General features: G+C 34.4%; 5 protein-coding genes across 8 annotated transcripts in view; 1 reads left to right on the forward strand and 4 right to left on the reverse strand.

Annotated features, from left to right (window-relative positions):
• The first annotated feature begins 7,926 nt into the window (after positions 1-7,926).
• Positions 7,927-16,437, forward strand: LOC123532901 (sorbitol dehydrogenase-like). The gene is made up of 9 exons (XM_053517285.1): positions 7,927-8,311; positions 10,329-10,362; positions 11,208-11,372; positions 12,406-12,571; positions 13,235-13,353; positions 13,732-13,797; positions 14,462-14,637; positions 15,072-15,196; positions 16,074-16,437. The coding sequence occupies exons 1-9, from the start codon at positions 8,264-8,266 to the stop codon at positions 16,228-16,230; spliced, it is 1,056 nt and encodes a 351-aa protein (XP_053373260.1). The 5' UTR covers positions 7,927-8,263; the 3' UTR covers positions 16,231-16,437.
• Positions 16,438-18,772: 2,335 nt separating this feature from the next.
• On the reverse strand, positions 18,773-22,770 carry LOC128546886 (BTB/POZ domain-containing protein 6-like). 2 transcript variants are annotated; one of them, XM_053518287.1, is made up of 2 exons: positions 22,489-22,770; positions 18,773-21,948 (listed from the first exon to the last, which is right to left on the reverse strand). In XM_053518287.1, exon 2 carries the CDS (start codon positions 21,920-21,922, stop codon positions 20,909-20,911), a length of 1,014 nt encoding a protein of 337 aa, XP_053374262.1. In that variant the 5' UTR covers positions 21,923-21,948; positions 22,489-22,770; the 3' UTR covers positions 18,773-20,908. The 2 variants fall into 2 exon arrangements, with proteins under 2 accessions (XP_053374262.1, XP_053374261.1); XM_053518286.1 differs by having other exon boundaries at positions 18,773-21,965; positions 22,489-22,769.
• A 14,999-nt stretch (positions 22,771-37,769) lies between these two features.
• LOC128546551 (BTB/POZ domain-containing protein 6-like) lies at positions 37,770-45,176 on the reverse strand. The gene is made up of 3 exons (XM_053517286.1): positions 45,140-45,176; positions 41,650-41,924; positions 37,770-40,411 (listed from the first exon to the last, which is right to left on the reverse strand). Exons 2-3 carry the CDS (start codon positions 41,901-41,903, stop codon positions 39,370-39,372), a joined length of 1,296 nt encoding a protein of 431 aa, XP_053373261.1. The 5' UTR covers positions 41,904-41,924; positions 45,140-45,176; the 3' UTR covers positions 37,770-39,369.
• Positions 45,177-53,223: 8,047 nt separating this feature from the next.
• On the reverse strand, positions 53,224-61,719 carry LOC123530940 (BTB/POZ domain-containing protein 6-like). Of its 3 annotated transcripts, none has more exons than XM_053517288.1 (5): positions 61,663-61,719; positions 57,669-57,835; positions 57,297-57,360; positions 55,229-55,495; positions 53,224-54,683 (listed from the first exon to the last, which is right to left on the reverse strand). In XM_053517288.1, the coding sequence occupies exons 4-5, from the start codon at positions 55,480-55,482 to the stop codon at positions 53,642-53,644; spliced, it is 1,296 nt and encodes a 431-aa protein (XP_053373263.1). In that variant the 5' UTR covers positions 55,483-55,495; positions 57,297-57,360; positions 57,669-57,835; positions 61,663-61,719; the 3' UTR covers positions 53,224-53,641. The 3 variants fall into 3 exon arrangements, with proteins under 3 accessions (XP_053373263.1, XP_053373265.1, XP_053373262.1); XM_053517290.1 differs by lacking the exon at positions 61,663-61,719 and adding an exon at positions 60,736-61,243 and having other exon boundaries at positions 57,295-57,360; XM_053517287.1 differs by lacking the exons at positions 57,297-57,360; positions 61,663-61,719 and adding an exon at positions 60,736-61,241.
• A 6,382-nt stretch (positions 61,720-68,101) lies between these two features.
• LOC128546764 (BTB/POZ domain-containing protein 6-like) overlaps positions 68,102-72,089 on the reverse strand; it is a 7,306-nt gene continuing 3,318 nt past the window's right edge. The window contains exon 4 of the mRNA XM_053518070.1: positions 68,102-68,283. Within this exon, the coding sequence (XP_053374045.1) occupies positions 68,102-68,283 (182 nt within the window). The remainder of the gene's footprint in view (positions 68,284-72,089) is intronic.

Genomic DNA, 72,089 nt, shown 5'->3' on the forward strand with positions numbered 1-72,089 from the left:
ATATTTCTGTTAGAGTAACGCACCTTGTGTTATATGATGTGTAAGATAATGTGGAACAATTAGTTTCACTTTGAATCAAATCCGTTTACTGCAGTAATAATTACAAAAATACCCTGAAAGTGCATCGGTCTTTTTAACCTGAAATTCTCCCTTAAACGGGAACATAACTCATGGAATATGGCTGGAAGTTCTTGTTGCCCTTGTGTCATATGATGTGGAACAACTATCTTAAATTTGAAGCAAATATGTCAAGTAGTAACAGAGATAAAGTGAAAGTGCATCAAAACTTTCACCAAGGTGCCGGCGCCGGTCAAATAGGATAACTTTCTGTAGGAGAGATCGTGTTTGTATACAAATCCGTTGTATTTTCTATTTTTAGAACTAATAAGACAGTGAGCAGAACGCCGAACGTCCATGTTTTTTGTAAACAGTGAAGTTTTTCTAACGGCCTAAACTTTCCTAAAACACAAATTATATCAATAATTTTTTATCAATGAAAAGGTTCTAAAACAAACAATTTATTAATTGCTTTTAATTATAATTCCGAAATAAAATGGATTAATTTTAATATGAACGCTTAACTTACAGTGTTTTTTCTAAACGTTTTGAACATCACTACGCCGCTATTAAAATGTATGTCATTTAAAACGGTTATTATTTTAATATGAAAATTGCAAGTACATTTGTATTTCAAAACTTTTTGAATTTTGAAAATCCATAAATGAACAAAAAAGTTATTTAAAATAAAAAAAAATTTCCGATCCCAGACACGAACGATGTAAAAACATTTGTTTTGCCCACCGCCAGATAAACAGATGTTAATGCGTGACGTCAAGACAAACTCTCCTATATATTTTAGATATATAGGTATAATCGAGCTAACAATAGTAGACAATGAAAGTGTTGCATAAAGCTGGGCAAAACAAAGTCCATATCTGCCATCTAGCCAATGTTAGACATTTTATCAAATTACCAAAAGGTAGTGTAGAACAGTAATGTACCTGTGTGTTCGGATCTAGCATTTATTTAAACTTTTTTAGTCATATAAACTACTGCTTCTCTGACATCAGGCTGACCAGTCCTAGAACTGCCAGCGCCAATCGTAAATTTCTCACGTCTTTCGTATTACGCGACCTGGAAGCGAATCCACGATCTCTCGAAGCGAGTGCTCTACCACTAGGCTACCGAGGCGGTTATAATCTGTGAGAATACGTATTTCCCTTGGAAGCACATTAAATGCAACCTAGCAAAATAATAGCAAACTCCGTTTAATAAGACTATGAAAGTTTGACATAAAATCAGTCAAAGCAAATGAAAGTCCATTACCAGTACTGTCAAATAGACGGACGAACGCAAAAGATCCACAATACTGCATCATAGATACATGTACATATTTCAAACAGTGAATTCATGCGAGTACGTTTTATAAATAACCTTTTTGTAGTGAGTGACCTGTAGAAATGTATTAGTGTAGCAAAATACGCACGCACGCACGCACACACACACACACACACACACACACACGCACGCGCGCGCGCGCGCGCACACACACACACACACACACAATATATATATAGAATTGTTGTAAATATGGGAAAAAGATAAATATGTACAATGCCTGGATCTCCGGAAGTACTAATAAACTTCGATAATGTGGCAGTTGAGTCCAATAAGTTCAGGGGTGTTCAAAGATAATCTGTCAATGATCTATTGTAAAGCAAATATTGGATTTACCTGTATTGGAAAATAAATAGTGTCGATTGTATTGAGGTCAACTGCCACATTATCAAAGTTTATTAGTGTAAGTACAGTTCGTTTTCGTAAACATGTTTGTAAACATTAAAGATTGCGTTTTGTAACCTTAACTCAGGGTTCCATATTTTCGTGTGTCTTGTACACGTGAGCTCAAGCTAAAACAAAACATACTCAAAATGTAGAAAGGTCATTTTGCAAGTAGAGAAATTTTGGGTTGAAAACGTGTAAACACGTTTGACCTAGTAATCGGTAAAGTAACTGTAAAGCAAAATGTTTTTGAGATTAAGCATGTAATGAGCATCCTAATAAAGTGTTATAGTAACCAGTTCCCATATTACATCAAAGAGTGTAAGAAACATCAAAGAAAGCCTGGTTCCAGATTACATACAATTTTCAGAAAATATCCGTAGACACATCCCAATGTCTTCAAGGTATTACTAAAACACACCGGGAGAACTACGTTCCAACGTAAGTCATGTCTCAACGATATCATGTGACATATCTCGACGATATCTGGTTACAGTATCGCTCAATATCACGCGGCTTATATAATTTTCATTTATAATAATTACTTTGATTATATTTTCTTGTGTCTTTGCATGAAGATGTATTCAGGTTTTAAAAGTAATCGCATAAATTGATTAAAACATTTAGATTTTAAAACCAGTCGTCTGTTACTTGATAAAATAGAAATGTTTTGCTATTTTTCAGAATAAAAAAATATACTACATGTTTTCAAAAACAATACTTACAGTCAATAGTCGATTTAAGGCAATGTCAGTTTTAATCTTAAAAATATATTTTTGCAACTGTTTTATCATAAACAGGCAATATTTATTTAATATCATGTTCCTCATTCTAACCGATGATGTTACTAACTCTAAACGCAACATATGCAAGCGTTACTGACACTCAACGAAGTCTTGCGGCTAAACACAGTAGTGATCTAATACCTTAAAACTACAACAGATTTTTTCATGATACGTGGTACATGGATAGACGGCAATGTGGAGAATGCCAACGTCATTTAAATTTGTTGCTATGGCAACAAATAGTTCACGAATATGACATAAAGTGTCATCCTGCATCTTCAAAACCAGGAGAGATTGTTTCTTGAGAACTTGTACATAGATAGAAGGAAAAATTGAAAACATGCTTGGTATCTTATTTTCTCCTTTTGTACATCATTTTGTCCGTCTGTATGTCCGTCCATCATTCGCAAATGGTGTATTCTTTAATAACTTCAAAAGTGCAAATTCTAATGACTTCTTTATGAAACCTTGTTTATAGATGGTAGGTAATATGGAGAATGTGAAATTCAGTTAACTTACCGGTACTTATATTCGAGTAAAATATACCAACTAGTCTAAATGTGATTGAAAATCAGATTTTGTTCAAAGTGTGTAGTATTATCTATCCGCTTTTCCATTTAACGGTTTCCCCCAAGATATGTTAGTCCAAATGAAAGCAAAATGTACGCGGTGGAACAGAGATGACTTATACTACTGCATGCGCACACCTTAATTATAATTAAGTCTGCAAACAGATCTTTTAGAAGCAAATACGCAACGAAGCAACATAAAGTGAGGATGTAATTGTAGGGTATATTTGTATTAGATTTGTATCGAGACATATGCACGCTTCTACAGCAGAAATACTGCGCGACTTTAGGAAGAATGAATGCATATTTCTCTATGCAAATCTAATAATCTTTTTTTTATAATTACTACACGTGTATTAATCATTATATCAATGATTTCGATTTTGTTCTTTATCCAGAGTTGAACTGAAAATGTCATGGTTAAAGAACTTAAAAACATTACGACATTCGTGAATCTATGAAAGTGACGTCACAATTGACGACACGCACCCGATATGAAACTGGAATGTCAGTGTGGAAAATATTTCTTGCACACCGGACTGGCGTTTCCGTTGATTTTATCCATGCTGAGAAAACCCATCTGACACCCCGTGCCAGATTGCTCTCGTTCTGTTAATGACAACTAGCGTTTTATGCATTGATTATATATAGTTTAGTTTACGTGAACTAAGAATTATCAGGTACCTTGAGAGGTTCTCTCCGTCACTTTTACATGAAGCATATTTCTTGGTAAAAAAACGTTATTTTACGGAAAGAACATACCATTACGCTAGAAACGATAAAAACTAAAGTGGAACGTTGTTAGTGTGCTTCACTGAAACGTCATGACGTCACTTCAGCTTATGGACGAAAATTTCCCGCGTACATACCCTACTATAAGAACGATTGCTGCAAATAAAGTCTTTATATTTACTTTTTTCTTCTATCATTTGTAAAATACGGTATGCAAAAATAATCTATCAGAATAAAACGCTTATTTGTTTATGATATGCAAAGAAATTCAGTCATGCGTTTACGAATCGGATAGAAATATCCGTCCTGAGGACACCTGCGCCTTGTTTCGAGTTATGACGTCTTAGGTTCTTCCTACATTCGCACGTAATAATAATTATTATGTGCGGACAAAATTAGTGACACGCCTGCACATGATTACGAAAACATTTGTTACGAAATAGCTAATTTTTTGTGCGAAGCTCTGGAAGTAATGCTTCAAGATCCGGATAATACAATACAATACAGTATTGTAGGGATAATACACATTTATTTGTGTTAATGTCTACAGAAGTCCGCGGGATTACTTGTGACACAAACATATCCCAAGGGCTTCCGCAGACATTAATACACAAAACAATCGTGTATTCTTCGTCTCGCTATTCTTGCATAAAAAAACATCACACGACGACTTTATGTATTGTTTTCATATGTGATGACTTGACGATTCCGGTACATTTTTTATTTACCATTCTCTGTTGTTCTTGGAAACGGTAAACATGTTTTAAATATCCGTACCCAAGGTCCAGAAATAAACAACACTATCAAAAGCACATCCTGAAGGTTTTTAAACGATTTGTTATCTCTCTTTATTACAAACATGAAATTACCAATAGTTCATAGTTCATATCACTTCACAATTTGGTGCACTCGAGCACACTTTTACAAAGAATAATAACTTTACATTCGAGTTATATTGAGTACGGACACAGTTGGAGTACAGATGAGTACAAACGCAGTGTCAAGCTTCCAAGCTGTTTATATAAATTCTTCGAGAAATTAGATTAAAACATACCGACTGATACTTACCAAAATTATGAATTTGATTCCTAAAAACAAAGAATCGCACAGGTTACACGCGATTCTTTAACATTCACGGTTTTCTACAAAATCTGAATCGACGCCGAGTTCTAAAAGGGGAGTAAACAAGGGAAGAAACGAGTACAAACATTGTTGGGGGCAGCGCATTCGGCGTTAGTTACCGATACAGCAAAACATTCTATGGTTTAGATTGCACTTTTATGCTTTAAAAAAGGTTTTTATGAAAGAAACAAGCCGCAGATAGGCCCATGTCAATCTGCGTAGAAATACATTTACGTCCCTGGGAAGACATTTCAAAAACAAAAATCGGGTATTAACAGCACGTGAACACGTTTTTTTCCCCGTTAATACATGGGCGGATTCAATGAAAAAAGTAGTTTTTATGCAAGAATGATTAACTGCGTACGCATGTATCAGTTATTACGTGTTCTTACGTGAACACGGACTATTTAATAAGTGTGAACGTATAAGCTATTTTGAGCCAATTTAGTAACAGTAATGAAGCGTTTACGTCACTCTGATAAAAGATATAAAGGTTCGTGGTGATGGAAGACCCTAGGTTCCCCACTGAACATTATTTTATATACGGACGGGCATCTTGGTAGAACAAACGACCTACTGCAAGCGTACTGGATGGCTTTCTTACATGAAAATCCCACACTCAAAGCTTAATTTCAAGCACATAGTTGAGAGGGCAAGTGATTCGAAGTCAGCGACCATTGGCCTCGGAGGTCTTTCACGTTATAACGTACTATGGGCGCACAGAATATACAATGCCAATTTTAATGATTTTTGTAAAATTCATACCAGATCCTATTATAGATCTTGCGGATCATACATTAACTCTAAAAGAAGATCTTTTTTAAAGGAATCTATTGTAACAAAACAAAATCTTATCACAAGAAATAGGGGGATAAATGTAAAACTATGCGGGATTTCAGTAAAATTAAAATATCTCATTAAATTAAATGTAAATCTTAAAAAATCAAAGGAATTAAACAGACCTAGTAAAATAGCGAAATGATAGGTATAAATACTCGAGTCACTGCGAACATAGATTGGAGGGAAGAAATGAGAATGTTGAAAAGCAAGTTTATTTTTTATTTTTGTTTTTTGAGAAAGGGACGCAGTAAAATGCGAATTTGTCTGAGATTAGAATAAATGCTTATATTTGCATGCCTTTCAATTCAAGGGAAGGAACTAGTAAAACGACAAAGTAAAAGAGATTAGAATAACTGCACGACTTTTATGAATTTAGTTTGAAAAAGAAAATTAAAAAGGAAATGCAATAAACTGCATAAGTATGGCGTTTCGTAGTAAAACACAAGTTTCATGAATTTAATAGGTAATCTGGGAGATGAAAACAATGCCAGTGGAATAGATTTTCAGGAAATGCGCGTGTTTAAAAAGGACGAGGAAGAAAGAAATACAGTAATGTATAAAATTATAATGTTCTTCCAAGTAATAAAACCTTACATGTTCTTGACCCACTTTTAACGTAAAATGTAAACATTGAAATGAATAGAATTTATACACTTTTTTAAAACTTAGTGTATGAGTAATGGTTCAGCTGAACACCACTATTATGTAGAAGTCACCAACAATGCTTACAACATTCCATGGTATTTAAATTAACTTGATGAAAGTATTTCTATAGCGAACACCTGAAAATTCTTGTTTCTATAGTAGAGCATTAACTTTACGTTTTAATTTTCATGCTGAAATTGTATATAATTGTATGCATCCATTTCAAATACTTTTACACCAGCCTGCGTAAGACTATAATGTGTAAAATGATAACGACAACTAAGCCGCACCATGAGAAAACCAACATAGTGGGTTTGCAACCAGCATGGATCCAGACCAGCCTGCGCATCCGCGCAGTCTGGGTCAGGATCCATGTTGTTCGCTAACGGTTTCTCTAATTGCAATAGGCTTTGACAGCGAACAGCATCGATCCTGACCAGACTGGGCTGATGCGCAGGCTGGTTTGAATCTATGCTGGTCGCAAACGTACTGTGTTGGTTTTCACATGGCGCGGCTCAAATACATTTGTCATACTGATTAAATTGTTGTACCTTGCTCAGACGTCATCAAGTCATTTATGAAAGTGTCTAAGAAATGTTCCCAACGCAAAGATAAAATGTAAATATGAATTTACTACAAGTTCAAATGGTAATTATGATGTTGAGACTTTGCAAAACTGTACGTGAGACGTTGTCACATATTGTCCGTTATCGTTGCGGCCTTGCAACATTTATGTAGCTTACATAAGTTTATTTGCAGCTATTTCGTTTTATCTTTCAAAATTCTGCAAATAGCTAATATTGCTTCCACACGTAAAACTCATCTTTTCAGTTATGAAAACGTAGAATCAATGCTTTATTGCACATAATAAATAAATCAACAAGGTCATACGGAGCGACACCGTAACATTGTCGTTGAGATATGTCACATAATATCGATGAGACTTGACTTACGTTGGAACGTAGTTCTCCAGGAGTGTAAAAGCTACTTTATGTTGTTATCATAGTATACATTTGTACATTGAGGTGGGGTATATATTGACTGTTATAAATGACATTTAATTATGTGTATATGTAGCACTACAAACACAGTTACTTTATATACATAATAAAATCTGTGAAAAGTTGCTTTGGAAGCATAGATTGCAACCAAACAACAAAATATAGCAGACTCAGTTTGATATAGTCTGTTCATGACAGGTAATGAAATGTACATGTAAAACTGATTTAGTCAAGTTTGGCGTGCTTTTTAATGTTGTCTTTTGATCGTGTTAGGGGACATATGTATATTCACTTTTTTTTTTTTAAATTCATTTGATTAGGATTTTCAGTACTAAGTTAGTATCTAAAAATAGAACATTTTAGTGACAGATGTGCACTGGATTTTATATATGTGAGGACGTTTTTCATGTGTTTCATTTCTACCGTGACGTGTATTTTGCGCTTGTCACGCTATACATCATTTTATATTTTCATACAGATTTTATAATAAATGGATCAGTTAAAACATCTGTTAATATATATGTAGATACATCGGATGGGATAGGCGTTTTGTCTATTAAATAAGCCAAGTGTATCAATTTTGTTGCAGTCACTGGACTATATTTTTGAGTATTTATCTTTATTTTATCTTGGGTACTCAGCTGTTTATTTGTACGCAATATATCAGTAAATAATCTAAAAACTGAGGTCATATTAACTGTTGTGATCTTGTTCATTCTAGAGAAAACAGAGATAGAAATTTTGTCAAAAGTGTTCGTGTAACCGTTTTTTCGATACTGTGTCCAAAATGGAATCTCTGTCTGCAATTTTGTGTGGAAAGGAAAGCATTAAAATGGTAAGATTATTTTTACCCTATTGTGATAACCGATTTAACAATGTAATCAATCTATGGCTTAAATCGAATTGCAGTAGTATATGTATAGGGGAGTTGCACATCTCAGTACTTTAGTCAACAGTCTGTATTATTTTGCTTGGTTGCGTTCTATGCTGCCAAAGGATCTTCTAATACATTTTATTAGCTACCACAACAGCAGTCTTAAAATACTGATGTGCCGTGTGGCGACTGTAAAAGGCATCCCCTTACCTGGAGTATTTTCTGATTTTTCGGAACATGGCGTCCAAACAGTCTTTAATTATAACAAATTTCCGCTTAAGCTGGTGCTTAATAAGGGCATGAAGAATGCTACACGTTTCGTTTCTTCTCATAAATAAACATTATCAAACCTAGTCTGCTTTTAAGTTGCTCTGTTGCAATCTATACTCCCAAAGGGTATTGATTTTACAGAAGAAGGGAACTTTCGAAAATAATTAGAAATGGTTTCATCAACATAATATAACACATGTACAAGTGAACGTATCTATCTGTATTAAATCTATTTTAAATACCCATAAAAGGTAAATTTGTTTACATTCAGTATCGGGTAACAGTCGTGTATATATCTGTTTTTTGCATACATACTTCCATTCATATATCTTCATTTACTGTGATTAATCGGTAAACTATTAAATTGATAACTTGTTAAAATCTTATCATCAGACATTTGTATGAACACTCTTGATGTTTGCATTTTCATTTATTTCATGACCATGAACCATTGTGTTCTGTTTTCTTTTGCTGAAAATTGATTTAACAAGCTTTTTTTCTCTCCACTGTTATTCATTTCCTTTCGTATTGCTCCTGAACTTGACTAACCGTTTAGGAAAATTATGGTATGAAATCATTATTTCGGCACCAGTTGCCTAACGAGAGATAGAGAAAGTTTGCGCAGATTATAAATAGCATTTATTCTTTCACCACTTGTACACAATTTTATTTTACATTGTGCTACATACTGTGTATTCCACTAAGAATTTATTTGTTCAAAATATAATACGTTATTTTGATTCATGTCACGCCTTTTACTTGACTATGTTACGTACTTAGGATGATTTTTTACATTATTAGGTTACAGGTAAATAGACATATGCATTAGACTGGCTATAGCCAAACACGTTATCATCATTAAATAAAGTTACTATTATCATCATCTTTATTATCATTATTATTATGTTTCATTATATATTCTTTCAGCTTGCGAAATATAAGATGGTCAGGCATTGCTATTGATTTTTTCCATATGCTTCCATTAGGCCTATAAGAAATTACTGTCGCATACCCCAAAATTGACAGATGACAATTAAAATGTTATTCTTTCAATATATGGTAACACGTCAGACACCAAGAATAGTTAAATTTATATAGGCTTAACCGATCTTTCTCTTCAAACACAAAAAACAACAACCTTTGTTGACTTGCATATAGAGACTAAATGCCCATTGACTCCTAATATTTTAAAGTGACAATTAAAAAGTCATGTATTCAGTCATACACCTGTAAAATATTCCAAATTTCACAGAAAACTTTGTATTGCTTGATTTTGACACAATTTTATAATAAACATTACCACAGTCTATCCAATCAGCTTATGTCTCTTACGGATTTCCCTACACTTTTTCTTTCAACCAATCCAAAGCCGCGTTTCAATAATAACATCTGACCAGATAGAAAAAAAAGTTTGATCTTTTATGTAAAACAACACAATTTCTCTTTTTTCATGTAATAACTACTTTTTACCCATTTTATAGTTTCTCTTATTGAAACTGTGTTTTTATATTGTTGTTTCATACTAATTTTTCAATTATTTACTGAACTGAAAACAGTTTATATTGAACGCGAAAAGGTAAATATTTTATCTGTCTCCCAGATCTAAATTTCTTTTATCATGGCACTTGAGCGAATGGCTTTAGCAAAATTATGATATTTAGTTTTTTTCCCGATGATTTAAATATTTTAACGCAATGTTTATTTGCAGGAAAATCGGCTGGTACAAGAACCAGGTCCAGGTGGTAAGATATTCTATAAATTTTAGACCGAAAACACACAAAATGGATGTACGTGATGTGATTTTGTGTTAATCATAAATTTAACATAATGTCCTTTACATATTGCTACATGTATAATCATCTGAGTATAGAAGATATTAGTTTTGTGTAGGTAAAGATTGTCAAGGACATGTGTTCTAATATAGCCTTGACTGTAACCTTGATATATAATGTAGGATCCTGGATATCATTCAATTTATCTGTATTTATGATAAGTAGTTACAATTTTAGATGATGGTATATCAATCCTAATATTTTTTTTGTATTTGTGCAGAATGTGTTTAGGTTATAAGTATAATTAAATGGTAAATTAAGTTTAATTTCTTTTTTCACGGCTATATATCAATTATTATTATCATCAGAGTCTGCGTTCGACTGTAGACTGTGCCTGCATTTATCATTAACGGGTCTAAGAGACATATGTCATTTAACCTCCGCAGGTGGAAGTAACCTACCTAGGATACATAAAGGTTAAATTTGCCAAATATCAAAACTGAGTCAAAAATATGATATATATCATTGAAACAGGGGTATTTTTTTTTCAAAATATCTCAGTATAATTTTATTAAAGTATAAATACTTGTTCTTCATTGTGCGTCTTGGTTTGTTGCTTCCATCTCTTGTTACCTCATGTAACCTCATGTAACCTTGCCACTGAATACTGACATACGCGGTATTTGAAGGTACCAATAACTCCATCATTGAAAATAGGAAAATTAAAGTAATTAAAATAATCATCATTCATTTGAATTGGTCGTATTTTCCCTCATAGATACATTGCTTCAAAAAGAAGACATATCGAATTTCAGAAGTGCAACTATCGATGCGCAATGTTGGACTCTGTGGGTCCGATGTGTACATTTTCAAGAATGGCAGTCATGGAACTCATAGAATTGGTGGATCAGGCATTTTGGGTCACGAGGCAAGTGCCGTCGTCACAAAGGTTGGAGAAGGTGTATCAAGACTAAAAGTTGGTAAGACCACAAGAAAAAGGATACAAGCTAATGCAGGGTTGCCAACTCTTCTGACCTTACACACGGAAAAAAACGTCCCGATTCAGGTAGCATTTTGCCTATACTTTCCTTATTACTTGACGGATTTTCATAGGATAAAGAGCGTCGAAGAGAGAAAAATCAGTACTTTCTGCATCTAGTTCTCAGTACCTTTCTCAGACACTTCGCCTAACTGCGAAAGAGTGTACGTTATCTAAACAGTTCGTCGATGCAAAGCAGTTGGGCGAAGTTATTGAGAAAAGTATTGAGAACTGATTGCAGATGCTCGCTACGGTGAAAAGCTCTCATTTTGCTGTCTTCGACGCACTTTATTTTATGAAAATCTGTCAAGAAATGAGGAAGATATAAGCAAAATGTTACCTGAATCAAGACTTATTACATACTCGTTTTTATTCCCCGTTAAGTTACACTGGTACCGGAAACGTCAATATTTTTCCATATACTGACGCCTGAATTTCATATTGGGTGCGTGACGTAATTCAGTGTGTGTTGTTGCACTATTTTTTCTATTTAGTTCAGTATTGTCAATCCTATTCAGGCTATTGAATATATTTATGATATTTACGTAATATTTATACGTGTAGATGCGTATGTAATAAAAAGGTTATTATCTTTGCATCGGGAAATATGCACTCGTTCTTCAGCGGAAGAATATTGCGCTCCTGAAGTCGCGCAATATTTCCGCTGAAGAACTCGTGCATATTTCCCGATACAAAGCTAATAACCTATATGTATTCTCTGTGTGCACGGTATCCGAAAGGCATGTGGATTAGCCACCCTGTAAATATCTCCCAAGTTAGAGATTTTTAACATAATGCCATGCCAGAGAGGGTACAAAATTGGGGAAAATATCTTTGTGTACTGTACGCATGGTATTTGCCCTACTACGTGCGCATTTATGATAATATTCGATTTGATAAGAGACTCGAAAAATGACTATTATTCTTGTAAAAACACAAACTGTATGTAGTTTTGTAAAACAATTTATTTTCAGGGGACAGAGTTGCCTTAGAACCTGGGGAAGCGTGCAATAAGTGCAAGAATTGTCTCAAAGATGTCCGAAATATGTGTCTCACAGAGAAACCATTTGACGGTAACACATCTAAATATGACGGTTACATCACCCGATGTAAACTAATGCGAGCAGACTACTGTTACAAGTACGTCCTCAAATTTCACATATTTGTGGATCTAAATGGCATATTTGTTGATCTAGACGGCCCATGTTAACAAGATAAAGTGATATTGTATCTTGATATCAGACCGTTGATTCAAATCTGTTTACGTTAGAGTGATCCAGATATTGGCCCGGTGTAGCCAAACTCCATATTGCTTAATTGCTGATTTTCCTTGCGTTTATTCCATGCTTTCATTACAGAAATACACATACTACATATAGCTGCGTTGGCCTAGTGGATAAGGCACCTGCCCCGCAATCGGGAAGTTGAAGGTTCGAGCCCTGTCAGATGCGGGTCTTGTTACTGAAGAGAGACCGGTTAGAGAGTCGCCAGCTAGTTAAATAATAGTTACCGAGTGTCTACCTGCCTGGTGTCGGGAAGTAATGGTGTTCAATATATGAAGGTGTTTCATACGCCAATATGACTGGCCCTTTCAGTAGGGGTGACACTATAATAAACAAACACTATACTTTACTTATATAGGAATAACTAAATACAATGCTAGAATTATCCAGAAAGGCATTCTTTTAAACACTCGTATTATATTGATCCTAAAAACTGACTTTTTAACCAATACCAGAAGTCCAGGTGGACAATCTATGTGCTTTTTCTAAATTATTAATCTGAATACGTCTTACCGTGTAGATTGCCTGACAATGTGACGGACGAAGAAGGCGCACTGATGGAACCCCTGGCTGTTGCTGTCCAAGACTGCAGACGTGCAGGTGTGGAGGCGGGAAGATCTGTTCTCGTGCTTGGAGCAGGTAAAATATTGAAAAATACCTTGCAACTTTAGTGGGCAGTTATCATAAATTTAAAATATTCGTCGTGTACATCTTAATACAGGTTTTATAATCGAACTGGTCTGATATATACGATGTACGTATGTTTGACATGTATCGCCTATTTCTTAATTTTGAAGGGAGACATCTTCAAAAACAAATGTATTTGTCCTTGTATTTGGGTATTAACTTCAAAGAGTTTTGTACTCTAACATTTCCTACCTTGAGCTTATTTTCAAATATCAGATACGTTCGGTGAGAAATACGACGCTCAGCTCTTTATTACATGAGTATGTATTTTGTTAGAATGAAATGAATACCACAAATATGTGACAGTACAGTTTATACTAATTCTTTCAGGAACCATAGGATTGCTTTGTATGATGACTGCAAAAGCTATGGGAGCTACAAATGTTTGTATTACTGGTTAGTATAGACTAAGACGACGTACAGTTTGTACGACATGAAAACATTCGATGTTGTTCATTGCAGAGCTGGGACGGTCTTCTGCGCATGTCCGGAAGTGATTAATATTTGGAGCGCACGGCAAAAACACGCAAATTATTGCATGTCCGCACGTATTTAGTGTATAATATGTATAATATACTGACTAAAGGTTAAGGTTAGTGTTACCATGGTTACAAAATATATACATTAAATATACTTTTCATTCAAATAATTGCTTGAATCAGGTATATACCGGAGTCTGTAATTTATACAGGCGCTCCAAAGAACACCAAGTCTTGTTCACGTACCATTTCGACGAACGTTAATCCTTTTCGTACTCGGAAAACTTGAATGTTGTGCTGAAACCTGGCATCCTAATAAAAAATATCGATGGAAAAAAACATCAACAAAAACACAATCAATAAAGAGATTTTCCTAATATGTTTCGATTATATCTCGGCCATGAGGTTATATCCCAATGTAGGTTCATGGTATACAAGTATGTTTAAAGCATTCATCTTAATTATAACTTATTGATCAATCAAAAGTTCATGAAATGTTTGAATTCAAACAAAATATATCAATTAGTTTAAACTAATACAATATTTTCAAGTCCAGTAAAATATAGATTTTCTTTAAACAGATGTTGTTGAGGAGAGACTCAAGCTAGCAAAACAGTTGGGAGCTACGCACACACTCCTCACTGCCTCACCTGATATGGATTCCACCGTCCAAGAGATTCATACTCTGATGGGGGAAATGCCAGATATCACCATTGAATGCACAGGAAATATTTTCTGTCAACGGCTAGCAATAATGGTAATTACAAGAATTTGGCGAATTTTAACGGATTAATCAGATATGTTTCTAAAATGGGAACAGAAGGAGAAGAATTCTATAAGATTTGTCTTCCATTCTTATCCTTTCCTGTTTGGTTTTCACCACCGTATGACATATATACCAATATATGTACTCTATTTTGGGAATAAATATGTTTAATCTAAAACTAAAATGGGAACATTCCGAGCTCTTTTTCGTTTGCATGGGATACAGTTGAACCTGCCATAGCAGTTACATGTATTAAGCAACTACTTGCCTCAAGCAGCCAGTCGGCTAACTTCCAATATTTCAACTTGTCTTAAGCGACCACCCGCCTTAAGCAGCCAGTATATGTCACCCCCTTCTTTGACTGAGTAAGGCAACTTTGAATTAAAATAAAAAAAGTTTAAGTTATATTCTTATATTATTTGCAGTCCACAATACCAGGTGGATGTGTCGCCATTGTAGGATACGGAGCGGAGGAAGTGACCTTACCTTTGGCAGTGATGTGCCAACGACAAATTGACTTGAGACCCTCTTGGAGATACGATAAACATTGGTAATACTTTCACAACGGCAGTGCAATAACCGAATTATGATTTCAGATTTTTTTATTATTATTTTCTGGTTCTTTGGGATCACGAAGTCCTAAAATTCCGCTTAAGCAGGTGCTAAGTGGCCTGAGGGGTGTTGCATATTCTATTACCTTTAATGAACAGACTCAGTCAAAGCGAGTCTGCTACTATTTTGAATGGTTGCATTATGTGCTTTCAAAGGAATTTCTTATAGATTTTATAAACCATACCTCCAGAGTTTAGGTTAACCTTTACCCTGCTAAATTTCTATAATGAACTTGTCCATCTTCCAGTTTGAACAGTACCATTAACTGTCAAAAGGGGTGCTTACCAAAAATATACTGACTCAATAGCAAACAGTGCAGATCATGATCAGACTGCATGGACGTGCAGGCTGATCATGATCTACATTGATCGCAAAGGCAGAACCAATCGTGTCCAGATTAAGATAACGGGCGACTGGAGTGGTTTTGTGTTATAGAAATTGACATGAATTTCTTTTGTTAACTTGTATATGTATTTCTTGCGAAATATGTATGTGCAAAGAAAATGGTAATGGATACATTGTTTAGGTTGCTAATTGCATAATTTGACAGGAATTGTTCACAAAAACATACTGCAGAAGCTTAAAAGTCTAACCCTTACCCTGCCGAACTTCTATAATGAACTTGTCCATCTTTCAGTTTGGACAGTACAATTAACTGTCAAAAGGGGTACTTATCAAAAAGGTTGGCCGACAGTGCAGATCATGATCAGACTGCAATGATGTGCAGGCTGATTATGATCTACACTGGTCGCAAAGGCAGAATCAATCGTGTCCCGCATGATAAGGGATAATCTACAGATACATTTGAATTTCAGCTATCCTATAGCCATAGATTTGGTAGCGTCTGGTAAGATCAACGTGAAGCCGTTGGTAACACATAGGTTTTCCATTGAACAGACAAACGACGCCATTCATGTAGCAGCAAGTCGTAAACCGGGAGTCCTTAAATGTATGGTCAAATGTAACGAATGATATTGATTGTTAATCTGAAAGAAAAGAGATATCTAGTGCTAAAACGCTGGGGACAAAACAGAACATATCTGAAGGAGAACCCGGGAAGTGTGTTTATGCCTCTTTTGCACTTACAATATAATGATGATACGGATGTGAAAATACTGTATATTGTTGGCTAAATGATATCTGTAAATTATAGATTCAAAATAAAAGTAACAAGTGTTATGATGTATATATTTCTGTTTACTTAAGATATTCCATACGTTGATTTTTGTACATTGTTTGCATTCACAAAGACGTTCCACAAGCGCATTTATGTTCAATTAAAGACGATGTATTTTAAAGACATAGCACGTGCTTATAGCATTATAGGAACCCACGCTGCTATTCTTTGTACATAACGTCGAAGTAACGAACTAATATTAAACCAGAATGAATTTAAGTGAACGTTTTCTTTTAAAAAGGTCGTGCTTACTTGTCTCTAAACGAAATAGGATAATATTTCAGTCTATTACGGTTACATCTTGGCATATTATTATGCAGGAACTGATTTTTGCGATATGAGCTACATGGCACATAATGTTTATATTTTCTTAACATACTGTGTGATAAACACGGCTCTTTTTCTGGTGTCTAAATCATGAAATTATCGTGGCTGATTTCTGCCATTTCGTGTTGACGGGGCGAAAACACGACAACACAAAAACACGAATACTCGACAATAACCTAATTTGTCGAGTTTTCGTGTTGTCGTGTCGGCGGGGGTGAAATGGCACCCTTTTTGTCGTGTTTTCGCCCCGCTAACACGAAAACACGACAAATACCTTATCTGACGAGTTTTCGTGTTTTCTCCCCGCCAACACGAAAACAGGACAAATACATTACTTGTCGAGTTTTCGTGTTTTCGCCCCGCCGACACGACAACACGACAAATACTTTTCAGACATCTCTTATTAAACGTTGAGTCATTCTGAAACCAGTGGCAAAGGTTTTAGAAGCATTTTTCATTCTATTCGAACGAACCGTCAATTCAGAATTGATTTATATTCACTGAAGCTGCATTAGGAGATCTGAGATTATAAAACAATACAATAATATGTCAGATGTCAGTTATCGTTTTAAGAATACAAAGTGTATTAACAGATCCGGTTCCAGAAATATTTCATTGGGCTGCCGTGAGCGGCAACAGTTAAAGAATGAAGGCATCGGCGAGCTGAGTGGGGTTAGGTACGGAAGGGGGTAACTCCTCGTTAGGTAGGCCAGGTCGTGTCCGCCTGAAATGTTTGAAACATATTAATAAAATGGTGGTCCCTGTTGTATTTTTTGAGTCCAAATTTTGAGGTAGTGGAATCACCGGGTCTCTCTCTTGTCAGTTTTGAAATATAGGTATGAAATGGTGATCCGTGCTGCATTTTTGTCCAAAAGTTGAGGTACGTTAGGGGGTCATGCCCTCCTATTTAGGGGTCAGATTGTATTCCCACGGACATTTTTAAAATATAGGAATGCAACGGTGGCCTCTGGTGCATTTTTGGGTCTAAATTGTGAGAAAATATTATTTTGATATTCGACCTTTGTCTTTCGATATCGTTTCATGTAACAAAATGGTTTTTGGTCGAAATATACATAGAACATAAGTCAATTTTTATTCTTAACCTTATATTTTCTAGCATGCAGTTATGTTATGTTCAGTTTAGTAATTGTTGTGCGCATGCCTAACGGAAGATAAGATATCCGTCGTGTTTTCGTGTTTTCGTGCCGGCGGGGCGAAAACACGAAAACTCGACAGCTAAGGTATTTGTCGTGTTTTCGTGTTGGCGGGGCGAAAACACGACAACACGAAAACTCGACAAATACCTAATTTGTCGAGTTTTCGTGTTTTCGTGTTGGCGAAAACACGACAGCCCGGCAAATAAAGGGCGCCAATACGACATATTCATACCCGCCAACACAAAAACCCGACAAATAAATATGTCGTGTCGGCGCCCTCTAAACGTCGTGTTTTCGTGTAAAATTTGTCGTGGTTTCGTGTTGTCGTGTTTTCGCCCCGCCAACACGAAATGGCAGAAATTAGCCACCGAAATCTATTCAAACTTCAAAAATGAGAGAGAAAATCTGTCCAGATGTTACATTCGTGCTGTTAGTGCTCTTTGCATTGCGGAAGAACGAAACAACAAATGAATTTGAACAAACTTAAGTCAGAGGACTTTTGAATTCTGCAATTAGTGATATCAAAAAATAATTCCTTGGTTTACTTTGACTGTTCAAACATTATCCTGAAATTGCTCTTCGATGTTAATATTGATCTGCCAAACTATAAACTGACTTTTGTTTCTAATGTTCCCGTGGTTTTGGGCTAGAACAGACTCACACCTAGAAGTCTAGTCTGATGCGATATTCGGAAATCTATAACATCATTTATACAGAAATCATTCAAAAGATTATCTAAAATGTGATTGTAGTAACCACATCAAAAAAACTGAACATTACTTTCTCAGTATATTAAATATACAGAACAAAGAATATACAGGTGTCATGAAACCAGATTTTTTCTTCCTATAAATGACACCTCACAAGGATCTGATATTTACTTGGACGTAAGAAACTTATTACGTAAGCGGTATATAAATTTATTATTAATTCGAATCGTTTTGAACGAGGTAGTACTAAATTGTTACTTTTATCAAAACAGAATGACAAAGGGTCTCTTAGCATTTCTGTAAGAAATGGATAGAAATACAGGCCATTTCATTATGATATTGTTTCTTTGTTTTTTCCCTTTCAACATGTCAAATATATTCTTCGTTAAAATGATTAATATATGTAATAGAAAACTTTGCAAGGAGAGGGCCGTTTACTCATGTTTAAAGAGCTTGTGGCCCGACCCTATTGTTTTAATATCATTGATTATTAACTGGCGACAGCATCTAGCACTGAAATATGTGAAAAGCTACCCATGCTCTATTGCTCACTCCTAACGAAAATGGTTTGTGCATAGAACGGTTACGTCAAAGCCGTTACCCCAGCGACAGTTATTTGCACGATCATTATTATGGTGTGGGATGGGTTGATGTCAGTGCTGTTAGTAGCGTCAGAGTGACTTTAATGCTAGCCGAAATATAACAAAATAATACCATTATTGTCCTCTTCCTCACACAAAACTATCTCAAGTATTTTTCTCATTAAAGCAGGCGACGTATTTTTATACAGTTTTGCTACGTCCTTTCGAATATGAGGAGCAGTCTGGACAAACTTATGTGGCAAACAGACAGTACAAGTACAAAGTCGATTTATATATCTACATATGGGAAGACAAATTATCATGATTTTCATCTAAACTCAGGAAACTATAGAAACTAATTATACTAATTCGTCAGTGCGTAAATAGCGTCATAAACAATAAAATAGCTGCCTCTATGTTAGCCATTTCTAAAACCTATTTTCATTTGTGGCCCGACATGACGGTTATTCATACAAAAATCAACTCCTGATTAACTTTAGGTTTATTATTTTAAAGTTTTCCTATATTCAGTTATGATTTTGGCCCTTTCACTCTTTCATAGCAACAACATTTATTGCCCAGTCAACACTATTTGACATCGTGTAAACAGGGCTTGACCCAGCCGATACCACTGCCATGAATACAAACCTGACCAATCTAAATAGAAATGAAAAAAAAAACTGCTTTTGAAATAAATTCTCTCAGTTTCATAAGAAGCATTTTACAAGTTCCAGAAAAGTGTGAAGTTTAAATACATGTAGTCTCAATTTACACTGTTGACTTACATAGTATACACTGTGGAATCATTTAATTCCGCGGACATGAAATTTCGTGGTTTTTGCCAAAGAGGCTATTTCGTGGGGATATAAAATCGTGGATTTCACTTTTAGATAGAACATTAAGTATTTTACCGCACACGAGGCTTAGTGTAGATTATTTTCAAACCACTTTACTATATATAGATAGTGCATAATGGAGGGATGAAATGATCTTAAAATCGTCTTTTGAAGTAATTTCGTACAAGTTCGGATTCTCTATAAAATCACAGCTGAATACTGCTGCTTGAGTTTGACGCGGGTATTTTCTGTGGAGATTATTATATGACATATTTAGTCTTGATTCTTCCCACCCCCGTTGCAAATTCACGTTTTTTTGTGGACGACCGGTCTAGTTATCCTCAATTAACATTATTTTCTTCTGAAAAGTTTTCGTTCAAGAATCAAAGTTTTACCTGTTAGAACACTATGGAATTTAAACGAAGAAAGTTTGTCTCACTAGCCAAATAAATCTAAGGCAATTTCAGTATCAGAGAAAATATCTTTAATGTTTAAGTGTAAATGACTGCATTTTATCGCATTACAAAAGGTTAAAATATAAATTTTCATAACATACATTGGTTTAAAGGTTTTCGTATTCAAGCTTAAAGTGGCTGCCCTCGAGATCGTACAAAAACAACAAAAAAAGAGAAAATTTTAAGATAATTATTGCTATATTTCTTAAGAAGGCTTTGACAGATTATTTGTCATGGAAACACTTGAAAATGAGTTACTTTTACTTTTTTTCCATTCAAAATTGAAATGCGTTTGTTTCATGATTAATTTTTTTTATGTCTAGACACAAAAACTCATGTTCTAATGTTCATAATATGACAAAGCTTCAATTAAAAAATCTAGAGTCCAGTCACTTTAGTTTGTGTTTTCATGCAGTAGTAGATACTTCTAGAATAAGGGAATGAATTTGTCCTTTCTCTACGGATGTGAAATTTTTACTTGCATTGCTTGAGAAAAAAGACAGATCAAATGTACCAGAGGAAATCCTCTGGTTGCCAATATTGCCTGAATATGTTTGTGCGCCTTTCAGCAAGGCATATATTGTATAATACGTCCCTGGTTCAACTGTGTATGGTTGATCAAACAACACATCCTCAACGTACTTCGACTGCTCATACTTTATCCTAAGATCACTTCTGGATGCTAAAGTAGTAGTTCCAACTTTTAAACTAACTTCTCCCTCTACCTTTCCCGCCGAACTTGGGGCAAACAGACTCACACCTACAAGTCTGGCTTGATTGGACACTTTAAAGTTAATTGCATCTGGTGAGTAGCCACTATATAACCAACTTTTACCGTGGATTGAATCGAATCTTGACAATTTTAAGTGTTGTTTCTGTACTCGTTTACGATTGGTATTACGAAATCGATGCAACAGTGTTTTAGTATCAACACCTGCTAAGCTTTGAAAAACACTGACCTTTTCTTCTGGTGTTAAAATGTCTTCTACAGCTACACGTTTTGCAAATGTTTCTAACGACATTGTAGGGAATCTTATAGAATATACTATTTCCCCTAGCTCCTGTCTAAGCTCAGTTCCGGGATATTTTTGTTTCTTACATTTTTGTTTCTGCTGTTCAACTGCCCATCTCTTGCATGCGTCGTAAATACTTAAATCGTCGGCATTGAGATTATCCGATTCGATAATTTTCTGAAGTACTTCTTTCGGTAAAGAAGAAAATCCATCGGATTTTAGTACGTTTTCTCCATTCTCAAAAACAAATTCAAGACATTTTTCTTCTAGTTCACTTTCATCAAACTTGTATGCATGTTGTAGTATGACACAGACATTGTCGATGGAGAGTTTGGTATTTAAGTAATCTTTACATTTTTCTGTAAGCCGGTTGGTTTCGTATTTCTTCGCACTGTACAAAAGGGGCATGACGTTATCCACGTTGACCGTGCAATCTTCGGTATAAATGAACCTTTAACATCATTGAGAACGAAGATCATATTATTTAATATATATGAAATATTTTTGTTTACTTATTCATGACAGAAAATGATTAGTTGTATAAATGAATTGTGTATAAAATACGTGAAAAAAAAAAACTACTAGATACGTAAAATCTAAAAATTTCCAAATTTAATTATTTCTTATTTTAGTGATAAGCATCTGAAAAACGAAATATCAATGAAGTCCGGCCTTAGAAACAACCGTTTTTAATATTATATATTTGAATTATCAATAAATAAAACAATTTTGAGGATGATAAAGCCACAAGTGGCCTGGAACAAAGTGGTGTACTGAATTTTTTAATATATGCTACAGTAATGCACATAAAATTAAAGCAATCCTAGTGATTTTTAAAATAGCTGATGAAATGTGGAATTTCAGACCGTGGGAGAAAAATGAATGAAATAATATTTAGTGGCTTTCAGAAAAAAAAGTTCACTTATAAAAATTCTATTTATGGAGATAATATATTGCAAAATTGGCAAACCTACTGTAATAATACTCGGAATATCTCGGGTTCTATATCTGGAACTTGTATGGTTTTACTTGACTCTGCGAGTGAACCACAGAACATAGCATAGAATACGGGACTCCTGCTCGCCAGGATAAATTTGTGAGCTTTCACTTCTTCTTTTTTTTTCATTCCCGACTAAGAAAATGACGTCACAAAGTGTGCCATCTTGCAACATGCGCCGGTTTGTCTTTTTAAATGATTTTTCCGTTTGCCAAGCTGTACGACTTGCCATTTTAAATTAACCACAGAAAATCTACAAAATTGAAAACTATGCCATCATTTTGTCAAATATTTATTAGATTTACCAAAGCTTCTACACCACAGGGGCCAGTATCAAACACTTGGGGGTTGGCCTATATTTACTATATTACAATACTTGTAGTATTAAAAGTTTAAATCATTTACTCCAAAACGTTTGACACCGTCCCAATATACAACATCATATGGATACAGTCTACTCGGCTATTCCGAATTAGTCTTAAATGCGCGTCACTCTAAATGTTTATCAGCTGGTGAAAACAAACCCTCCGGCGAAAATTAGAAAATAGTTATTATTGTAGACTTTAACTATATGTGCACATTAGACAAGCATAGGTTTTTACATCTACCTATTTTTCAAGGACAAACACAATATGAGAATGTTGTATATTGACTAGAGAAGTTTTGCCAAAAAATATAGAGCTGCACTCTTTTAGAAAGAGGTGCTCACTTGATTGTCTGGTGATGTATGCATATAAATAATACATGGGCATGATCTACATTTTGAAATGTTTATGATAAATAAAAAGATTGTATTTAGCAAAAACATTAAATATAGGATATTTAGAATCACCATACTGTTTTCCTGCTTTGTTCTGCACCAAATAATTGTTTATTTTTAACCTGTGCATCACCTTGAATAGTCACCTGCGTTACCCGTTCAAAATGTCTTGCGCTCATGTCAGTTAAGGCCGAAAATAATTATTTGTTTCTGGTACCCAAACCTACCCTAAACTTTTGGCCCGACCCTAAATGTTTTATGGCCTTGTAGAATGTTTTTTCAACTTTTTAACAAATATTTTGCACAACTGCACTTTTTATGCTTTTACATGGTTAGTGATGTTAGAAATTAACTTACTGATGCCCTAAAGGCATAACTCCCTTATTTGTATTCACTTTTTGACCGAAAAGTCCTACTTAATAAAAAAACAATTACCGACCTACCATCCTTATTTTTAAGCATGTTACTGGAAACCAACAATTTTTGTTAGACCTAATCTGGATCTATGTATGACACTGAATTACAGCAAGATATTAAAGGGTTCATTACGGTCTTATATTTTCATTCAAACGTATCATTTTGTGTTATTTGCATGATCACAAAGTTTACCACATTTCAAATCAATTTCACTAATATAAACTAGCCTCAGTAGTAGACGTAGCAATAGCGGTTCGCGTTCGGAACCTCGAGAAATGACTCGAAATAGCCGAGTTCATGGAGGTCGGGAAAATTTGAATATTAGGCAAAGTAAGCGATATTTCGTAAATCAGATTATGTACTCTTATTGGCAATTTAAAGGTCTACTCATTAATGTATAAAAACCGAAACTGTACATGTTGAGGCATTAGTCCTATTTCCATTTTCTGAAAACTGGTTCGGAATACCCGAGTACACTACAGTTAATGTTTACATATTTACATCAATAAAACATATATTCCTAGATGTTCAAGTTTATGGAGTAAAAACTCCAAGATCCACAAATCTTTATCTAAATAATCAGGATAGGAGAAAATCAATTAAGCTCTTACCTTTAAAAGCCCACTTTCGATATTAATATGTTTATACCCAACGTTAACAGTTAACTTCCGGTATACAGTAGTTAGGGCATACTACAAAATATGGAGAGGAGTCTTTCTGTGCCTGACAAGGGGGTTTACTTTTGGAGTGAGATTTTGGAGTCAAATTTAATATAGTTATTAATCCAAAATTTAAAAAGTTTCTAGATTAAAAGCAATAGTAATATTAGTGAAATTACATAAGACGAAGTAATAATAATTAATGGCTGGGGCTGTTGCTGTTGCAAACCATAAGAAGAATGGTGATTGCTGGGATAAAGAATCAAATGTAACGCGAGACTGGTAGTTATACTAATAATTATTGGAATGTTGATGATATTGTTTTTTATGGCTTGCTTGCTTTTAGGATCAGCAACTACGTCATCGTCATCATTGTTATCCTGAAAACCAATTTATCATCATTGATAGTCAAAATCATTGAAAAATTCTAAACAACAGAATCAGTGAATGAGTTTTATCAGGCACACATTAAAGAAACAATTTGCAGATGGAACATTGATACACGTGGGAAATGCCAAAACAATTGACCTTATAAAGCCCTCTATTGGTAAAACCTTTTTCTACACCAAAAGCAATATTGCCCGTTATCTCTCAAGAATTTTAAATTTACTGATCAGAAGACATGGTAGTTAGAAGCGTGATAGACGAGTCCCAGAGCAGGCAGCAGTGGAATGATGCAATGGCTTGTACTGATAAGTCCAGTGTGTTTGATGCATAATGTAAACGCAGTTAATGTTTTTGTAAGTCTACTGCAAAAAAATACTTTCTGTATTTATTTGCTATAATTTGAGAGACGTATGTTACCAAATACTTGTACCGAAATTTTTTTCGCTTTTTCTTCTAGTACATGTACACTGTTGTGACAGGCTTTTGTGTGCCATTGATACGTTATAATTTATTCAGATATAGCTTTTCAATAATGTTTATTTCATTTTGATCCCTGTGTATTCCTCGTGTTGTTTAGAGGTTAAAATGGCCTAGTATTAAACTTGATACCTTTTACCTGTTTTGACCTCGGATTTTCCTGCTTTAGATATTGCTGAAAACAAAGTTTATAATTATTTCTTGGTCGGGTTTCTTTACGGTCGTGATTTTGTGAATCTACCCGCAATGTATAGAAAATGAGTATTATATATGTTGATAAAAATAACGGATAAATATCTGTAAACACTAAACTTCATAGTTTTATTGTACTTTCAAAATATACATTTTTCAGTTTCAGCATGTAGAACATCCACGTGGAATCTGGCATTACCATTTATTATACCTCTTTTTGCCTACAATGATAAAATCCCATTACCCGAGAAAGAGATATTTTGACTATTAAAAACATTTTCAACCTTTTTGACACGTGACCAAGCGAAAGTGATTGTCAGGTCATGTGACCGCGCTGATATTTTGAATGTCATATATAAAGGGCAGTTAACTGCTTCAGTTTTTTAGCCATATAATTGCTTCCCTTGTAAACATATAGTAATGACATCACTATTCAATGTGTACAGAGGCGATTACGGCGGTAATGATGAAACTGTTCAATTAAATGAATTAAAAACATTTTTATGTACTAAATTTTGTTTTCGCCTCGGGTGACATTCTGCCCTCGGGTTGACAATATCAATGTCACACACGCAGCCATATGATATTAAATTTTATATAATGTTGTTTTCGTATGGATAGGATTGGCATTTGGCTTCGTGAAACTATTGAATATACTTTTGAAACCGTTCTTGAGCTCACCCAATCGCCAAATAAGAAAAAGAAAGGATAAGGATGCCAATTACTTTATGGGTGGACAGAATCATTTGCGTCAATATTTATAGGTGACATCCCTCAATGCATCTTGTTACACGCGCTATCAATCAGGTGCGATGGCAATGCTATCAACAAATCTAAAATCATAATATCTTTCATAACTATCTTGCTGAAAAATTATGTCCGTAAAATAACTTGCAAACAAATTACCGGCTGTTCGTGCAAAATGTTAAGTCTTAGTCTATGCTGTTGCAGCTATTTCATATGTTGCTCTTGCAAAGATAGGGCTAAGAAAGAGTTTCCGCCTGATAGTCTTATAAATGGTTCTCCAATGCGTGATAGTAAAAAACATGTTTATGCTGTACAAAAGTTGACCTTGAACGGGGACTGAAGTTTGGATGCCCTCCTGTATGTCATTGCTGTAAATTTACCCTGTTCAATGTTATGGGTTGTTGCAACAAGAACTTTAAGGAGGAGGCTTGTTGCGTTCTAGTGACCTTTAAACCTTCCGGAAAATCTAAAGACAAAGATCCAAAACATATTGAAACATTAATTCTAGTTGGAAATTGTTTGCACTTACCGTTATTGCGCTCTATAGTTTACTTGTTTTAATTGACTAACCCTTGTCCTAAGTATTGGCTGCTGTATGTCAATGTTAGGTTTCCTCACAAGCATTTGAAACAACTTCCAGAATATTTATATACTGTTTACATTCGCATACATGTAGTGCCGTCTATTTCCGACGCATAAAACAGAAACATGTAATTTCGATATGGTTGCAAACCAGCGAGCTGCTGCATGGACAACGGGTAACGTGATACCCAGTGGCAAACATTCATGGAATACGCTGTGGATAACTGAATGCATCAGCTATAAATTACGTTCTACAAGTCTACAATGCGCATTGATATTCCTTTTTAAATAAACATATATAATTATATATATATATCATCTTTTAGCATTGGTCCTTATGTTTGTTTATTCAAAACCAACCATGAACAATGTCAAGCGCATTGCTAATTTCTCTATATACATAATCAGATAGCAGACGACATGTGGTCAGCCATGTTACTGTGCAATATAATGATGTATAAGAATCAAGTACAAGTAGCGATTTCAGCTGACATACTAAAGTTAACTCTGTTAGCTCGGACAACGGCAAAAAAAAAACCCAGGGTTTTTACATTATAGAAATCATAATTATAACTTATATTTCCTACTCGAATTCAATCTCCGCGCAGAAATATTGTCAAATAAAAAGTGGCATTTATTTGAAAGCTAAATACATGAATGCATATTCTTGTTTGTACGTTCATAATTATACATTAGAAAAAACTCGCACAAACTGTCGTGTTTGAGTCGAATTTCGGTTATCTCCAAATAAAACGCTTGTCCCTTAGAATTTGAGATACAGATTTGACACTGCACATTATTTCTTAATTCTAAAATAAAATTTAAGCATTGTCTCAACGTAAATCTAGCGGGTTTTTTTTTTTAACGTTATAACACTCTATGGCATCATTTCTTCAGGAATGGTGAATCGTATTCATATAAAATGTGCATTGTAATAACATCTTTGACAAGGACAGAATTATCCAGAGTTGCACGCCCTTGATTTAGCAAAAAAAGTGTCTTTTTCACCAGTGTTCTTCACAATACTTTCCTGTATGATCTATATCAAGCCGGATATATAGCGGCCATACATTCTTGTATCAAAATTGTCTGTACCACTTTAACCCTTATCATGCTGGACACGATTGATTTTGCGCTTGCGACAAGTATAGATCATGATTAAATACATCAGGTTTATTTCTACACGACAAGTGTGTTATTATACTTTAATTCGCCGATGACATGGTTATTTTTGGTAATTCGGTAGAAGATCTACAGACAAGTTTGAATAACTTATATGAGTATTGTCAGTACTGGGGGCTTCAGGTTAATACAAGTAAAACTAAAGTTGTAGTCTTTCGTAAAAGGGGCCCGGTCAAACAAAATGAAATATGGCATTACAATAATGAGCCACTCGAAATAGTAAACGATTTCAATTACCTAGGTGTGGTGTTCAATTATACGGGATCTTTTACTCTTAACAACCAGTATGTTGTCGGTAAAGCGCTAAAAGCCTTAAATATTCTTCTAAGAAATATCAATAAATACGACCTTAACCCGTCAATATCACTGCAATTATTTGACTCTTTGTAGGATCCATTCTAAATTACGCATGTTCGGTCTGGGGTTTTACTAAATCAAAGGAGATAGAACGAGTACACCTAAAATTCTGCAAAGCCATATTAGGTGTTAAGCTAAGTACAAGTAATGCTGCTGTATACGGGGAATTAGGGAGGTACCCGTTGCTAATATCATATTGAAAAATATATATCTGAATGCCTGTAGTAAATGTGATAATGGTGTTAATATCTGGGCCAGTAAGGTAAAAACGTTATTCCATAATCTAGGATTTGCTGAGGTAAGGGATTTCTCCCAAAGTGTTGAAATAAATTTATTTTTACCGATATTCAAGCAAAGATTAATAGATTGTTACTTGCAGCAGTGGCGTACTGACATAAGAAATAATAGCGTGTTAACACATTTATATTTTTATATTAAAGAAGATTTCTGCTTTGAAAAATACCTCAGTCTATTTCAAAGTCGTGTCAAAGCAGACCTGAAAGTTTAACTTCGTGTATCAGCTCACAAACTCCGTATTGAGTCTGAGAGGTATGGTAGAAACCGTATAGAACGTCACGAAAGAATATGTTAGTTTTGCGATTTAAACGATGTCGAAGACGGGTACCACTTCATTTTAAAGTGCAAAGCATATCAGCAATTAAGAAGTCAGCTTATTAAACGTTATTATTATACCCGCCCTAGCATGTTCAAGTTTACGCTATTGTTACAGTCCAAAAACAAGTCCATCTTACTTAATTTATGTAAATTTATTGTAAAAGCAAATCATAGTCGAAATGAACTATCACCTGTAGATTACCAGTTAGCAAATAGAGTAAATGTATCTTAAGAGGACTTTTTATATTTCCTATATAATTAAGCATCTCGCAGAGTTTAAATTGGAAAACATATCTCACCTTCGCTTTAATTCTGTTCATTCTCCACTTTGTATGATGAATTAAGGATTAAGTTAATAAACTTCAAAATACTTCTTCTTTTTCAGCTCAGCACATTTGTATTGCTAAATTGATATTACAGACCAATTTTGGTGAAAATGTATTATGCGGATTTCAAGAAGAAAATGTTTAAATGTTTACTTATTTTATAAAATAAGCTAATAAAAGGGATAAAGCGAAACAATTTGAACATACTTGAGAGAGATGTACACAAGGATTTTACATATTAAATTTGGTAAGATCTAAGATGCTGTTAAATGTTTCCCTGTTTTAGCTCTGGTGGTCTCTTATAGGGAGAACAATTTGAACGGATGCTACGTACAAAGTTTATTGTATTCATGAAAAATATTCAAACTGTTTATTTTATTTTTTTATTTTTGTTTTGTTTTGATTTGTGTGTGTGTGTGTGTGTGTGTGTGTGTGTGTTTAGTTTACCTGTCTCCTAAAACAGTTAGGTAATACTGTCTAATCGAACTTGCGAGATATCTATACAGGAATAATACAAACCAAATTTGATGAAGATCTATCAACTGGTTCAAGTGAAAAGGCTATTTAAATGGGTGTATTTTAGATCCGCCTACTCTTATATGGATTTAATTGTATTCAGCAAAACCAATCGAAGGATGTTACAGACCAAGTTTGTTGAATATCAGCCAAGTGGTTCATGACAAGACGTCGCTTAAATGATTTTCTTTTTTTCAAGCAAATGTAGCTCCTTAATGGTGCGAGTCAAGATTATTTTAACAAACTTGACAGAGGTCTATACAAGGAAGTTTTGTTTGTTTGTTTTGGGTTTAACGCCGTTTTTCAACAGTATTTCAGTCATGTAACGGCGGGCAGTTAACCTAACCAGTATTCCTGGATTCTGTACCAGTACAAACCTGTTCTCCGCAAGTAACTGCCAACTTCCCCACATGAATCAGAGGTGGAGTTACATACTAAGTTCCGTTAAGAATCATCGTGCGGTTCATAAGAAGAAGTTGTTTGAAGGTTATTCTATTTAAATCTAACGCCCCTGAAAGAAGTTAACCTGTACAATCTGAACAAATTTCAGAGCGGTTTATAAATAGATGCCAAAGACTAAGTTTGATGAAGATCCACGAAGAGACGTTTCTCTTGTTTCTCTTCTTCCTACAAAGATATTGAAGGCATGCTTGATTAGTTCTTTATGTTTCTTTAACATCCTTTCCGCACCTGTAACGTAATAAAACGTATTAGCGTCTGATGGTCCTTTCACGCTTCTATAGAATCAACATTTATTACCCAACATTCATTTTGAAATTATTTCTGAAATGTCTAAGTCTGCAGCTCTCAAATACGGAAATATCTTACATCAGAGGCATATACTGACACTTTCAGACAACAACAAAAACGACCTTTTGAACGATTTGACGAAGTTCCAAAATTTCAATATACACTTGCTCCGTTACGGATTCCTGTTGGATTTGTGATTATTCCGAGATCAAATATTTTTCGTAGATGGAAAGCTGACATGTCGTGCTAAAGCCCAGGTATTTCAAAGCGTCAAAAAGTTCTAAAAATGTAACGCCCCCCCCCCCCCCCCCCCACACACACACACACACATTGGTAAGAAAGAAAAAGAAGTTTTGACGAGATGACCCCTGCGCGTGACAGATATATAAGAATCGAAATAATTTATAGCAAACCAGTGTTTTAACACTTATTTATACACTCGGGCGGTTATACGTCGTACGAAATAATTCACTCGGGCTCTTCCCTCGTGAAATTATTACGCCCGACGTATAACCGCCCATCGTGTATAAATAAGTGTTAAAACACTGGTTTGCTATAAATTATTTCTTAAAATTAACCATATAATGCGTTAACACAGCATGATAACAGCGAATAATGTAAATTCTCTCGCAAAATAATTCTTACTTTTCCTCTAGCTTCATTTATGTGCTATGTTATTGGTTACTTTGTGCCAGTTTCTGCAAGTGTTTTAGTTCTTTGATTTCGTAACCCCAAAATAACGGGCAAAGGTTCATCTACTTCAGCCATAAATATAGTCATTCCGGGATCGTTTAAGACCGGACGTGGCTTTCTATCATACGCCAATAAAAAAATTATACTCATTTTAATAAACCTACTGTATGAAAAATGCGGAATTCTCTCACTTTAAAACTATTATCACTGTAAAGATAGCATTAGCATTTGTTCGTAGTTTTTGCGTAAAGCAGAGTTAACTGATATTAACCGTACGTGCGACTTTCATCCAAATTAAAGAATGGAAAAACAGGGTAAATAAAAATCAAACATTTACATTACTTATGTTTTAAAGATTACCTATTCAATTACATATCTCGTATATTATTCTGCCTGGGTAATGCATAAATCATGGTTAGTAGCACTTCAACTCATTTTATACAGAATTACAAAAATGAAATGAAACATACATTATGAAACAAACGTTACATGTACAAAGATTACACAGCACTTTAACACAAAAGCTAGGATAGTGTATGGGGTTCGTTGTAGTGTGGCCACTTCAAGACTGTTTTGTTTTTTTTCAGTGTGTTTGTGTTTTGATATTTAACAGAAGATAAGACTGTCTTCTCTACTGAAATTATCGGTTTATATGTATTATGAGTTCAAAGCTGTTGATGTAATTCCTGGCATTTAACACTGCACATTTTGTTCTTATACCGCATCATACATATACAAGTACAACGTGTGTAGTGAAACAACTGTTACTTTTAGTAAAACACATTGCTTCAAATAGATCATTTTCTTTGCTATAGTTACTTGTAAATAATCATTGTGGAATGGAACTATTGATCTGCACAATCACAGCATATTTCTTTAATAGAAACATAGAGGAGACTCCTAGTTCACATTGTGGTTGTGGTACCATAATTGTTGTCAATTCTATATCTTAGTAAAATGTCAATATGCGTCTTTTAAAAATGTTTGTAAATACAAAAAAACACTAATTCGTTCAAAAGAAGAAATGTATTCCTCTTTTTAGCATACTTCAGTATGGAACTGCGTTTAAAAGTCTAGTAACTATCTTTGTCTAATTTCGGTAACGTATGTTTTAAAAAATACACAAGCAAAAACATTACAACATCAGTGATCTACACACATATATATACTATTTTTCTTATTTTTGAGAGGTTGCGAGAAGACACTTTTATGGAAACAAGATTAGTTCATCATACACGCATAGATGCAAAAATAGTTTTGGTACGTGATTTATTTGATAATTATATCATCATGCTCTTCTATTGATACTACATCCTAAACTTGATTGAAACATACATTACTTTAAATATTAGTTTAAACAATACCAGTTATATCAGTACCAATAGTATTACTCATAATACCAAACAACATACAGATATGATACACGATATACAATACCGGTCACCGTGGCCCAGTGGTTAAGGCGTCCGCCTCGGGATCGGGAGATCAAAGGGAGCGTTCGTCTGGGGGATGTTTGTCATGGGACTTGTTCCGAAAAGGCCGGTTTCTGAGCCACGAGCCAGTTAAATGAATGGTTACCGACTTCTATCCGCCTGGCGCCTGGTATAGTGGTAGGAGTTGGGTGTTAACTGATACGCACAATAAAGGTGTCTCATAAGCCAAATTGACTGGCCCTTTCAGTAGGGGTGACACTATAATAAACAAGGCCTTTACCTTTTTACCTTTTACAATATGCTAAACTGACAGCTGTAAAACTCCGCTTTGTCTGTTCATAATGTCGGCAGCCACTATAGATGTATTTATATTATTTCGGTACTATTTCAGAGGCCTACGTATTGAAAGTTTTCTGTTTAAGAATATTGAAGGGATTTGTCATTGTGATAGATCTGAAAATGTATTTCAAACAAAACGGCTAAAACGATCAAGTACCATAAAAAGAGTACATCAAATAATATATGTAGCATAAACTGCTTTTTTGTGTTTGTTTTTTTATGTTTGGAACTGTATATGCTCATTTCCATTTGTTTTATCAGATATAGGGCTTTGTACTTTCAAAATACCGGCAGATCGAAAAAAAAAACTCGACTGAACTGTGAAACTCAGAAATGCAATTTATATTTAAATATAAACAAAAATATAATATAATCTTAATTTTAAGAAAAAAAGACAACATAACTGTCATTTAATAATGTTTTTCAGTTGAATATGAAATGAAAGTGATTGTTTCATTATATCTTTGACTCTCCGTTGCCCGTTATTTTACTCTGATACACAGTTTGTGTAGCATCGAATAGGCAGCAATCCTGGTACAAATAAATATTCTTTACATTATGAAAGTAACATGTTTAGTTTTAAAAGAAACAAAAGCAGCATTTAAATTATTGAAAATGTCGCCATCTTGATTAAAACAAATGAAATAACTGTTAACATAGTTTTAAATGGAATTGTTTTGACAAAATCAGATGACTTCTGTTACAAAAATGAATATTTAGGCAGCTATATCTTATCCATGTATATGTTTGTGAACTGATTTCTGGCGGCCATTTCGAAAAGACGGAAAGTTTATTAGATTTATCTGAATAACCAAGTTCTTCATTCCCTGAAATGTAACTTATTTAAATAGGTAATATTTTATTTGTTTTATTATAATGAATATTTGAACAGTTACAGTAGCTCATCAGTATTTATACATGTAACCTATTTCAGATGGTCATTTTGTGAGTGGCAAACTCGTGGCAAACTCCTCTGTAAAATATTTATTTCAATTATGTGAGGTGATTTCTGTTATGACTCACCACCTCTTCCGTATGTATATTTTTGATCGAATTCAAGGCAGTCATTTGAAAAATTAGGGTCATCTTTATTTGAATAGTCTGTGTTACAAAATAATGTATTTATTTGATAGTGTAATAAACTTAAATTTGGGTGATCTAATTACTATGTACAGCTATGGCTAGCTGAACTTAGACCATAGCTAGCACAGAAGTGAGGTAAAGCCATTAGAACATGAAACATTTGATGGTTCTAACTCATTTGATAAATAATTTCTGAATAATTTGAGTTTGTCAATTTGAAATTGCTGTCACATTAAAAAAAGACTTATACTGATGGATTTGCTTCCATTTTGATGTTTCACATGACATGAGTAACTTTCTTGAAAACTTTGCGCTTGTGTCAGGTTTTGTAATATTTTTAGCATTTCTACCCACTAGCAGTATGCAAATCGGCCAGAATTAAAACAGGAACCACAGTTTTAGCCAATAGGCATTCGGCTTTTTTATATAATTATTCATTTATTTTGATTTCTTATTTGCATACATGAAGGTTATGTTTCTTTATAATGGATTAGAAGTTCTTAAAATTTTCCGCATAAATATATGTACAAATGAAGTGGGTGGGGTATATCAACCCCCAACGCTTTAGATTTTATTCGGTATATAATATAAACGGTAGCATATTATGACAACCAAAGTAAACGATTTATTATTTAAAACAATAAAAGATCACTTAAATTTTGTTTTCATCATCCAAATCAACGTCATTCCAATATTGGGCTAAATTATATTCATCAGACACCGACGTATTTAAAATCGTCATTAAAGTTTACTGACATATTGCTATGACCGACATCAACCCTTGAAAGTTTCCTGAAGAACCAAGGGAAAACTTTCGCCGTAATATTTTATTGCGTCTTTCAGGAAGGTATGTATTGTATAATCTGTCCCTGGTACAACTGTGTACTGCTTATTCACTTCGAGAAGTTTAAGTAGAAATTCAGCTGTTAAACCAAATTCGCCCTCTACCGTTTCCGCCGAACACGAGGCAAACATACTCACGCATCTAGTAACATGTGCCTGTTTGTTTCTTCTAACGATCGTTTAGCTTGCAAAACTAACTTTGGACTAACCATTCTAGATAACTGACTGGTTTGAGTTCAGGAAAATTTACAAAATTGAAGTGTTCAAAGTTTCATCAAAGGTTTATTGAATTCACACAAATTACTACATGTATATCTTCAGTTACCAAAGACTTTGATTTTATGACATATCAGTTATACTAAATATTATATATCAAATATTTGGAATACAAAAGTGCCTAGCTGGAAAATTCTACAAGTATATCGGTGGTGTCAATCCAAATCTCCGTAACTGGAATTTTATCATGAAAACTATTTCCTAATAAGCGGTATATACAAAAGAAACAAAACGGTACACTGGACTCTGTATTTACAGTTACGGGTTTTAAACAACTTCAAAAACGGCGTATTTTAGTCAGCCATATTGTTTGGTGGTCTAGTGGTAACATACTTGACTGTCAATCCAGAGGACTTTGGTTCGAATCCCGATTCCGACAGTGGAAATTTCATCGATACTTATGTGTATCTCCCACCTACCCAGAGGCTAGTCTAGTTTTCCCGCGGCTTCCCGTATATCGGCCCTTATACCAGGCATGTTAAAGAACCAGATTGTCTAGGTTAAGTTAGCCGGACATGTCTGTATCTAAAACATGTCTCTCTATGTGTTATGGGGGCTTTCTCTATCGCTGTATCTCTGGCCTGTATTGGTAGGGGATGAATTGCATAAAATCCTGTAAGTGCACATTAGCCATATAACCAAAGTTCTAGAACTGATATAACACACGCTATATCTAACGCTCTATCTCGTTCTACGGAAGGAAAAATGTTGACTTTATTCGCATATGGCACACATATACTTCATACATTTGACAAAACACATCATTTATTGATCATATTAAATAAAATCAACATAATTTAATTGCATTTAAAAAGCAGATCGTGTTCTGTGTTTTTCTGTCCAGTTGGAACTATTTCAGAGAAATGTTGCCGTATCACAGACTCCGCAAAATGTTTTTAGCATTAGCCGGTTCAAAAAATACTAAATGAACTTGTATCTCTATATAATCATAGTGTAACTTATTCTCTTCTAATAAGTTATTAATAAATCGTGGGGGCCTCCGTGGCCGCTGACTTCAAATCTTGTCTCTCATTGATATGGGTTCGAGCCTCACTCGGGGCGTGGAAATCTTCATGTAAGGAAGCCATCCAGCTGGCTTACGGAGGGTCGGTAGTTCTACCCAGGTGCCCGCTCGTGATTAAATAATGCACGGAGGGGCACTTGGGGTCTTCCTCCTCCATAAAAGCTGGAAAGTCGCCATATGACCTATAACTGTGTCGGTGCGACGATATACCCAACAAAATAAATAAATAAATAATTAAATGTGATAGTACTATAAAAAGGGTTGGGCCTCAATAACAGATTGAAGTAGATGCCATTATGCACTACCCATGAAAATAATTGTTTTTACCATTTTACTTGAAGAAAGCGTGCAAATTACTGGGGGATGGATTTGCGCTTTTCGTTCTTTGTCTTTTAAGAGATCATTTAAATGGGAAATTTGGTGTACTTTTTGTTGCCTGTATTTATTGAGATTGTCGCTCCTTCTACAAATATCATCTAAACTGACTGTTGACGTAATAGTTTTGTTTTGTTGATTTCTAAAATATTAGTATTTCAGTCTTGTCAGTTAAAGTGGAAGGCGACGTGGTCCGAATGGTCATTTTGTCTGCTACAAGAGTATTTACCATGAAACCATTTAAGGCAGTGGAAGAATTTTAAAAATGGCTTTAAATGAGGAAGTTATGAACGTTTTCTTTTTTATCGTAATGTCATCCATAACATTTCCATAATTTCCATGGCAACGTTAACAAAAATGGCGGAATTAATCTATGTTTGAATATTTAGCCAAACTGTTTTTCTTTAGTTTTGTAAAACGTATTTACCAGAACGAAACAAATTACCTTGCTCTACTCTTTTTTTTTAAACTCAGAAAACTATAAACTAATCATAATTATTAAGCAGCGCCTAAACATTATCATAAACAGTAAAATAGCTTCCTCCATGCTAACCATTTCTAAAACTTTTCTAAAGTGACCCAATTGGTAAAATTTGTATAAATGTTGATTGGCTGAATGGTGGTTTTTATATAAAATCAAATCCTAAAGTTTCTATTCAATAATTTAAAATGTTCCTGGATTCATCTTTTTTTTTTTTTGGTACTTTTACCCTTCCATAGAAACAGCATTTACTACCAGCTATCGCGCGATCAAGGTTTGACATGTGGCCGATCTGGAAACAAATGAAAAGTCCTTTTCTCCCAGTTTCATATTTGCCAGTTCATGAGTAGTGTGAAGTTTTGTAACGGCACCGCCATCTTATTATGGACGTCAAATCACTTTATAATGTTAGTCTACGGGAAATCATAAAATCCTGATTTTTAACTTCATTTTAAATTTTAAAAACAATATGAAAAACATGTCTAGATATGTCCAGATATGTAAACCTTCTCTATCAACAATGCCATTTTTGACAGTTTTACATACAGTATATATAAATTACCGGAGGCAGCAAAATTTGGTGAGGCAGACTTTTAAATTTGAAATTCATGACTCATTTTAAACTGTTGATTAACAGAGTATATACTGCGGAATCATTTAATTTCGTGGGAATGAAATTTTGGGGTATGGTCAAAGCGACTATTTCGTGGGACATAATTCGTTGATTTCAACTTTTAGATAGAACATTAATACCGTGTTCACACTAGCAGATCGGTTTTATTTTTATCAGGCACTAATTGGCTATAATTGGTATTTGACATTTAAAACCCATCAAAATATAATCTAGTTTGCGTCCACACTAGGCAAAGAAATGTGGTTTAAATATATACAAGCAATGTTGGAAGTAAACAAATATTTTGCAATAAGCAAAAAAGGTTACAAAGAAGGAGGATGACAGAAACAAGAAGGAGTCATCAATGTTTAAACTTTTGTGTTCATCTAAAAAATTCTGTTCATTCCATCTATGGTCAATTTTGAGCATCAGCATGACTCCATATTGCAATTTAATGTTTTTGCTTCATCAACACTCCAATTACTTTTGCCAGCCATAGCACCAGTTGTTTGATACAAAAGAGAAACACATGGTATTCTTCAGCCAAAAGGTAAGATCTGGGGATTTGGGATTGTAAAACCAGTTATAACTCACATTTGCGTTCACACTTGTAAAATAATGTAGTATTACTTTTTAATATAGTATTAAAACCACCTCCCGAGGTGGTTTTAATGCTACATTACAGAAACCACTTGACCTTTACATAATTCACGTTTTACACCACATATAGTGTGGACGCAAACGAGTTTAAAAAATAAACCCAAGTTAATGTAGGATTAAAAGCGTAGTCTGAACGCGGTATAAGTATTTTACCGCACATGAGCCTACGCGTAGATTATTACTATAAATAGAAAGTGCAAAACGGAGGGATGAAATGCTATTGAAACAGTCGCAGTTGAATACTGCTGCTTGGTTTAAGCATGTAAGCGCTGGTATTCTCCACCAGTCGAATTGGTTTAGAAAACCAATAACGTGGAGAAGTTATCGTAATATTAAATGACATATTTAGTCTTGATTCACGTTGCAAATTCATTTTTCTGTGGACGGTCGGTCTAGCATTCTTTAGGTAACCTGGTCGTAACATGATTTTTTTTCTGTTTTCACCTGTTGAACCAAAGAAAGCTTTTCTCACTAGCTAAATAAAGCTTAGGCGAATTCATGCAGTATCAAAGAAAATATCTTCAATGAAAGTGTAAATGACTATATTTTACATGTAAAAGCATTATAAAAGGTCTTAACACATTTGTTTAAAGATTTTCGCATTGAGACATAAAGGGGATAGCCTCGAGAAAACATAGGAAAAAGAAAATTTAAAGATAATAATGCTATATGTCTTAAGATGGCTTTGAAATTTAGTTACTGACAGATTATTTGTTATGGAAAGACATGGAAATTAATTGTTTATGCTACTTTTTTTCAATTTAAAATTAAAAAGCGTTTGGTTTCTGATTGGGTTTAGAAGATAAAATGATTGAATAAACGTGCGGAAAGAACGAATTCTTCCGTTATGTATTAGTAAACATGGAATGATGTTTTTATTTCCAGGGCAATCCGGGTTCGACTTTAGACACAGACATTTGTTTCTTGATTAAACTTCTTTTAGAAACAAAGTCTAGAAACAAGAACTCATGTTCTAATGTTTATAGTACAAATGATGTATGATCAAATTTCAATTTTTTAAAAAAGACTATTTCAGACAAATCTAGTTTCCAGTCCCGTTAATTTGTGTTTTCATGCAGTAATAGAATCTTCTAGAATAAGTGAATGAATTTGACCAGTGGTTACCGATGTGCCATTTACACTTTCTCTATTGTAGAAGAAACATACATCAAATGCACCACAGGAAATCTTCTGTTTGCCATTATTGCCGCTATATGTTTGTGCGCCTTTCAACAAAGTACGTATTGTATATTCCTTTCCTGGTTCAACTGTGTAGGGTTGATCAAATAGCACATCCTCAACGTACTTCGACTGCTCATACTCTATCCTAAGATCACTTCTAGATGCTAAAGTAGAAGTTCCAACTTTTAAACTAACTTCTCCCTCTACCGTTCCTGTCGAACTCGGCGCAAGCAAACTCACACCTAAAAGTCTAGATTTACTGGACACTTTAAAGTTAATTGCATCTGGAGCCCCAGCATAATTCCAAAAGCTGGTGTAGCTTAAATCGAATCTTGACAACTTTAAGACTCGTTTACGTTTAGTATTACGAAATCGATGTAGCAGCGTTTTAGTGTCGACACCTGCTAAACTTTGAAAAACACTGACCTTTTCTTCTGGTGTTAAAATGTCTTCTACGGCTACATGTTTTGCAAATGTTTCAAACGACATTGTAGGGAACCTTATAGAATATACTAATTCCCCTAGTTCCTTTCTTAGTTCAGTTTCGGGATATTCCTGTTTCTTGCACTTTTGTTTCTGCTGCTCAACTGCCCATCTCTTGCATGTATCGTAGATATTTAATTCATCAGCATTGAGATTATCCGATTCGATAATTTTCTGAAGAATTTCTTTTGGTAGAGAAAAAAATCCATCGGATTTTAGTACGTTGTCTCCATTCGCAAATATAAACTTAAGACATTTTTGTTCCAGTTCACTTTCATCAAACGTGTGTGCATGATGTAGTATGACACAGACATTGTCGATGGAGAGTTGGGTATTTAAGTAATCTTTACATTTCTCTGTAAGACGGCTGATTTCGTATTTCTTCGCACTGTATAAAAGGGACATGGCATTCTCTTCGTTTATTGTGCTGTCTTCGGTATAAATGAACCTGTAAAATAGAACAAAAATCATATTATCTTAATATAAATGGAATATTTTTGTTTACTTATGCAAAATATGCCTTAACCAGCAGGTTCTGATATCAATATATGCACAGTATATTGTTACCTTAAAGTGTTACCAAAGTGTTTATGTTTTGTCTCTCAGATTCTTACTCAAAATACCTGATAACATGTGAAATTTCAAATGAGAAAAAAAAAACATGAAATAATATTTACTGCCTTTCAGAAAAAAATATACAAGTTTGCTCAAATTAAATTATAAAAATTCTATTTAGGAAGATAATACGTGGGGCATTCAATATGTAATGTTACTCCATATGTAGTTCCGTAACCGCTGGTTATTTTTAGATGCGGTTTTCGGCACATTATAGAGCTATTTATTGGGAATACAATGCTATATAATTATAAAAATCGGCAGGTTCAAAGTAAAAATATAATCATTTTAGTGAAGTGTACTCAGGTACACTGGACCATAACTATAATTTAGGTTTGTCCTGGGCATCCAGAGTCTTAGAAAAATAGAATAACTTGTAAAATCGCAAAATTCTATCATTTTTCTACGAGGGACAGCAATTTGTGATGCGTTTGCGTTCGTTTTAAACTATTTATTGCATTTTTAATTTTACAACACAACTAAAAAATCTAAACTCGAGGTTGGTTCCATCTTGAATGGGTGTTGAGAGCAATTAATCAAAGTTGTAAGAACTAGTTTCGCAATCGAGAATTAAGATACTAGTATCAACTTAAAATACAAGATTTTTTTAATCGATGATTATCGCGCCTGACAAAATTGCAGAGGCTTATTATACTCACCTTATCATTTTTCGAGTAAAAATATACAAACTCAATTTAAAACTGTTATAAACTTTTTTATTTTAGTTTTCATATGTTTTTGTGAAGATCATGATTTGTTTTATCTGTTTAAATTGAAAATTGAGCTATAGTTCTAGTTGTTGAATAGTAGAATCAAGGAATTGCATATTACAATCTCAATATTTTGGACATAAAATTGTCCAGTATACCCGAGTACACCTCACTCAAATGATTATATTTTTACTTTGAATCTACCAATTTTTATAATTTATATAACATTGTGTTGCCAATAAATTGCTCTATAATGTGCTGAAAACCGCATTTTAAAATAACAAGCGGTTACGGAACTACATACAGAGTAACATTACATATTGAACGCCCCTCGTATAGCGCAAAGTTTTTTCATACATACCGTAATAATGCTCGGAATATCTCGGGTTCTATATCTGGAACGTGTATGGTATTACTTGACTCTGCGAGTGAACCACAGAACGTAGCATAGAACACTGGACTTCTGTTCGCAAAGATAAACTTGTGAGCTTTCACTTCTTCTTTCTTTTCATTCCCCACCAAGAAAGTGACGTCACAAAGCGTGCCATCTTGAAACGTGCGCCAGTTTGTCTGTTCAAATGATCTTTCCGTTTGCCAAGCTGTAGAACTTGCCATTTTAAATTAGCCACAGAAAATCTACAAAATTGAAAACTATGCAAACGTTATGTCAATTTTTTATTGGATTTACTAAGACTTCTACACCACAGGGGCAGGTAACAAACGGTTTGGGTTACTATATAACAATACCTGTAGTATTTAGAGGCCATTTTCTCCAAAATGTTTGATACCGTCCACTGTACTTTACACAATATCAGATCGGGTATTCTGAATTAGTCTAAAATACGCGTCACTTTAAACGTTTTACACCTGAAGAAAATAGTTATTTTTGTAGACTTTAACTAATACATACATTGTTGGGGGCAGTGCGTTTGTGCAGCAAAACATATTATGGATTACATTGCATCTTTTATGCTACAAGAAGATGTTATTATGAAAGAAACAAGACGCAGATACCAGATGTCAATCTGCGCATATATGTCCCTGGTAAAGCATTTCAAAAATAAAAATCATGTATTCACAGCACGTGCACACGATTTTTCTCCCGTTAATACAAGGGTAGTGAAAAATGTAGTTTTTTATGCAAGAATGAACATTTATGTATGCTAAATGTGCATCTATTAACTTTTGTTTTTCCGGCGGGTTCGTACAGTGCCGAAATAAGCACCAATTGTAGTTGTTTTTTTAATTAGTTAGGCTCGGCATTGTTTATATAAGTGCAACAATTTTTTGCTTGCAGTATGCAGAAGCACGAGAATAGGAGAAAATCAAATAAACGTACCGCCTACTTTCGATATAGATTTGTCTATTCAAGATTCAATATCTCACTTCGGTTTATAGACCGACTGTTATCAATGGCGTTATCAATGAATCATGATAAATAACTTTTCGTGACCTTGATATGACTATACAAAAATGTATGACCTTTATTGACTTTACTTCGTGACAAACGCAACACATCTCTTTTCTATATACCTTCGTTGTTGAAAATTTTCGGAGTCTTTAGCCAAAAAACAGCTACAGTATTTCAAGATTTGTAAGTTTAAACAATTAAAAATATCTATGTTCGCTGAAGTTTCTCTTGGCGAATTCGCACAGCCACGAAATCCTCAAGAATAGTTCCATGCGAATATCAATGATTTCATGGTATTTTACAGGCTATGAATATGTCATAAACCAGGTGTCAGCATGCAAGGAAGGGCACGTAGGTCTTCCTTCACCGTCAAAAGCTGGAATGTCGCGTTACGAGCGCTGATCTATAATTACCGAAACAATTCTTCTAATACTTTCAAACAGCAATATAGCACATTGAAAATTCTACTGAATATACTTTTACATATTATCTACCCTTAACTTGATGGAAAATTTGCTATTGCTGGCAATCAATCCCCTTTCGGTCATCGTTGTCACAAGCAAATGCTGAAGCGGGACAGGTCAAAATATAATTAGTCCCTATAGAATTCAAATGCATATAAAATTAAAGATCCGCGGAGACATTTGCGCAACATGTATGTCAATATGCAATACATACGAACTTTCGACAACTTATAAATGATTATTAGATATACATACTAATCTTGCCTATCAAGAATTGAGATATTAAGACATCAAAACCCTTTTGAAATAATGTGAAAGCGGTTATTTTCTAAGCTAGGTAATATATCCGCATGTACTCTGTACATAATTATTTATTATACATGTATAGGAGAGATCGTGTTTGTATACAAATCCGTTGTATTTTCTAGTTTTAGAACTGATACTTAGACATCGATTGGGTGGACAGACGCCAAACGTCCATGTTTTTCGTAAAAAGTGATGTTTTTTTCTAACGGCTTAAGCTTTCTAGAAACACAAATTATATCAATAATTTTTGATCAATGGAAAGCTTATAAAACCAGCCACTTACTGTTTAGAAATGAAAAAGATTAATTATGAAGGCTTAACTTACATTTTTTTCTAAAAGTTTTGAACACCACTACCCCGCTTTTAAAATTAAATGTCATTTAAAACTGTTATTCTTTTAAAGAAGATATTTGAATACAAAAATATGAAAAAATGTATTTCAAAACTTTTTAAATTTTGAAAATCCATAAATAAGCGTAACAGTTATTCAAAAAATAAATATTCCGATCCCATACACAAACGATGTAAAAACATTGTTTTGTCCACCACCAGATAAACAGATGTCACGGCGATCTTTCTAGCAACACTATTTCACATCGTGTAAACATGGCTTAACCCAGCCTATACCTATAAGAATTGTGATGTCAGAAAAATGAATTATTGTATAATAACACAAAGTTTTCGGTCTCTGATTTTTTGTTCAATAAAATATCTATTTATCTATATAATAAACCTATCTACATTTTGAAATGTTTGTGAAAAATATATTGTATTAGCAAAAACATTAAATATCTGATATTTCGAATCACCATACTTTTTTCCTGTTCTGTTCTGCACCAAATAATTGTTTATTTATAAGCTGTGCATCACCTTGAACATTCAACAGTGTTACCCGTTCAAAATGCCATGCACTCGTGTCAGTTAATCTAGATTATTTTATATGGCAGCGTCGTCCTGGAGCCAGCAGAGATTTGATATTGTCTTACGTAGGAGTTAGCATCCTACGTCGGAGTTAGTATCCCTTAAGTAGGAGTAGGCCCTAAATGTCTCCTACGTGGGACATACTATCTCCAACGTAGGACTTAGTATCTCCTACGTAGGAGCTAGTATCTCCTATAGTATCTCCTATGTAGGAGTTAGTATCTCCTACCTACATAGGAGATTTTAAATATAACGTAGAGTTAGAATCTCTTATTTAGGACTTATAGTTTCTCCTACGTAGGAATTAGTATTTCCTATGTAAGACCTAGTATTTCTACGTATCCCCTACGTAGGACTAAGTATCTCCTACGGTAGAAGTTAGTGTCTCTTACGTGAGAGTTAGTATATCTAAGTCTTACGCAGGACATACTACGTCCTGCACAGGAGATACAGAGTCATACGTATAGTATGTCCTAGGTAAGAGATACAAACTCGTAGGTATGAAATACTAAGTCCTACATAGGAGATACTAAGCAATTTAAAGGTCTACTCAGGAATGTTGCACATGTTGAAGCATTAGTCCCATTAACTAGTTCGGAATACCTGAGTACACTACAGTCAATGTTGACATATTTACATTAATAAAACATAATTATATTTATAGACGTTCAAGTTTATGGAGTAAAATCCCCAAGATCCACAAATCTTTATCTAAATAATCAGGATAGGAGAAAATCAATTAAGCTTACCTTTAAAACCCTTAGCTACTTTCGATTTCAATATTTGTCTATAGGCTGAACACCACTGAATCCGGCTGTTCTTTATTTCATATAAAATCCACTTACTTTATAACGGTTTTTCGACATTTTCTAGCATTTCAGAGACTTAATATGTTTCCATAAAGAACTATATCGTTACTTTAGAAAAACAAAAAGAAAAGGGGATGTTCACTTTATATAAGAATTACAGTTCGTTAAATTCTCTGCTCGAGACATTGCCATTTTACTTAGCATGCAATACGAACACACCGACTTCGACAGAATGCTAGGTGATACATACTGAAACGCGGTAGAGTAAAAGAAAACACGATGCTATTGCGAAAGGGCACGAGGAAAGGGAAAAGATTAGTACAATTCATATTTGGACTACTTTGGTAGTGATCTGCCTATAAGAAAACAAATGTTTATTTTTTTTCAAGAATCAGCATCCATTCTAAAGGCACACCTATTTCACAATAATCTGCCTAGTTTCGGTGCAAAGTATTGAGAAAATCGAGAGAACTTAGCATTTATTACAGGTCACCCCCGTTAAAAGATACGCGAAATTTAGCCGTGCGCAAGCAATATCTCAAATTGTATTATATTGTTCATGCAATTTTGATTCAAGATCCATTTGATCGTTAAAATTATTGGTATTTTCATTCAGAAAAATGCTAATTTCAATAACATTTAGACATTTGCAGTGCTATAATGTGAAAAAATGTCATAAAATCGACCAAAAATGGGACCACCTGGTCGAAAATTATGTATACATGTAAATACCAAAAATACAAGGAATTTAAGAGTTTTCAGACATTTGTAACCATTTTGCATAAACAATTTACTTTTAACGTTTGTTCAATATTTTCTAGCATACCAGACTTTCAAAGACTTATGTTCCATAAAGAACTATATCGCTACTTTAGAAAAACGAAAAGAAAAGGGGGTGTTAACGTGTTAACTTTTATATAAGAAGACTACTATTCGATAAATACAACCCGTTGAAATTACTCCTTTTCGCTTCTTTCAAGTTCTCTTTTCGAGACATTAAATTCTTATGCCGCCAATTTTACCTAGCATGCGATAAGAACATCATTGTGTACACTACGGTAGCGCTTTCATACTGTCGCACTGACCTGTGTACTTTCGCTCGGGGCATTATGAGTAAGAACTATTTTCAACATGGAGTCGTAAACAAGGAGGTGAAAGTGTGCTTTGCATTTTTAGCTGAATATTCACCATTGTTGTTTCCAGAGTATGATTAATTCTAGTGTATCCATTTTAGTATCATTTAAAATGATGAATTTAAGTTATCTGCAGTTGTGCAAATCGATTCTTACATGAAAACGGCATCGTTTAGCTTGTTTACCTGCAAAATTGTACATGTATATTTCTGTACAGCTTTTTGATTGTTTGTTTCGGGTTTAAAGCCGTTTTTCAACAGTATTTCAGTCATGTTACGCCGGGGAGTTAACCTAACCAGTGTTCCTGATTTCTGTACCAGTACAAACCTGTTCTCTACAAGTAACTGCAAACTTCTCCGCATGAATCGGAGGTGGAGAACAATTTTTTTCAAACACAAATCTTGTTTATCAAAAGCCGCAAAGAACATTAGCCCCGCCCGAGGATCGAACTCACGATCCGTAGATCTACGCGCTACCTACTGAGCTGTACATGTACATCATTCATTGTACGAAAGTACAATAGTATTGAACGTACCATTTTCGAATTCAGTATAACTATAAATTGAAATAATGCTAATCATACATTTTTTTTATTTTTTGCAGGACTAATTTCCAAAGTATCAGTTCGATGTAGTCCAGTAAGGCTAAATGTACATTCTAGTCAGAAATGGTCCAGACTTAAAAGGCTAATTACAAGATGCACACTTTGTTTTCTTGTATTGTAATCTTGTTTTGTTAATTGATATTTTTTCTATACAAATTTGAATAAACAGTTGATAATTAGTACGAGTTTATATGATATCGGAATAGTAAAAATCTTATTCAATAAAGATTTCTCAGCTTGCTTCAAAATTGTAAAAAATCTCAGAATTTATTTCCCGGTGAGAACAGTCAGTGACAGGTAGCTCAGTTGGTTAGAGCACCCCAGACATAGAAGTACAATGTCATGGGGAGGTCTCAGGTTCGAATCCTGACCTGGCACTTGTCCATCTTATTACCTCCAATTATGTCAATTTACACTTCCAAATTTTAACACATACATCTTCAATTCTTCATGTATGTACATTTGATCTTATGATATTTTTCATAACACAGCACATTTAGAAAGTGTTTCAAGCATTTTGCCATGGAAAACTTATGAGACTGATGCTTTAATTTATTGTTGTAAATTTTGTTGTTGAATACAATATCCTATTAACTTTGATATAATGTTACAGTTTAGATACATGAAATGGTAGGTATATACTAATGTAACATTTACATTTTTTCAACTGAGAAACAGGCATGTCCCATGTTTTATAACTGCAGGTCAATAGGTAATACAAACTAGGAAATTTTTGTTTTATTTTAATTTAGTAAAAGCTGACTTTAGATGAATACTGCAGACCAAGATACTAGTAACAGTATATTACATTACATATTTGTAAAGGTCACTATACATAATCCTTGCATATTTCTCAATCTGCTGCATGAGCTGTCAGGAAGTTGTAGTGATAGAAATAATGGACTCTTCTGAAACTAAGTCACATTGTTATTTTTGTATCAGAATGAATTATGAATAAAATCCATTTCAGAAGAAAGGGACTTGATTTAACATATTGCTTTGTGTTTTAAATGGTATGGTTGACATAATATTTACTAAAAAAATTGGTTGGAAGATGTAAAAAAGATGGAGAGAATTTTTGGTCAAATATTGGAAATTAAACCTACTTTCTGAGAGAAGAATGAACTAAATATTTTACAACTAGCCTGGGAAATAGAATTTTTGTGTGAAATTCTATCAATTTAAAACATTGAACAGAATCTAGAAACATTTTAAACATCTTTTATTGACTGTATATATATACACATTGTTAACATTCTAGTTATTATTTTCATTTAAGTTACGAGTGTATTACCCTTTTACCTTTTACTGATCTGATAAAATGTTTTAATGTGTGTACCAGAAATAATATTAATAATCATTAGTAATATTGCATCACTTCTTACATAAATATCTGGTCCATAGTTTGTGTTTTATGACATGTCTAATATTTGAGAATTATAGTTAATATTAATGTCTAAAGTCATGTTATATACCACTTATTGAATGGCTTGCCAGTCAGTATTCATGACTTAACCTTTTTTTTACTATTGACCAGCAAATACTTCCAATTTCCATTAATAATTATATTGTATTGAAGTTGTCTGTGCTTAGGATTTTATATGTTTCCTAAAGTGTATTTGTTTGATATGTTCCCCATGATTAGTAGGCCTATTAATTAATAAAAAATAGACTGCAAAATAGTGTGTATGAAATTTAATATATGTAATATACAAAGGTGGTTGTTTTTCACTCATGATAGTGGTGTTGAAAACTGAAATCCTGTCAGTATTACATTGTCCATGATTCATAGTTGTAAACAACAAGTACTTTTTAGCATTTCCAGTTAGCAATAGCAGAGAAATTATTCTCTCTTTGGTCTAACTGTCAGTGGTGCACCAAGGGAAGGACTAGACTACCAGAACTGCAATATGTATACTTAAGAGTAAGTGTTTGGTTATTAACACTTTGAACAGAATATGATATACATGTACATTGACATGGGGTGCCAGCTGGTATATCAGGCCACACAGTATTCCTTCTTGATGACATGACTTATGCACTCTATTTGTGCATCATTTAAACGTTTAGGACATTGATCTTATGATATCTAAGTCTCCCGATCCATATTTAATATACCATAATTGCGCTGCAATACTACAGTATAGGAAAGTGAAAGTAGATTTTCCTTTTGTCAAAAAATAATTTTATGACACGAATCAGAGAACGATAACGGTTTAAAAAGTTTAAGTAATCACAATTACGCACATTTCTTGTAATAACATGCAAAAAATAAGTAGATTCTGAAAATTTACCGGCCTCCGCGGGACTATGTTTTAGTGTATGTACAATTATCCAAAATCGGCTAGTTATCAGTTCCTAGTATAGAGGTTAGACGGAATGTGTGACGTCACGCTCTATGTATAGAATGATAAGAACATGCAGAATTCGATAGAATGCTAAGTGATACATACTGAAACGCGGTAGAGTAAAAGAAAACACGATGCTATTGAGAAAGGGCACAAGGAAAGGGAGAAAGATGTAACAAATGTCTCTGAGATGCCGCCTCGACCTCTGTGCTGTTAATTCCTCCCTCCATTTCTTAAACAGTCTAAAATGTATAAACTGTCTTCTTCTAATGAATCCATTATGGATCTTCATCAAACATGGTCTATAATTGCATTATAAAGTCTTCTCCCACTTTAGTTCAAGTGGTATTATCGGTCCTTTTTGCCGCCATACTTTAAAACAGAAATGACTTTAAACAACAAACGTTGCTAATAGATTTATCTAACTGGAATCGTTTATAAAATACTGCGGAAACTTATATTTCTTGTTTACAACTACAGTTGAGTTTCAGCTATCCTATAGCCATAGATTTGGTAGCGTCTGGTTTAGTTTAAACATATTTTATTGCAAACGATACATGTTTATAATACAAATAAACACATGCGTTATTTTAACATAGATTAATGAGAATTAGAAAAGCATGTTAATGTATACATTGAAATCAGAAGCAAAAGGGTTGGACCACAAGTTTTTCCAACATTAGCGATGGCCCTTCCCCATCGGTAAGATCACCGTTAAACCATTTGTAACACATAGGTTTTCCATTGAACAGACAAACGACGCCATTCATGTAGCAGCAAGTCGTAAACCGGGAGTCCTTAAATGTATGGTCAAATGTAACGAATGATGCTGAATGTTAATCTGAAAGAAAACAATGTTTAAGAAGAGATATCTAGTGCTTAAATGCTGTGGACAAAACATAACATATCTGAAGGAGAGCCCGGGAAGTGTATTTATGTCTCTTTTGCGCTTTCATTCTAAAGGTGATACGGATGTGAAAATACTGTATATTGTTGGCTAAATAATATCTGTAAATTATAGATTTAAGATAAAAGTAATAAATGTTATGATGCATATATTTCTTTTTTCTTAAGTTGTTCCATACGTTGATTTCTGCACATTGTTTGCGTTCACAAAGACATTCCACAAGAGCATTTATGTTCAATTAAAGACGAGGTATTTTCAAAGACCTAGCACGTGCGTATAGCATTATATGTTTCTACGCTGCTATTCCTTGTACATAACGTCGAAGTAATGCGATATTTGTAATTTAAATCTGCAGACCAAGGCAGAACTAATATTAAACCCAAAATGAATTCACGCGAACGTTTTCTTTTAAAAAGGTCGTGCTTACTTGTTTCTAAACGAAAGAGGGAAATATTTCAGTCAATTACGATTACATCTTGGCATATTATGATGAAGAACTGATTTTGGCGAGATGAGCTAGAGGTCACGTAATATTTATATTTTCTAAACATAGTGTATACAAACGCGGTTCTTTACTGGTGTCTAAATCACGAAATCAATTTAAACTTAAAAAATGAGAGAGAAAATCGGTCCAGGTGTTACATTCATGCTGTCAGTACTCTTTGCATTGCGGAAGAACGAGACAACAAATGAATTTTGAACAAACTTGTTCCCGGGAGTTATTGCTTCCAGAAGTCAGGCGACCTTTTAATTCTTCAAATACATTGTATTGAATATCTTAGGTTCTACAATCTGTGAAATTATCAAATAAAATTTCCTCGTTCAAACATTATGCTGAAATTGCTCTTGGATGCTAATACTGAATTTTCAATTTGTAGTCAGACTTTTTCTTCTATTGTTCCCATGACTTTGAGCTAGAACAGAATCAACTTAAGCCTTTTGCAATACCCAGAAATCTATAACATCATTTGTCTAAATATATAAATAAATAAAATAAAAACCATCTAAAATGTGATTTTGGTCACGTCATCGAAACTACTGAACATTACTCTCTTCAGTATATCGAATATACGGAACAGAGAATACAAATATGTCATGAAATCAGACTTCAATCACTATCAACACCTCATTCCTGATGGAATCCATCACCGAAGAGAAGCCAGTGTCCCTTTTAATGCTGAGCGTACTGGTACCATTTTTCACGTTTTCAATATGACGTGGCCGGGGATCGAACCCACGACCTCACGCACTCGAAGCGGACGCTCTACCATTAGACTACCGAGGAGGCGATATTTACTTGGACGAAAGGGTTTTGTTAGTTCGGCGGTATATAAATTTAAGATGAATTTAACCGTTTTGAGAGAAATAGAACTTATTTGATCCATCTATTCCTGGAATTTAGTCTAACCTCAATGTATCAAAACAGAATAATAATGCATGGCCCTTTCCGTTGGCCTAGCTTCCAGGAAAAAAGATCTATTTGCATTTCTGTAAGAAATGGATAGAAACCAGATATACTATTAAGATATTGTTTCTTTTTTTTTTCGGTTACACCTTGCCTTTTCCTTTCAATCTTGATTGCAATAACTGTCGGACATTTTTCATTTAAAATGAATCAGATTAACTTATCTAGTTGAAAATATTTCAAGGGAAGGGCCGTTTACTTATGTTGACAGATCTTGTGGCCCGATCCTATTGTTTTAATCTCATTTATTGTGAACTTGCAACAGCATCTAGCATTGGAATATGTGAAAAACTACCCTTGCTCTATTGCTCACTTCTCACTAAAAATGGTTTGTGCTTAGAACGGTTACGCCAAAGCCGTTACTCTAGCACCATCATTTTTGTGGGTGTGGGGTGGGTTGTTATCACTGCACTGTTAGTAGTTAGTAGCATCTGCGTGGCTTCAATGATAGCCGATATATAACAAAACAATATCATTATTGTCCTCTTCCTAATTCAAAATATCTCAAGTATGTTCCACATTACAGTAGGAGTCGTATTTTTGCATAGATCTGCTTTGTCCTTTTGAATACGAGGAGGAGTCTGAATAAACGTTCGTGGCAAATAGACAGCACAAAGCCAATTCATTTATACAGAGATATATAGGATATCTGTAAAAACTCCCTTGGAAGCATAGAATGCAATCTGACTAAAGTACTTGATCTTCTAAACGAAGATCTGAGGATGACTGATTCATCTTTCTGTATAATTGCTATTTTTATTTTGGCAGATCTAGTTTTATTTGAACCAGTCTGACGACTCGTTTCAACAAGCATTTGGCTGAACCATCAAAATAGCCGCGAATGCCACAGGGTGAGAAAAATACGCAGTCAGTCCGGGGCTCGAACCCGGGACCCCTAAATTATAGGGCGAGTGCTCTACGGACTGAGTTAACCGGCTGCCTGACACACATTCTCCCCTTATGTGACCAAGTCCGTACCGTGACATATGCTGCCTCTCAAAAGTCATGATGTGGTCGTCGTAATAAATATGAACAAGCAGTTATAACGCCTGACGATGTTTTGGACGGGTTTTCCGAATTAAGTGATAATGAGTTAAAGTTCTAATAAAGGCACACAACAAATTGAAATGCGTTCGTTTTCCGATTTCGTTTTCTTTCAAGGTGGTTCGCGGATTTCTTACGAAAATTTTGAAGTAGGAGATATAAAACTAATATTCGTTTTGTATGTACTAACATCTCCAGTCTTTCATTTGGAGGAAAAATAAAAACGTTCCGAGCCACATTTTCTTTGAGGAGCGCCCCCTATAGTGGCACATGTATTATTTAATGGAAATCGCCGTTTTTCTGTCATAATGGCATTAGAATTAATGTTAAAACATTTTTCCAAACTCAGGAATATAGCTAAATTCAGTTTTATTGTTTACATGTTGCGTTTTGTAAATTTTTTCATTTGGAAAATGCTTACTAAATAAAGAGATATCCGTAGTAGGGATTGGGAAAAATAGCGAAAATATTCAATGTATTTCATGGCCGTTTAGCCGATATAAATAAAACGGAACGGTCAAAGTTCTTGATTTTCAAATATATTTTTCTTTAATCATTTCTGAACATGAAAATAAAATAAAAAGGGGGTCTTCACGGCAGATTATTTTTGTTGTAAATTTACATTTCATTTTTGTTGGTAAGCTAGATATCACGACGTTGATACGTCATTTATGATGTTAACGTCACACGAACGTTTTGTTCATTATGTCCTTTATAGATACATTTTTGTATATACAGGACAATGAAAGTACACAAAAATGAAATCTTTTCTACTACAATAGATTCACATCATTTACAGTGTAAAGTAATTTACAATCTAAGTATATTATCTAGAAATATACTTCAATGTCAGTTAAACGATTTTCTTAAAGACGCTAATTTTGTTTATATTGTTATGCAAAATGTCAAAGTCTAGGGTACAGTCACTTTAGTTTGTGTTTTCATGCAGTAGTAAATACTTCTAGAATAAAGGAATGAATTTGTCCTCTATCTACGGATGTGCCATTTTTACTAGCATCGCTTGAGAAGAAAGACAGATCAAATGTACCAGAGGAAATCCTCTGTTTGCCATTATCGCCGCGATATGTTTCTGTGCCTTTCAACAAAGTATGTATTGTATATTCCTTTCCTGGTTCAACTGTGTATGATTGATCAAACAGCACATCCTCGACGTGCTTCGACTGCTCATATTCTATCCTAACATCACTTCTAGATGCTAAAGTCGAAGTTCCATTTTTTAAACTAACTTCTCCCTCTACCGTTCCCGTCACACACGGCGCAAACAGACTTACACCTAAAAGTGTACACTTACAGGACACTTTAAAGTTAATTGCATCTGGAGCCCCGGCATAAGTCCAACCGCTGGGGTAGCTTGAATCGAATCTTGACAACTTTAAGACTCGTTTACGTTTAGTATTACGAAATCGATGTAACAGCGTTTTAGTGTAGACACCTGCTAAACTTTGAAAAACACTGACCTTTTCTTCTGGTGTTAAAATGTCTTCTACGGCTACACGTTTTGCAAATGTTTCTAACGACATTGTAGGGAACCTTATAAAATATACTAATTCCCCTAGTTCCTGTCTAAGTTCAGTTTCAGAATATACCGGTTTTCTGCTTTTTGGTTTCTGTTGCTCAACTGCCCATCTCTTGCATGCATCGTAAATACTTAATTCATCAGCATTGAGACTATCCGATTCGATAATTTTCTGAAGTACTTCTTTTGGTAGAGAAGAAAATCCATCGGATTTAAGTACGTCATCCCCCTTGTCAAAAATAAACTGAAGACATTTTTGTTCTAGTTCAGCTTCATCAAACTTGTGTGCATGCTGTAGTATGACGCAGACATTGTCCGTGGAGAGTTGGGTATTTAAGTAATCTTTACATTTCTCTGTAAGCCGACTGGTTTCGTATTTCTTCGCACTATATAAAATGGGCATGACGTTGTCCTCGTTGACTGTGCAGTCTTCAGTATAGATGAACCTTTAAATTCATTGAGAACGAAGATCATATTATCTTAATATAATGGAATATTTCTGTTTACTTATTCATATACAGAAAATGATTAGTTGTATAAATGAATTGTGTATAAAATACGTGGAAAAAAACTAGATACGTATTTTTTTATACTCGTACTTTGTACAAAACATTTGAAAATTTTTAAATTTAATTATTTCTTATTTTGATGTTCAAAAAGAAGCATCTGCAAAACGAAATATCAATGAAGTCCGGCATGAGAACCAACCATTTTTAATGTCATATACTTGAAGTATCAATAAATAAAACAATTTTGAGGATAAAAAAGCAACAAGTGGCCTGGAACAAAGTGGTGTACTGAATTATTTAATATACGCTACAGTAATGCACATAAAATTAAAGCAATCTCAGTGATTTTTAAAATAGCTGATAAATGTGAAATTTCAGATGAGAAAAATGCATGAAATAATATTTAGTGGCTTTCAGAAAAAAAGTTCACTTATAAAAATTCTATTTATGGAGAAAATATAGTGCAAAATTGGCAAACATACTGTAATAATACTCGGAATATCTCGTGTTCTATATCTGGAACTTGTAAGATTTTACTTGACTCTGCGAGTGAACCACAGAACATAGCATAGAATACGGGACTTCTGCTCGCCAGGATAAACTTGTGAGCTTTCACTTCTTCTTTCTTTTCATTCCCGACAAAGAAAGTGACGTCACAAAGTGTGCCATCTTGCAACATGTGCCAGTTTGTCTGTTCAAATGATCTTTCTGTTTGCCAAGCTGTTGGACTTGCCATTTCAACAGAAAATCTACAAAATTTAAAACTATGCCAATGTTCTGTCAAATATTTATTGGATTTAACAAAGCTTCTACACCACAGAGGCCGGTATCAAATGGTTTTGGGTTGGCCTATATTTACTATATTACAATACTTGTAGTATTTAGAGGCCATTTTCTCCAAAACAATTAATACCGTCCCTCTTTTACACAATTTATCAGATTGGTACAGTCAACTTCAGTATTCCGAATCAGTCTATAATGCCTGTCACTCTAAATGTCTATCAGCTGATGAAAACAAACCCTCCGGCGAAAATTAGAAAATAGTTACTTTTGTAGACTTTAACTATATGTGCACATTAGACAGGCATAGGTGTTTTACATCTACCTATTTTTCCAGCCATAAACACAGTATAAGAATATTGTATATTGACTGGTGAAGTTTTGCCAAAAAATATAGACTTGCACTCTGTTAGAAAGAGGGGCTTGTTTGATTGTTTTGTAATGTATGCATATAAATAATACATTGGTATGATGTTTATTATATACTTATCTACATTTTGAAATGTTTGTGAAAAAAAAAATGTACTAAGCAAAAACATTAATTATGGGATATTTCGAATCACCATGCCATACTTTTTTCCTGCTCTGTTCTGCAGCAAATAATTGTTTATTTATACCCTGTGCATCACCTAGAGTATTCAGCAATGCTACCCGTTCAAAATGTCTTGCACCCATGTCAGTTGATCAAGATTATATTACATGCTACTATGTGTGACACTGAATTACGGTAAAATGTTACAGCGTTAATTACAAACGTATCATTTTATGTTATTTGCATGGTCGCAAAGTTTACATCATTTCGAAGCCATTTCACTAAATCAGTGTCTGTAGGTAGACATGCCAGCAATAGTGATTCCGGAAACGACAGGAAATAGCCGAGTTTATGGAGGTCGGGCTAGCCTCTAAATGATCGCGGCCGCGATCATATAGAATAGGTGAAGTATATGCGCGCTGGGGAAAATATTTCTTGATGGACCTGTGAATTCTTTACTTATGGGTGAAACAGGTCTCATAAGCGTAAATACGACTAGCTTCTACTGATTATAAAACATACCGTTCGATTTGTTGTGAATTAACTGTTGTTGTACTTTTTGTAGTTCAACCGCCACCCTTGTTTAAGAGCAACATTTAAAAAACACGTTTTTTTCATCCTCAAGTAATAAGTAAGTAGACTCGCCCAGAGTAATCAATAACCCACAATTGACCGACCCCTCTGAACAGTATCAAGACGCATAAGGAAATATGAAAAAAAAAGTTCAGCTTTTTTGCTCTCTATGTGAAGTTTCATCTATATTCAGCTTATAAAACAAGTTTCAGCCCAAACAAACCAGTAGTTTTCTCAAAATCACTATTTTTGTACAGCCATCATTTTGTCCAAAGACTGCGGTTTAAGCCGTTAAATTTGGCTGAATCACATATAGTCATTAAACGCTGTTTTTTTTTTTCAAAAAAAAAACGTAAGATATTACATCAAATATACCACCAGCAAGTGCGGAATAGACAACTTCACTGAAAAAAAAACTTATAATTATGCAACTGTGATAAAATATAGAACAAAATTAGTGTTTAGTGAATTTTTTTTTTTTTTGTTAAAAAAAAGCTTATTTTTCAGTAAAAAATGGGAAAATTGTCTTTCTTTTCATCACAAATGCAACAATACTGCATATTTTTGCATTCAATAGCTAAAGTCATATCTCATGGCCATGGTATTCAAGTTCTCTCCAACTATTCATGTCAAAATGTAACTAAAAAGGTGTTGATACTGCACACCTGGTCTCTGCTCAAAAATGTGTGAAATTCCTCAGGTTCAGTACTGTCAGACACAGGAATCCTCCTGAAATGTTAGTTAAGTTTCTGCATGCCTTGTTACTAAACACATAATTTAGAAAATAAAATAGAAAAAAACAGGTTTAGTGTAAATAATCATTTTGTTAAGAAATAAGCCACTCTTCAAGTGAGATGCCACGGAAATTTTCCCGTAAAAGTCGTAACAGACTTGTCGGATTTAAAAAGGGGGTAAATCATGAAGGTAAAACTAACATTTCTTTACTTAGTCAGACAAGTGTTACTGCAAAAAAAGTATGTTAGACTTACAAAAGAGACATTTGAGTCAAGGGTTAATGATAACGAAGGTTTACTTACACTAAATGATGTAAATGGCTCTGAAACGGGTGTCGCACCTCTGCGATCACTAAACAGCTGTCCTAAGTTGGCGGATGAGTACAGTACACCAGGAAACACTGAGGCTCACCCTGATCTGTTAACTCACAAACTGTACTGTCCTAAGCTGCTACAGGAAATGTTTAACTCTGAAATAAAAAGGCATTGCACTGGTGAAAACATAAGTGATGGCAATCTGAATTTTGATGCTGAATCTTCTCGTAAATGGAATTTAGCTTGGGAAGAGCGGCTTAAATGCTCAAAATGTAGCTATATTAGTAAATATTATAAGCTTTATGATGAGGTTGAAAAGTAAGGAAGAGGTAGAAAAGCTGCTAAAATCAATGTTGGCTTCCAGTTAGGTGTAATGACAACCCCAATAGGTAATACAGGTGCAGCTAGATTACTGGCCCATGCTGAGATAATTCCACCCTGTGTTACTGGTATGCAAAGATTGTCAAATAAAGTTGGTGAAAACATTGAAACCCTTAACAAACAGAATATGCATGAAGTAAGACAGTCACTTAAACAGGAAAATGCAAAATGTGGTAATTCAAATAGCTTTAGAAGTCTTAACCGAAGGGGACACCTGCTACAATAATCCCTTGTTTAACTCCGAAAGTACGCCCTTTCAAGCTGGCACCATTGTCGCAACAACTATTGTGAAAATAATACACATAGAAAGTCAATTATTGGTGCATTTGTTGGTGTTAAAGCATGTACAGCTGCTTCTAAGTTAAGAAATCAAGGGTATAAAAATGTAAAGTGCCCCAATCATCCAGGCCACTGTACAGCAAATTTAGATGAGGCCCAATCCATTGGTGATGAAGCCAAATGGAATGAAATGGTATCTAAGGATATTACTAAAGATCTTCAGATTTCACACCACACAGGTGATGGAGATCTAAAGGTCATTCTGGTGTAGACAAAGGTCAAGGAACTAAAACTGTGCACTTGAAAGATGTAAAGCACCTAGCAAATTCTCTAAAAAGGCAAATTAACCGGGCACCATTTAGTGACAAAATGTTCCGTGGTAAACAGAAGTCTAATCTAAAAAACAGATTTGCTCTATCTATTAAATCTAGGTGTGTTTCAGAGCTATCAAGTGCACATAAGAAGTACAAAAGCAATTTGAAAGTAATAAAACACAAAATGCCTAATATAATTTCAGCAATAGTACTATGTTTCAAAGGTTACTGTGGTACCTCATGTTCTAAATACAGCTTGGTTGTTCTGGCAACTACAGAAAAGCAAAAAACTATATGCCAGACAATGTCAGGCTTAAAATGACTGATGATGATGAGACTTTACTCAGGAAATGTATTGAAATTCTCCTTGGTCCAGAAAGCATAGAAAAAACTAAATTTTTAACATCTACACAGAAATGTGAAGCAGTGAACAGATCCTATAATGCATGCTTGCCCCAAAAAAATTACATTTCTCCGCAACTGCCATGGCCGTATCCATGGCCAGATTCTAAGACTAAATCATGGGCTTGCTGACACTGTTATCCTTAAGCTAGGGTAAATGGTGTAAAACTGTACATGGCTCTTCTGTTATCAGACACCTTTAAGAAAAGAGTACTACGACAAGTTGCGTAAAACTACTAGGTACATATCGCGAGCAAGACGCAGTCGTTTTGCATCACGCCAGTATAGGTACAAATTACATACAGATTTACACTATTCAAAGGGTCTCACTGACCACAAGCCTGACTTTTCTAGCACCCCACACCTAAAAGATCATGCTTATGCATAGAGTGTGATTATTAGGATGAAATAAGATGGTTATAAGTAAAATTATTGTGCTGCCTTGTGGCCAGCTGAGCCGGCACTGCACACATATAACAAGTTATATTAACCGCACAAATGTAAATAAGCCTTGTATAAGTTCTGTATATAATAGTGCTATATTTATCAAAAATATTATACAAAAATAGTAAACTACTGTATACCATAGAATACAGTCCTTGAAAGAAAACTCCCTAAACTTATGACCTGAGCATTGGTCCCCAAATTTCTGCCTTTCATTATTTATGAACTGGGGTTCAATGCTCAAATGTTCCGGGTTCACACACAGTGAAAAGTGGCATATATGCGACACGTGTAGGGCCCTTTGGGTATTTTTAAAATATTTCTAGTGGCCTGACACATAAGTCTGTGCACATAATATGTTTTCTGACAGTTTCTCCAGGCAGTTTTGTGGTTATTTTTCCATAGCTAGGATTTTTAATTTACTGTCGTACAACCAAAACCATTTCCGACACCCTTTTTCCCCACCGGTATAGAATTATCATTTATTTTTTGCTTAATTCTTTCAAAAATCAATTGTCTAGGTTGATGTGCCATGTTTACAATTTTTTTTTTATTTGCAGACGACAGAAAATTTTAGTAATTCTACCGGGTGACAATTCTTATAAATGTAGGTTATAACACACTAAATAGCCACCACTATATATTCTATATAAAATGACAAGTTTTCACAATGCTGCAATACACACCTAGACCTAGACTGGCATCAGTCGTTCGAGTCATTGAATGTAAAGCACCTGGCCATAAAATCAATCCTCTCTGATACCACTTTCTAAAAAAATTTACAATATCTCTTGCCTCTGTCTCTAACTCTCTGTTGAGATGAGCCTAGAGAGGAAATGTTTTTCTGAGAAAATAATTTAGTGTCAGTGTGAGGAAATTAATATTATTACAGACTATTTGATCTCAACAGACTTTGTAAGTCTAACCTAGACCCATTTTAAATTTCTTTAACTTACATTTTCTTGTAGAGCAACATTTATACTGTAAAAATATCCAAAGAAAAGTAGGGGTCATGTTTGAGGCAAGAAAAATATTTCTGGTCAAACGGACACACCGTAATTTTTACACTGAAATGACAATCACAATTTAGGGTAGGGCTGTATGAATAAATTTCACATGTTAAATCAGTTTGGAGTCTTTTTTCAACATGCAAATGCTACCAGTATGTCAAGTATAGGCATGCAATATGATTTCAACCAATATTAGCAATGATTTCAAGGAAAAATCCTTCTTACAGCAAAAAAAACTGAGAACTATTTGAATCCGCCATTATGCGACTACCATTTTTTCATAGGTGCTCAGGCTATTTAGTGTCTGTATGCCATAATCTAACTCTATACATAGAGCGCCTACTTCACCCGATTTACATTCGGAACATTTTCATGCGTTTCGGGCTTTATCGTATGTTTAACATGGAATTTTTGAACCGTCCAAAGATGTTGGAAATGTTTGTCTCACTGTTTATTTTTTTTTTTTAATAAAAATGTTACTGCTTTCATTGTCTACCACTTTTTTTCCACCCTTGCCTGAAAAAATAGTAATGAGTTTGTACACTGTTCAGACAATTGTGCTCTGTTGAAATTTAACCAAACACAAGTTTACCTGCATAAACAGAAAGCATGATATCTATGTAGTATGTCACTATACCTGTCCAGTACTGGACATTATGGTAAACGCTTCTTTCCTGCACAAATGACAATTTCGCAACTTCTGTCCGGTTTGTACAAATTTCTGGCCGCGATAAACCATTTGACTTGTAAGTGTATTGTACGCTCCAGTTTACTACTTTTAGTCATATTCGATACTACATATATGAGCAACGTGGAGGTCGGGAAAATTTAAATAAGTAAAGTAAGCGATATTTCGTTAATCAGACGATGTACTTTTATTGGCAATTTAATAAAGGTCTACTGATGAAATTCAATGTATAAAAAACGAATTGTACATGTTGAAGCATTAGTCCCATTTTCATTTTCTGAAAACTGGTTTGGAATAGGACCTAACCGGGGACTTTACAGTTAATGTTTACATATTTACACAAATAGAATCTAAAACATATATTTATAGATGTTCAAGTATATGGAGTAAAAACCCAAAGAGCCACAAATCTTTATCTAAATAATCATTTATGATCAGAATAGGAGAAAATCAATTAAGCTTACCTTTTAAAGCCTACTTTCGATTTTAATATTTGTCTATACTCAACGTTTACAATTAACTTCCGGTTAACGGTATCAAGGGCATAATACAAAATATGGAGTGGAGTCTTTCAGTGAATTTGGAGTGACCTTGGAGTCTACTTTTAGTTGTTCATCCAAAGTTTAAAAAGCTTTTAGATTAAAAGCAATGGTATATTATTAGTGAAATCACATCAGACGAAGTAATAATAATTAATGGCTGGGGCTGTTGCTGTTGCAAACAATAAGAAGAATAGCGATTGCTGGGATAACGAATCAAATTTAATGTAATGCGAGACAGGTAGTTATACTTATAATTATTAAGATGTTGGTGATATTGTTTATTATGGCTTGCTGTTTTATGTCTTTTAGGACCAGCAACTACGTTATCGTCATCATTGTCATCATTATTGTTATCCTGGAAACCAATTTATCATCATTCATAGACAAAATCATTGAAAATTCTAAGCAACAGAATCGTTTAAATTTTCAATCAGTATCATTATTTTTAACAATAATACAAACACCTTTATCACCATAGTCATCATCAACAACAATAACAACAACAAACCGTTATCGTCCAACAAAACAATATTTTTAATCTTGGTCATCAGCAAAAACTTAAGTCAAACTAACTATGATAAAATGATGATGCGATGACAAATGATGATTTTGTTGATGATAATGAGGATGATGATAATAATCATGATGATGGTGATGATGATGATCTTTGTAATGATGTTGGTGATGATGATGATGATGATTTTGGTCATGCTTGAGATGAGTTTAGTTGTAATGATGATTATGGCAGTTATAGTTGTGGTGGTGATGAAGTTGAAGGTGGTGATGATGATGGCTGTGATAAAAGTGGTGATAGGGTAAATGATGATGACATTAATTTACATAATATCATTCAAATTTCAGTGACACTTCAATGCATCATAGCATAAAGGAGTACACAGTGAATGAGTTTTATCAGACACACATTAATAAAACAATTTGAAGATGAATCAATGATGCCTGTTAACTTTCAAGAATTATTACTGATCAGAAGGTTTGGTAATTAGTTGGGTGATAGAGGAGTCCCACGGCATGCAGTAATGGAATGATGCAATTACTTGTACTGAAAAGCCAAGTGTGTTTGATGCATAATGTAAACGCAGTTAATGTTTTTATAAGTCTACTACAAAAAATGTTGTCCGAATTGGTATGATGATATTTTGTTGAGAAATTCAAATCTAATACTAAATAATTTGAAAAGAAATTCTATTGCTAGGTTTCGTGTTAAATATTGCTAAAAACAACAAAATATGTTTTTCTAATGTCGATGTTGGTGATTAAAATTATTTAAAAATTAAGGATTAATATACAGTTATTACACTGAATTTAAGTCTCAACTCAACCAAATGTTTTAATAACACTTTTATCATAACAAATATCATTAACTTTCATTATCAACAACAATATAAATCATCATCATTATCACCTACATGCCAATATTCTTATTTCATTGACAACATTATCATGAAAACATCTTCATCGCTAAAATCGTCAACATCAAAAGCATCCTGACAGAGCTAGAACTGTCATCACTGTCATCATCAGCATTCGCATCGTCACCAGCAGCAGCATCAACAACAAAAACAAAGTCAAAACAAAATCATCATGAAATAGCAGCATAACTACATTTCATCATTTTCGCTCCCTTTTTAAATACAACAACATAGCAACAACGACACCATCGTCATAAGTGCTATCAATATTGTTAACAGCATTATAAAAAGTATTGAAAATGGCAATATATAATTTGCATGAACACTATCACCAGCCAACGCAGCAATAATTATCCGTCATCACCCTCGTTTCACCACTTAATGACCTTCATATCTGACATGAGAAAACGAAATAAATCATTTGATTTTGACCCTAAATTCTTCTGCGTGTTTTTCCCTCCAAGGTCACTCTAAAAACTCACTCGAGACTCTAATCTAGTACTCCACTCCGGATTTTGTAGCATGACTTTAAAGAGTCACTGATGTAACATTTACATACAAACATCTCATCCCGTTCTCTGATATTAGTATTGTTGCTGTTGTTGTTTTGTGAAGGAAAACATTTTTTCATTGAAAATATTTCTTCATTTGCATTTTACTTGTTCGTGGACAACTTAGGCCTAAATGTAAAATTAGTTTTGTTTGTTTTGGGTTTAACACCGTTTTCAGAATACACGAAGACATGACAAAAGAAGGGCGACAACACGAAGATTTAATACCCGCCGACACGAAAAGTGATTAATACAAAAGTTCGTGCGTTCGCCTCTGAAATTTCGTTATTTCGCTTTCAATGTTTCGTTACTTTGTGTATTCGCCTCAAAAGTCGAAAGGCGAACACACGATAAATAAGCATTATTTCGACCTTTCGTGTTTTCGTTACTTCGACATATCGCCTCGCCGACACGAACACACGAAATGGCAGAAATCAGCCACCATACGTTACTGAGCTGTTTCGCTAAATTTAAGAACAGTTCGTGTGAGGAATGTATTCTAAGCTGCTTAAATATGTTTGGTGATTTTTTTTTCAAATTCGATTACAGACAATGAGCTAACGGTGTAGTTGTGGTTACTGAGTTGTGGCTACGGACAATGAGCAAATGGTGTAGATGTGGTTACGGACAATGAGCAAATAGTGTAGTTGTGGTTACGGACGATGAGCATGCAAATAGTGCAGTTGTGGTTACGGACGATGAGCAAATAGTGTAGTTGTGGTTACGGACGATGAACAAGTTGTGTGGTTGAGGTTACGGTCGATGAGCAAATAGTGTAGTTGTGGTTACGGACGATGAGCAAATAGTGTAGTTGTGGTTACGGACAATGAGCAAATAGTGTAGTTGTGGTTATGGACGGTGAGCAAATAGTGTAGTTGTGGTTACGGACAATGAGCAAGTAGTGTAGTTGCGGTTATGGACAATAAGCAAATAGTGGTGTGTAGTTGTGGTTACTGACAATGAGCAAATAGTGTAGTTGTGGTTACGGACGATGAGCAAATAGTGTAGTTGTGGTTACAGACAATGAGGAAATAGTGTAGTGGTGGTTACGGACGATGAGCAAATAGTGTAGCTGTGGTTACGCACAATGAGCAAATAGTGTAGTTGTGATTACGGACAATGAGCAAATAGTGTAGTTGTGACTACGGACGATCAGCAGATAGTACGTAGTTGTGGTTACACACAATGAGCAAATAGTGTAGTTGTGGTTACGGACAATGAGCAAATAGTGTAGTGATGGTTACAGGCGATGAGCAAATAGTGTAGTTGTGGTTACAGACGATGAGCAAATAGTGTAGTTGTGGTTACGGACGATGAGCAAATAGTGTAGTTGTGGTTACAGACGATGAGCAAATAGTGTAGTTGTGGTTACAGACGATGAGCAAATAGTGTAGTTGTGGTTACGGACGATGAGCAAATAGTGTAGTTGTGGTAACGGACGATGAGCAAATAGTGTAGTTGTGGTTACAGACGATGAGCAAATAGTGTAGTTGTGGTTACGGACAATGAGCAAATAGTGTAGTTGTGGTTAGTGACAATGAGCAAATAGTGTTGTGTAGTTGTGGTTACTGACAATGAACAAATAGTGTAGTTATGGTTACGCACAATGAGCAAATAGTGTAGTTGTGGTTACGAACAATGAGCAAACGGTGTAGTTGTAAAATGCCACTTGAGCCCTGATGAACAGTAGTATTCAGTGAAATAATAGTCAATGTTTTAAAAAATGTACAAGAAAAGAAATCTTCAGACAGTGGACATGTAGTGTACGATATGTATTTCTTTTATTTTTAACTCTTCAGTCACAGCGTGCATAAAAGGAGCTATTGTAACCACTCGCCGTCCATCCGCCCGTCTAAGGTCCGTTAACATTTCCGTAAATGACATTTCGTCTAAAACTGAAGCCGATGAAATTTGGTATTAAGGTTTCTTTGATGGTTCTTTACAGTAAATTAGTTAGTTGGAGAACGTGGTCCGAGAGCTCAGGGACGTTTATTGCAACAATTGAGGCCAAAAGAAGTTTATACATTTTTGGAAACAATATTTCATATCCTTCATGCAAACCCATTTCTTAAGTGTCAAAGCCGTGCCTATCTATATTTTGTTCACTTATGTTTGTGATAGGGGACGTAAAACTCACTTGTAAAAATTTAGGGGGTAGGGTAAAGTTTAAATCTACCAGTTTTTTCACTGTTTAATTACAGTAACTATCTGATTGTCAGTAAATGTATATATGTCAACCAATGTCAGCAAAAAGAAATTCATCAAAAAGGAACGAAGGGCAAACTTGATATTTAAGGTCAAAGGTCAAATTCATGTACAAATCACAAATATTGGCATATTTGAAATTTATTTTTATTCTTGAAAAATAGTTTGTTATCATAAGTTACTCAGTTTTACTTATGTAATGTGTATATATCAGCCAAAGTCAGAAATGCAAATCTTATTGCAAAACGTAAAAGTCAACCCTGATAACTGAAGGTCAAAGTTCATTTTCATGCAAAAATGTGAAAAATGTTACCTTTACTTTTTTAATCTGTTTAATATGTATCCACATTATTAGTCAATAAAGTTAATTCGTTTTAATATCTGTATATCAGGCAAAGTCAGCAGTGCAGATGTAACCCCAAAATTGCCAAGGGTAAAGCTTATATCAAAGGTCAAAGGTCAAATTTGTGTGAAAAACTGCATGAATAGCTTCCTGTTTGAAATATAAATGCTATTTCTAGTCATTATTTGTAATTGCTCGTGATTTATTTTAATGTATATATGTCCCACAATGTCAATAATAAAGATATGGTCTGAAATCAGACAAGTTCAAATGTGATATTAAGGGTCAAAAGTCATTTTCATGTAAAAGAATGACAAATAGCTCTTTTCTTATTGTTGGTAATATCTTGTCGATATTAGTCAACGATATCTGTTCATTTTAATGTATAAATGTTAGGCAATGTCTAGTATGCACATATAATTTCATAACATTCAAGGTCAACCATAATATCAAAGGTCAAAGGTCAAACAAGTGAGTAAAATGTTGCAATAACATCACTTGTTTGTAATAATGTTTACTGTTTAAAAGTATTTGCTTTGTCATTTTAGTAACTGATCGCTGTTCATAAGTCAAAGGCAAACCTATTATCAAAGGTCAAAGGTCAAATTTGTGTAAGAATTCTCAAAAATAGCAATTTTGCAATGATTTTTCTGTATTGTGTAGGTTATTTTTGTCACTACTAGTAAAACAGATCATTATTCATTTTAAAGTATATATAACAGACAATATCACTGTTGAAATAATAATGAAAAATTAGTCAAGGTCAAACCTGACATTAACGGTCAAAGGTCATTTTCATGTAAATATTCAAAATAAAGCATTTTTAATTTCTTCTTCGTTAAAAATTATCTTGTCATTTTGTTCATTGAAAATAATTCTGTCCTATGTTTATTTGTAAGTCAGTGTCAGCAATGCAGATCTAATTTAAAAAACAGAAATCGTTAAAGCTTATATCAAAGGTAAAAGGTGAAATTTGCGTGAAAGATCGCAAAAAAGCATTTTTAAAATACTTTTCATTGTCTAAAGGTATTTTGTCATTATTAGTATCTTATGGTTATTCCTTGAAGTTTCATACATGTATATATATGGGTCAATGTCAACATTGAAAATATCATAAGACATGAGTCGAGGTCAGCCCTGATGTTAAAGTTTAAAATTCATTTTCGGGTAATAAATTCAAGAGATAGCACTGTTAATTTATTTCTTTGTTCAAACATATCTTGTTATAACTTGATGTTATTTCATTTTAATGTTAACCTTTACTTACTTACTTCCTTACTGCGTTCCATCTTCTTATGGCCGTTTTATATCTTATGATTAGTTGCAGCAATGAACTGCACCGTATTATGCAGGTCGCTGGCATCTCTCCACAGCTTGGTCTCAAACGGGATGTATGTTGGCCAAACTTTCTGGCGTGCTTCTTCCAGATAGGAACAGCTCTGCAGAATGTATAACGGTGTTTGTTCCTCTGATCAGCACTGACATTTAGCTCTCTGCAACACCCAGCTTCTGTATATGTTTTCTCAGGTCACAGTCTTCAGTGCGCAGACGGAAGACAGTTAATTGGCTGTGCCTGTTTAGCTTGTGTAAACTGTCTTGATTTGGCAGGTAGCCTCCATTTATGTTCTTCTAGTCTGATGCAAAGCTGTTCTTCCTCAGAGTCGGAGCTTCCCTGTATGAAGTTGGAAGTTGGGGCTGTATTTGCCTGGTTGCTTCCTTTGCAAGTTTGTGTGCAGCTTCATTTCCAGCTATGCCCACATGTGTAGGATTCCACTGAAATGCTACATTGTTGTTCTCAGACAGGAGATTGATGTTTTTCAACAGCAGCCCAATTAAGTTGTCTGATGGACTGCTGAGAGAGCCTGAAGAGCTGACTTGAAGTCTGTTAGGAATACATTGTCCCTTTTCTTCTCGCTCATACAGTTCGAGTGTCGCCGATGTGTGGGCTTGCATCTGGATCTGTAGTTTGAGCATCTCTTGGCGACTGGATGAGAGAGTGTGAGATAGGAGCTGTCTGAAAATTTGATGTAGGCACCACTCCCAGCATTCTGAACTGCCTTTTCCACTGATCCATCGGTATATGCTTGGATCCAAGAGTGTGCTGGATAGCGGTTATTGAACATTTCTAGTGTAAGATATTGTTGCGTTCCCTTTTCTTCTACTCCTGACACCTCCAATCTGATCTTGGGAGCACACTGTCTGGGAACCCATTCATTGGGCTCGAGCGGCTCTGTCTCTGTGTCCAATGCTGATGTTTTCCCTTTTTGCAGTTCTTTGACGATGTGGTTTAAACTCTGTCTTTTCAGTCTGTTCTCGGTTCTGCTCTCGAGTTTTGAGTGGAGTGGGTGGGATGGTAGTCCCTTTGCCTTCTCTACATGCACAAAAGCTTTGTACTCTCGTCTAATGGCTCAGGGTTGGCTGTCTTTTCCATTTCTTTTATTGGAGTTGTTTTCATTGCTCCAGGATTATCCCCAGACCTAAAATTTAACCTTGTCCAGTTTATCTTTACTGATTTTGGAAGCAACTACCAATGAGGTTGATGCGTACTCTGCTATGGGCCGTACTTTGCCTGTGTAGACTTGCAGAGGATCTTTGTATTTGCTCCCCAACTTGTTCCAGCCAGTTGTTTTCATAATGGCGAGTTTTTTGAAGGCCCTCTCCTTTGACCTTTAATGTCAGATTTGACCTTGACTAATTTTTCATTATTATTTCAAGAATGATATCATCTGTTATATATACTTTAAAATGAACAATAATTAGTTAATAGTTTTGAATTACCCTCAAAAAATAAAGAAAAATCATTGCAAAAATACTGTTTTTTGCTAATTTTTACGCAAATTTGACCTTTGACCTTTGATAATATATTTGGCTTTGCCTTATTTGGATAAGACCTACATTCCTGACCTTGCTTGACATGTATACATTAAAATTAATTGCTAACAGAAATTTATAACAAGAGCTACTATTTTTGAACAAAGTAATGACACAGTATGTATGCTACAATTTGATCTTTTACACAAAAATGACCCCTGACCTTTAATACCAGGTTCGACCTTGACTTATTTTCTCTTCCATGACATCGCCTGACATATATACAGTAAAATGAACAACGATCAGTTACTAAAATGACAAAACAAATACTTTTAAACAATAAAAATTATCACAAACAGGTGAAATTATTGCAACATTTTACTTACTTTTTTACCTTTGACCTTTGATATTATGGTTGACCTTGAATGTTTTGAAATAATATGGGCATACCAGACATCGCCTAATTTTTATACATTAAAATGAACTGGTATCGTTGACTAATATCGACACAGATTATTAACAAGAAGAAAGTAAAAGAGCTATTTTTTCATTCTTTTACTTGAAAATGACCTTTGACCCTTAATATCACATTTGAACTTGTCTGATTTCAGACCATATCTTTATTATTGACATTGTGGGACATATATACATTAAAATAAATCACGAGCAATTACAAATAATGATCAGAAATAACTGTTACATTTCAAACAGGAAGTTATTCATGAAAATTTTCACACAAAATGGACCTTTGACCTTTGATATAAGCTTAACCCTTGGCAGTTTTGGGGTTACATCTGCACTGCTGACTTTGCCTGACATACAGACATTAAAACGAATTGACTTCAATGACTAACAATGTGAATACATATCAAAAAGGTTAGAAAAAGTAAGGTAACATTTTTCACATTTTTGCATGAAAATGAACTTTGACCTTCAATTATCAGGATTGACCTTGACGTTTTGCAATAAGATTTGCATTTCTGACATTGGCTGATATATGCACATTACATATATAAAGCTGAGTGACTTATGATAACAAACTAATTTTTAAGAATAAAAATAAATTTCAAATATGCCAAAATTTGTGATTTGTACAAAAATTTGACCTTTGACCTTAAATATCAAGTTTTCCCTTCATTCCTTTTTGATGAATTTCTTTTTGCTGACATTGGTTGACATATATACATTTACTGACAATTAGATAGCTACTGTAATTAAACAGTGAAAAAACTGGTAGACGTAAACTTTACCCTACCCCCTAAATTTTTACAAGTGAGTTTTACCTCCCCTATCACAAACATAAGTGAACAAAATATAGATAGGCACGGCTTTGACACTTAAGAAATGGGTTTTCATGGAGGATATAAAATATTGTTTCCAAAAATGTATAAACTTCTTTTGGCCTCAACTGTTGCAATAAAAGTCCGTGAGCTCTCGGACCAACGCTGGCTGCCTAGGCATCGGAAATAAACATGGTTACTAGAGACGAGTCTGGTTATCCTAATATGACTATGGAAAACTTTGAAAATCTTCTCCACTAAATATGCAGACCAATTTACAAAGTAATGTTACAGAATTATTTCTTACCATACGTATTTAAGCTGTGAAACTCCGGTGAGCGATATAGGTTAATTACTAGTATGGTCCTCTCGTGATCAAATGTATTTCGTTTATTGATAACTTATGTACGAGGGACGTTCAATAAATAATGATACTTCGTGTGTAGTTCTGTAACCGATGGTTATTTTTAAATGCACATTATAGAGCAATTCGTTAGAAACAAAATGCCATATAAATGATGAAACTCTGTATATTCAAAGTAAAAACATAATCATTTGAATGAGGTGTACTCAGGTATAGTGGACCATTTTATGTCCAAAATATTGAGATTGTAATATGCAATTCCTTGATTCTACTATTCAAGAACTACACCTGTAGTTCAATTTTCAGTCTAAACAGTTAAAACAAATCCTCATCTTTACATTTATAAACATTTGAAAATTTAAATTAAAAAAAACGATAACAGTATTGGAGTGTGTATATTTTTACTCGAAAATGATAAATTGAGTACAATAAACCTCTGCAACTCTGTCAGATGTGATGTTCATCTTTGAAAAAAAATTCTTGTATTTTAAGTCGATACTAATTTCTTAATTCTCGATTGCGAATGAAGTTCTTATAACTTAGATTAATCGCTCTCGATTCATTCATTCAATATGGAATCAACCTCGAGTTTAGATGTTTTAGTTTAGTTGTAAAATGAAAAACGCAATAAGCTGTTAAAACAAACTCAAACTCATCACATACTGCTGTACCTCGTAGAAAAATGATATAATCTTGTGATTTTACAAGTTATTCTATTATTCTGAGACTCTTAATGCCCAGGAAAAACTTAAGTTATAATTATTTTTGCTATGGTCCAGTATACCTCAGTACATATCTCACTCAAATAATTATATATTTTTTACTTTGAATCTGCAGAATTTTATCATTCATGTAGCATTTTGTTCCAATAAATTGTCCTATAATGTGCTGAAAACCGCATTCAAAAATAACCACCGGTTACGGAACTACTCACGGAGTATCATTATTTATTGAACGCCCCTCGTATGTGCAAATACATTCCACGTTCGACTGAAGGTCAGATAATTGTTGAAATGTTTCTAAGCTCACGTTGTCCATTCTGATGACCTACCTACACAATATGTTAAAGAGGAAGGACTGATTCTACAAAAGATAATAGGTAAGGGTAGTTTTCTCGGAAGCACAGAGCACCAAAAACACAACCTTAGAGCCACGCATTTGTAAAGTAGGCCCACAACAAAATGAAGCCGTAATGGAAAATATTACAGACGTGTTGCTTCAAAACTCTAACAAGTATATACATATAAATTTATGCCAAATATATTCATAATAGATAGAGGGGGAGGAAGTGGTAAATGGCAAAAAAGTGTGTGTGGGGGGGGGGGGGGGGGGACGGAAGTAATATCATTTGAAGAGTAGTAGGCA

This window comes from Mercenaria mercenaria, chromosome 11, assembly GCF_021730395.1.
Source record: "Mercenaria mercenaria strain notata chromosome 11, MADL_Memer_1, whole genome shotgun sequence".
Taxonomy (NCBI): domain Eukaryota; kingdom Metazoa; phylum Mollusca; class Bivalvia; order Venerida; family Veneridae; genus Mercenaria; species Mercenaria mercenaria.

Excerpts from the sequence above, each read along its gene's own strand:
- LOC123532901 (XM_053517285.1), top strand. The coding sequence starts at position 8,264 with ATGGAATCTCTGTCTGCAATTTTGTGTGGAAAGGAAAGCATTAAAATG. Across the intron at positions 13,798-14,461 it reads TACAAATGTTTGTATTACTG|ATGTTGTTGAGGAGAGACTC; the intron begins GTTAGTATAGAC and ends TTCTTTAAACAG. Across the intron at positions 15,197-16,073 it reads TGGAGATACGATAAACATTG|CTATCCTATAGCCATAGATT; the intron begins GTAATACTTTCA and ends TTTGAATTTCAG.
- LOC128546886 (XM_053518286.1), bottom strand. The coding sequence starts at position 22,640 with ATGAAAAAAAAAGAAGAAGTGAAAGCTCACAAATTTATCCTGGCGAGC. Across the intron at positions 21,966-22,488 it reads ATATTCCGAGTATTATTACA|GTTCATTTATACCGAAGATT; the intron begins GTAGGTTTGCCA and ends ATGATGTTAAAG.
- LOC128546551 (XM_053517286.1), bottom strand. The coding sequence starts at position 41,903 with ATGGCAAGTTCTACAGCTTGGCAAACGGAAAGATCATTTGAACAGACA. Across the intron at positions 40,412-41,649 it reads ATATTCCGAGCATTATTACG|GTTCATTTATACCGAAGACA; the intron begins GTATGTATGAAA and ends TCTATTTTACAG.
- LOC123530940 (XM_053517288.1), bottom strand. The coding sequence starts at position 55,482 with ATGGCAAGTCCAACAGCTTGGCAAACAGAAAGATCATTTGAACAGACA. Across the intron at positions 54,684-55,228 it reads ATATTCCGAGTATTATTACA|GTTCATCTATACTGAAGACT; the intron begins GTATGTTTGCCA and ends ATGAATTTAAAG.